General features: G+C 32.9%; 3 protein-coding genes and 1 long non-coding RNA gene across 9 annotated transcripts; all 4 read right to left on the bottom strand.

Moving 5' to 3' along the window:
• Window positions 1–4,167: 4,167 nt before the first annotated feature.
• LOC145591473 (transcription factor bHLH19-like) lies at window positions 4,168–5,816 on the bottom strand. Of its 3 annotated transcripts, none has more exons than XM_081649277.1 (4): window positions 5,744–5,783; window positions 5,563–5,626; window positions 4,488–4,745; window positions 4,168–4,380 (listed from the first exon to the last, which is right to left on the bottom strand). In XM_081649277.1, the coding sequence occupies exons 2-4, from the start codon at window positions 5,578–5,580 to the stop codon at window positions 4,294–4,296; spliced, it is 363 nt and encodes a 120-aa protein (XP_081505403.1). In that variant the 5' UTR covers window positions 5,581–5,626; window positions 5,744–5,783; the 3' UTR covers window positions 4,168–4,293. The 3 variants fall into 3 exon arrangements, with proteins under 3 accessions (XP_081505403.1, XP_081504799.1, XP_081504376.1); XM_081648673.1 differs by having other exon boundaries at window positions 4,169–4,380; window positions 5,563–5,633; window positions 5,740–5,816; XM_081648250.1 differs by having other exon boundaries at window positions 4,170–4,380; window positions 5,740–5,811.
• A 15,947-nt stretch (window positions 5,817–21,763) lies between these two features.
• LOC145590515 (transcription factor bHLH18-like) lies at window positions 21,764–24,345 on the bottom strand. The gene is made up of 4 exons (XM_081647235.1): window positions 24,201–24,345; window positions 22,944–23,405; window positions 22,417–22,833; window positions 21,764–21,981 (listed from the first exon to the last, which is right to left on the bottom strand). The coding sequence occupies exons 1-4, from the start codon at window positions 24,240–24,242 to the stop codon at window positions 21,868–21,870; spliced, it is 1,035 nt and encodes a 344-aa protein (XP_081503361.1). The 5' UTR covers window positions 24,243–24,345; the 3' UTR covers window positions 21,764–21,867.
• A 10,887-nt stretch (window positions 24,346–35,232) lies between these two features.
• LOC145638994 (uncharacterized) lies at window positions 35,233–38,087 on the bottom strand. 3 transcript variants are annotated; one of them, XR_014114780.1, is made up of 5 exons: window positions 37,850–38,087; window positions 37,440–37,551; window positions 36,411–36,531; window positions 35,740–35,951; window positions 35,233–35,598 (listed from the first exon to the last, which is right to left on the bottom strand). It is a non-coding gene; the product is annotated as an uncharacterized LOC145638994 (long non-coding RNA). The 3 variants fall into 3 exon arrangements; XR_014114782.1 differs by lacking the exon at window positions 35,233–35,598 and having other exon boundaries at window positions 35,653–35,951; window positions 37,468–37,551; window positions 37,850–38,085; XR_014114776.1 differs by lacking the exon at window positions 35,233–35,598 and having other exon boundaries at window positions 35,653–35,951; window positions 37,850–38,084.
• An 817-nt stretch (window positions 38,088–38,904) lies between these two features.
• Window positions 38,905–50,557, bottom strand: LOC145588984 (phosphoenolpyruvate carboxykinase (ATP) 1-like). 2 transcript variants are annotated; one of them, XM_081646490.1, is made up of 13 exons: window positions 50,323–50,557; window positions 49,894–50,158; window positions 46,732–46,895; window positions 46,096–46,249; window positions 45,892–45,976; window positions 41,236–41,336; window positions 40,692–40,990; window positions 40,421–40,594; window positions 40,248–40,313; window positions 39,980–40,158; window positions 39,720–39,889; window positions 39,417–39,585; window positions 38,905–39,317 (listed from the first exon to the last, which is right to left on the bottom strand). In XM_081646490.1, the coding sequence occupies exons 2-13, from the start codon at window positions 50,154–50,156 to the stop codon at window positions 39,174–39,176; spliced, it is 1,968 nt and encodes a 655-aa protein (XP_081502616.1). In that variant the 5' UTR covers window positions 50,157–50,158; window positions 50,323–50,557; the 3' UTR covers window positions 38,905–39,173. The 2 variants fall into 2 exon arrangements, with proteins under 2 accessions (XP_081502616.1, XP_081501921.1); XM_081645795.1 differs by lacking the exons at window positions 49,894–50,158; window positions 50,323–50,557 and adding an exon at window positions 47,674–48,113.
• Window positions 50,558–56,943: the final 6,386 nt, after the last annotated feature.

Here is a 56,943-nt window from a genome sequence, read left to right as displayed (position 1 = left end):
CTAGCATATAAATGATATCATATATCAAATAGATGATATCACCCAACCAATAAAGGATATCATAGACACAATCATAAATGATATCAGGTAGCCAATAGAGGATATCATAGACATAATTATAATGATATCATGTAGTCAATATAGGATATCATTCAGTCTATAGATGATATCATATACACAATAGATGATATCATCTAGCTTATATCATAGAACCAATATAGGATATCATCCAACTTACATCAGATATCATAAAAACAATAGAGGATATCATCAAAACAATCGAGGATATCATCCAACTCATAGATTATACTCGTATCATAAAAACAATAGAGGATATAAAAAAAAAAAAAAAATCAATAGAGGAGATATCATCCATAGTATAGATAATATTGTAGACACAATACATGATATCATCCAGCCTTTAGATGATATCATCTAGACAGTGAATGAATAAAATTATACATATTTTATATTTAGTAATCTTTATTTTTTAAAATAAACAAATACAATAATTGTCTTCTTACACCATTGAAGGTCAACAAGGGCAGAACCACCATTGAAGGTCCCATACTAAGCTTATCGGTATAAGCTAACATGCTCGTTTATCAACCAAAATACATACATTTGTTATCAATGCTCACAATTCAACATACAATCACATAAGACAATCAATTTCAACAACTATACATCACACAAGAAAGCCTCAAATCGTCTTTTTTACCATTTCTCGAAATATTCGAGAATCTCATCAAGCAATTATCAAGCTAATTCAAGCATAAATCATGGACAAATAATCAACAAGTTTCTCACCGTGCACGATACCACCGCCAATAACAACGACCTCGATGGAGCGATAATTGTAATAAAGCAAAAACCCGCTGGAATGACAAAACATTTGGTCAGTTCGGACTGACACAATAGGTTGTGAAATAACATTTGGTGAATTTTTAAAAAAAAATGGATGGCATTTGGTGAATTTTGAAAAACTCGATGACATTAATAAATTTTCAAAAAGCTCAATGACATTTAGTGAAATCGCCGCATAAAAATTAAAATTCCTTTATTGTAATTAAAAAGTAACGGAGGTAGTAAAACAAAACAAAAGAAGAAAGTAGCGTACATGATTTGGCAGTTTCCCTTTTTTATAAATTAAGTGACTCGGAAGATTTAGGTCTCAATCTTGTACAAACACTATAATTGTCAATTTTCTCTTTCTTTGCTTTTCCTTTCTCTATTTGAAGAGCTCGATCACTCGAAGTGGAAACATCAACTTCCACTATAACTTTTTTTTTTTTTTTTTTTTTTGAAATAAACTTCCACTATAACTATGGAAGCATGGTTAGCAGATATGGTAAGAGAGCGCAAATCTCTACTCAATTTTCTACTTCGGATGTCAATATATAATTAATTACTTGTAATAATCGCATTGCATGTTGCTTTGTTTAATATAATCTGAAATTATAATCGCCTAATAACTTATTTGGATCTGTTTCAGTCAAGATCCGACAACCCGAATCCGAGATCTAAAAGCCCGAGCCTAAGACCCGTGAAGCTCCTAATAAATTTTTGGACTCAAAGTAATTGTAGTTACTCTTAGGATGAAACAAAATAAATTTTTGGACTCAAAGTAATTGTAGTTATTGAGCATTATTAATAAATGAGCTTATATAATCATATAAATAAACAAATATGACTACACCATATAGCTGAGCGCATAAAAGATCGACTTACATTAATTTTAATCTTCTTGTATATAACCTAAAAATCAAAAGGTGGTGGTTGTTGTATTAATGCATTACTCGTATTTCGTATCATTTTCTTTTATTAGTACTCCTTCCGTTTTTTTAAGTGTCCCATAGTGACATGAGTAATAATATCTTTAATTATCATTACTTATACGTTATACTCCCTCCGTTTTAAATACTTGTTCTACTTTTCTTTTTCGACCGTTTTTAAATACTTACTCCATTTCCTTATTTGGAAGCTTTTACAATATTTAATTAATTTCTCTCACCCAGTGGACCTAACAATATTAATTCCATATTCTCTCTCCTTCAATTCTCTCCACTAGGTTTTTTTACAATTTTTTATTCTTCCACCAACCCCACTACTTCCATATTTTATTACATTCTCCAATTTTTCCTAAAACTCCGCGCATGGAGCAAGTATTTAAAACGGAGGGAGTAATAATTAAATATTTATAATCTACTCATTGATACGATTCCAACAAGTACCCATAAGATTATATTTTCTCAAATGTATAAATCATAATAAATATTGGTCAAAGTATGATTAATGAATAATATCGAAATCCCAAATGGGGCACCTAAAAAAAAAAAAAAAAAAAAAGGAGTCCTGCAATAATGAATGGTTATCCGAACATTTGTACGTCAGAGCATAAACCCGCATTATTTAATAATGATAGAGTCACAGTATGTAATTTATTCTCGATTTCTGAATTGCATAACTTATTATAGAATTTAGAGCTAGTAATAAATGATACTGCCCTTCTTCTTTGAGATCAACAATTGCCAAAAAAAAAATTACGTTTGATAATCGTAAAGTAAGATACTTGATTGAAGTTTTGAGTACAGTAAGGCATATGGTTGAAGTTTGGAACTTTGGACAATACATATATTATTGAATTAATAAATAAGAAATTGATGGTATGAAATAATTGATGTAGGAAATAATGGAAACGGATCCAAACAATGATAACGATCAAAAGAGGCAAGCAGTGAGTATTTCAAGTGGTGGTGCGAAGAGGAAACGACGACAGCCAAGGCAAGTGCAAGATCACATTATGGCCGAGAGGATAATGGGCCTGAAATATGGACAACGGTGCAAGCTGAGATAAGCCTACATTGCTTCCCATGTCATTTTTATTTTCTTCCACGTTAGAGAGATGACATTGATTTTCAAGAAATATGCGTTTATTTGATGGCCGGAACCAAATATTAATACGCGTACAATTTTATCCTTAAGATCATAACCCATTTTCCAGTTTCTTTCTGGATCGTGAGCTCTGAATACTTATATCTTGGCTTGTAATGGTTTATCGCCTAACTAGATACTTGCACAATCAACATTGATAAGCTGTCTTCGAGGTTTGATCGAGGATGACCGTTTCGATGCTAAAGTTAGTAAATTGGAATATGTGAATAAAAAAGGGTGGTTTAAGTGTGTTTAGAATAAGATAATTGTACCTTAAAATTTGAAATCTGCTTAGGTACGGTATTTATAGAAATCCTCAAGCTGGTGCCATATGTCGTTCAACGTAGCTATCTTGTCAAGTGGGCGGTGTGTCTACGTGGCTAGCAAATTCATACCTTAGTGTGATAAAATTTAATGTATGATATGTGTATAATTTAAGCTAAGTTAATTAATTGTTACAAATATACATTAACTTAAGGGTATAATTTTCAGAGCCAGTTGTAAGAAGAAACAACTTGAGCAACGGCTTAGGACCCCCTTTTACTTATTTGAATTTATCTTCTCTTATCAGAACATAACTAAATTTAGTAAAACTTACTTTAGTTGATTGAACTTAAGTTACCCCTTATCAACCATAATTTAGTAAAATATGAAATAGGAAAAAATCAGGTGAACAAAACAGAGCCTATCTAATGCTTTCATTTTACATTACCAAATTTGCTATGAATTTTTAAAGGCATTTTTAAATGTGTATTGTTTTGTATATATATTGTTGCACATGGTTTGCCATTTGCAGCATATTAGTTTCCTGATGTCCTGCATATCATAATCACACTTCTAATATAACATTTGCTCTATATACAGCAAAATTTCCATAGTGTTATCATGATTAATCAACAGCTATCAACACCACATCCCCACTAGTTGTATATAGATAATAAATAAATAAATATATATATATATATATAAAAAAAAGGTAGTGTTACATAAGAAATGACAAGTAATATAAAAGTGCTACAATATAATTACTCAAAAGTTACTTAAGACTATAGATGTGTAAATTAAAAGTTATCCATCACACACTTTCATAAGTGTTACAAAAGAGCTTATGTATGTAGTACATGTGAATTTATATATCATCCACTAAAGCGTTACTTAATATATATATATATATATATATATATATATATATATATATATATATATATATATATATATATATATATATATATATATATATATATATATATATATATATATATTGTAACACTTCCAAGTCTCAACCATTATGTTACATTGTTTGGATGTAAAGGAAATCTCAGATGGTTGGTCAACCTTCCATCGCATTTACCGTGTTATTTATGGTCCTTGGTGTTGAGGGCTAACCACAACCAGAGCCAAGCGAAGAGTTTCAGTAAAATCTTTCAAATTCTGGTCAGTTTCCATCTGCAAATATAAATCAAAAGTGTGAAGTTTTGTCTATATATACATGTTAGGTTTTATCACACTGGAAATTAATTAATAGATAAGATATTTGATTGATAATTGATTACCTGTGCAACGATTGTAATGTCCATAGCCGTATTCTCGAAAGGAATCATGCTAAAAGTAACAACACTCAAATCATACTTCTCTAGCTCTTCAATGATCGTCGTCAAAATCCCTTTTCGTTTCTCACAAAACACGTTCAAGAGGATCTTCTTGTCGAGTACCTTTAACACGATTTCTGGTCGTGTAGTATCAACATTGGCACCACCAACATCGCTGGTGGCTGTGTCATTTTCATAATCTTCTTTACTACGTATCACAAACTATGTATACACATGAAACAATTAAAAGGGGAAAAATAAGTTAAGAAAATCAGAAGATTATCTAGTACACACTCTATAGAACATCCTATTAGGGTTCCATTGAGGTTAATGTTAATAGCTTAGACTGGAAACAAACATATTATAATATACCAAGTAAGTATATTAGGCTTCGTATTAGGCCAATTGGCTATAACCAGTATAGATTGGACACAAAACATATTATATATTTATATAATACTCCGTATTTGCTAAAAATTATACTTCTATAAATTAAGAGAGAAAATGAGTGAAAATGTGTACAAATTGACTTATTATGTTATATACTTCGTATAAGACAGATAAGGAAGTATATATTAAAAGATAGACACTCCATATTTGCTAAAAATGGTATATTTAAAAAAATGTAATTTTGCTTTATGTGGACTTGAATGAAAAGTGTTAAGAACTTTGGATTAAAAAATTATTGAACTTCTTACTACTTAAAAATTATTGTGCAACACTACTACAAAATTAAGTATCAATGAATGTTTGAAAACCCAATTTATTTATTTATTTGTATTTTGGTTCAACTTTATAAACAGAAAGCTTTTTACAGTAGAAAACTAATTAAATGGAAGTTGGAAAACATCAACTATTTCACACATATATATTGAGCAAAAGATCATCAACAGTAATATACCTTCCGATCTTGATTATTCTCGATGATTCAATTTACACTATTAACATGACTATAAAGCGCAAAATAAGGAACTGTATTGGAAAAAAAATTTTAGAAACTAAAAATCTAAAGTATCCAACAAAATGAAACAGAACTTACTCGTTGGCATGCTTCCATTTTAATTTATATCTCCAAGTAAATAATTAACTGGTCTTCCTGTTTTCTGCAAACTAAGTCAAATTAAAAAAAAAAAACTAATAATATATTAAAAAGGGAAACAAATTAAACAAGAACATAAAATAAATCTCAATGAAAAGAGGGGGAAATTAGTTTTACCTACGTAAGGTTAAAGGATATGAATGAATAGAGGTTTTTGAGAAAGTTGGAAAAATATGTGATTCATTCAAGATTCTCAGTTCTAGTTATATAGGTGTATGTAGGTGTAGCTTTCTAATTTAATTTTTTTATTATTATTATTATTTACAGTACGTTTTTTAGCTTATTTAAATGTTCAGTATCGTATATGTCATACTTCCCCTGTTCTTTTTTACTTGACCAATTTCTTTTATCACGCTTGCCAATATAAAACTTTAACAATCAATAACTTAAATTCTCCATAAGTAAAAATTATAAAAGTTATATATTATGATAGTACTTATTGAGACGAATCCAAAAAGATCATACATGAATATATTTTTCTTTACATATTATTCACAAAAGACGGTCAAAGAAGGGGTGATGAATAGTGTAAAAGTCAAAGCGGGTCAAGTAATAAAGAACAGAGGAAGTATAATGCTAGTAAAAGGTAGAAAACCTATCTCAAAAAACAATAATTTAACCTATTGCATTATTGATTATTTAGTAAACCAACAACAAGATAATGAAATTCACTTTTCCCAGTTTACTATTTTTGATTTTATGTTTAAAAAAACAGCCCGTCTTATTTGCAGCTGGTCACACCTTATGAACACTTGCTTGTAAAAAAACAATATAATCCTATAACACTAAGTAACAACCCATGTAATACTGACCGAGTAATTTCTATAACACTGGCCGAGTAACCTCTATAGCACTGACGAAATAACCCTGTAACATTGGCTGAGTAACCCTATAACAATAACGAAGTAACCCTATAATACTAACGAATTAACCCCTATAATGATTGGTCACACAATGTGATCAGTCACATATAAAAGTTTGTGATGAAATAATTAACGAATAAATAATTAGATACAAAAAACAGTAACAAATTTTTAATACATATAGTAGCTATTACTACTTCTCATTTCTTTATATTCTGTAAACATATTACATTCAATTTTTTTTTATTTTTTTTTGGGGGGGAATATTTAAACATTTACTTTTGATGTTATCCAAAACCTCAATTTGACTATTACTCCATATTTGTGTATAGGTTAAAAAATATACTACCTATGTTAATTGTTATCTATAATTTTGGAGTATTATTTATGAGATATAAAATATTCCGATGTTACAGATAACAATTAACAGAGGTTGTATTTTCTCAAAAAAAAAAAAAAATTAACAGAGGTTGTATATTTACTTGATTCGTCGTATATTAAAACTATCAACTAATAATAATAATAATAATAATAATAATAATAATAATAATAATAATAATAATAATAATAATAATAATAATAATAATAATAATAATAATAATAATAATAATAATAATAATAATAATGACCATTTGTTTTACATTGTTTGACTCATTTTTTATATTTTAATGTCTTTCTATAAGATTAATTTACTTTTTCTATAATTAATTTACTCACTATTTAGTATTTAGAGACGAAATAATCCAATATTTAAAGCTCCGCCATTGATTTTTGGCAAATACCTTTTATTAAATGTTGTATTATTTAACTTTATTATGACTTTTACTACTCCGTATATTTTTTATATAGCACTGATTTTTGGTAAATACCTTTTATAAATTTTATTTCTATGACTTTTACAATAGTTGTTATGAAGTACAACTTTTTACCTTTTTTTTTTATTGATCAATCTTTTTTTTTTTAATCTATTTTTATATTCACTCATATTTATATGCTATCTAAATTACGCTATTAAAATTCTATTTGTTGAAAATACAAGTTTTGAAATATATATTCCTAAGTGATTCGCACACACTTCGGGATTGTTTGGCATCCTTTTTGGTTTTCACTTTTCAAATTTTTGACAACAAAAAACCAAAAACAATAAACAAGAAAAAAGTATTTCTACTCTTCAAATTGTCAATTTTAAAAATTATCATGATTTAATAAATAAATTTGACTAATTTTTTATTCATTATATAACATTTATCATATAATTTAAAAAAAATATCACAACGATACCAAACAAACCCTTAATTTTTCCAAATATTGTTTTGACTTACTAATTATTACCTCAAGTGATGCTGCAGAATAAGGCCTTAGATTCTCTCCTTTTTTTTTTTGTTTTTTTTTTTAACACAAAATAAGATTAATAAAAATTTAAACCTTATTAATAAAATCTTAAACCAGTTTCCTCAAAAAAAAAAAAAAAAAAAATCTTAAACCGGATTTGAACCAATATAAAGTTCCAAAATTAAACCTTATGTAAATTTTGTTTTGAAAAAATTAAAATAAAATACTTAACATAGCGTTAGACAGTTACTTGTACTTTTTTTTTTTTTAAGGGACAATTACTTGTACTTAGAGATAGTAGAGATGCAAGTATGCAACGCTAGATTATTTAAAGATTTAGAAGTTCGCTAAATACGTAGTACTATGAAACTTTTCGGTGTACTGAATTTATTTTTTGTTTTGTTTTAAATTATCGACAGATACTATAAATGAGTAAAACTGATCAGAATGGCAAGTTTGTTTTAGCATGTAATCCTACCTCGTGCACTCTCACGTGGCTCTTCTTGTCACCCCGTGCAACGCAAGGGCAATTTAATTTTCTTTTCTTTTCTTTTAGTTTTATTTTTGATGCATTTTGTTTTGCTTTCCTTTTTGAACTGATTTCCTTACCTCTTCCCTCTACTCTTAAGCGTTGACATGTGGAACTAGACAAACTTAACATATAAGAGGTGTCAGTTCAGTAGGGTTCTTCATCTTTTCTTAAAAAGAATGACTATACTGAATACAAAGTATATTAGAGTGTACGTAGTGGTCAACTCTTACACTTTATTTGAATAGAAGGAAAAGAAGGGAAGAGAAAGGGAGGAGGACAAACTCACTTGTTTGGGAAAGGATTGGGGGAAGAAAGGGAAAGGAGATAGAGGGATTTATTTTTCCTCTCTCTTTAATAAGCATAATTCCTCCAAATTTGAAGAGATTTGGAGGGAAAATGGAGCTCACCTCCCCCTCCTTTTCTTTTTCCTTCCCTTCCTTTTTAATTTCTTCCTTCTTTGCTATCCAAACAAAATATTACTTTTTTTGTCTTTCGATATTCACTTATCATATTCCTATGATGTTTTGTGTATGAATATACAGTTTTGCAAAAACGTTAGACTTTAGATCAATAAAATAAGTTGTTGCTATGGTTTTTATGTACTACCTTCATATTCTTTTAGTTGCAACAAAAGAAATTTTTTATATATGTCTCATAACTAATACCCTTTAATTTATTGCAACTAAAAGAAAACGAAGGGACAAGGGAGTATATATAACAAAGGATTGAAAGGAACAAACACTTTGTTGTTGGCAAATATGGCAATGTTGATGAACAAATAACTCATCTTCTATTTAATTTCTTAGGGGTCCTTGGAATTATTGTTAGTGAAGAAGATCGAATTAGTAGCATTATAGTAAATTTTGGACGACACTGTTGAAGCATGATTATGTGACAGTAGATTAGACGAAAGTAGTATCATCAGCAGGCAGCCGCGAGTAAGCTGCATGATTTGCATTTCCAAACTTAGGGTACGAGTAGAGGCCATGAAAAGTGCCGAAAGAGTTTGATTGGGTTTCTGATTGAAGCGCAGCTCTTAGTAATCTCTTTTTCTACTTTATTATTATTTTTATAGATTTCTAATTGATTAGTTTTCTTGGTTTGATTCAATCTTTCGATAATTGCGCGCCATTACGTCTAACAACAAGCAAAAACCGTAAAAAATATATCAAATGGATTGAAATTTGAATACCAGTCTTTTAAATGACCAGTATCTGCGCGCAACTCAGTGGGTCGCGCTGCCCAGGCGTTTTGAGTTACGCTGGTATGTCACACGTAACTGATTGAGTTGCGCGCGACATTTAAGTCAGCAAAAGGAAATCGTTGAGTAATAATCTCTTAAACTGAATAATCTAATTGCTTGGATTGATTCATTTGAATTTACACTGATAATATTTTATTTAGCACACTAAAACTGAATATATAGTACATAAATAATGAACATATTTTAACATGTTCATTTTTAATATACAAAATGTTCATAATTTTTTTGACGTGTTCATTTATTTACGTGTTTATTTTTGTAATATTATATATATGTTCATTATGAAAGGTTCATTCTATTAAATACAGTCCATCTATTCTATGATTGTTTGATAAATGTTCATTTTAGTATATTAAATGTTCATATATATTTTTTGACATGTTCACTTGTTATTACTAAATGTATATTTTTTTATGTACTTAGGGTTTGTTCTGATTTATTGAATTGAGCTGAACTGATGAATTGATTGGAGCTGAGCTCAACTGAACTGAATTAAACTGAACTGAATTGAATAGAGTTGAAATGAATTGTTAATGAGAAAAGGAAATTATGAGCTAAATTGAACTGACTAATTGGAGCTGATATACATAAACTGAACTGAATTGAATAGAGTTGAAATGAATTGTTAATGAGAAAAGGAAATTATGAGCTAAATTGAACTGACTAATTGGAGCTGATATACATATATATATATATATATATATATATATATATATATATATATATATATATATATATATATATATATATATATATATGACAAGTGTTAAATGTTTATTTTATACGGCGTGGTAAGACTTATTGAGATGAAGACATGTCAAATCCATTTTGAGATACATGATTAAATCTGCTCTGGGCTAACTGTTGAATTGGGTTTCTTTATGTCAATCCTTGTGGGAAACTTAAATTTTTGGGTTGATACTACGTCAAAGGAGGGTGTATTATTTTTACATGATTGGGCTCGGCTCACTAGAAATGTTGTAACCAATACATTAAATTTGGACGCAATTGAGTACTATCAACCTAATATTATACTGTAAGTAAGGGTCTGTTCTCATACATTGAACTGAACTGAACTGAGCTGAACTGAATATTTTATAAGACAAGGAAATTAGGAGCTCTACTGAACTGAACTGAAATGAGCTGAAATGAATTGAACTGAATTGAAAATAAACGTATGAGAACAGGCTCTAAAGTAGTAGACAAACTTTTAAATAAATCGGATATACGTAGTATAATAAATATTGTAAATCCATTATAAAGTTACCCCTAAAATGAGTAAAAGGCCAAAAGTTAACCTAATATGAATAAAAATTACCCTAACATAAATAAAAGTTATGAAATATTTATGCTTTATTGATAAAAGTTACCCAAAACATTTTAAAAGTGACCCTAAATTTGATAATAATAAAAAAAAAAAAAAAAATTGACCCCTGATGTACAGTAAATTACTGTACACCGGATGTATACAAAAGTTATTTAAAACAGTATGGTAAAATTACTAACTAATTTGGAATCAAAAAGTATACTTTCATATAATTATAGTTAAGATGATGTCTCATTTTAATTAAGAAGAATAAAAAAAAAAATACTCAATAATATACTTTTAGAGAATAAGACTATTTTCTTCACTTTATTTTTGCTAAACAAAAAAATTAAAAAATATTTTTGCTAAATCAAAATTAATTTTACAAAACTGAATTTTTATTCATTTACTGATTATCTATTATATTTATTCTTTAAATTCACTAATTTATTGAGTGTGTATATATATATAGTGTCAGAACGCCAAGTGTCGTGACACGTAGGCAACAATTAATATTAGTTTGACATGTAGGATAAAAAAATTGAATAGATTCTATAAGATAAAAGTTAGTTTAGAGCTATACTTTTGATAAAAGTTTGGTTAAAATTTTTATTTTCGATAAAATTCCTATATTTCATATGTATAAATTAAATAATAAATTTCAATAAATATCTTATAATTTTTTTTAACTTCTCACCATATCGCACACGATAAATAAGCATTAATGTGACACATTGATATGTATAATAATCAATGAAATATAATTTTTGACAAAATAAAATCAAAATAAGAATAAGGAAGGTTACTAAGCTAAAGATGACTAATAGATTGACAATATGGTGAAGAATATTGGAATACTTGGTTATGAAAGATTTTGGGCAAAATTAAGTATTATACTTAGAGCTGTCAAAAGTTGACCCGACCCGAAATACCGACTCAAACCCGATTATTAACCGACCCATCCGAACCCGAAAAAATGGTGACCCAAACCTATACTTGACCCGATCTGAAACCAACCATAGACCCGAGTTGACCCGAGTATGTGAGACCCGAACCCGAACATGAACTAACCTGGAGATGAACTGACCCGAATGTAGCTAGTAAATTATTGACCTGAACCGAACCCGACTTGAACCAAAATTGACCCAAATCCGTTTTAACCCGTCAAAACCCGAATTTAACCCGACTTATTACTAACCAGAACTGAATTCAACCCGACCCGTTCCTACCCCAACCCGAATTTAACCCAACCTGTTACAAACCTGACCCGAAATCAACTCGACTTGTTATTGACCTGACCCAAATTCAACCCGAATTGTTATTAACCCGACTCGAATTTTACCAGACTTATTACTAACGCGACCCAAAAATTCAACCTGATCTGTTTCGGGGGTTTTTTGGATTTCCTGGGATACTGGTCACGCTCTTCAGGCAACGAGACGGTCCAACTTGCAAAACAACGAATATTCCGATCAACGGAATATTCGCCTCCGACGATCAAGTCAGTGATCAGGATGGAAAAGGCTAGAGAGAGAAAGTAGAGAGAAGGTGGAGCTATTTAATGCTCTGTTGTTTGTAAATGTCTTCATCCCCCTCCCATCATAAATGATTGGGGTATTTATAGGGGTGGGACTCGTGCCCCTCTCTAGGGTTTATACCCTAGATTTGCGTGACGTGATTGGCTGCGCAATCAGTGAATGCCACGTGCTACTCTGGGGGCGCCGCTTTGCGGCTTTCATTGATATCTCTCGGGATTTGGGCCCTGACGTTGTTAGGGTTTTCTGGCAGGTTGATTATTAAGGGAACAAATGCCCTTAACACATGGCATCTTCTCATGACGACACGTGTCACCCTCTGACTGGGCCACGTGTCGCGACGAGACTGGCCTGCGTCCTTAAGGGCTCTGAGTTACGTGGCATCTTCCCGTGGTGACACGTGTCACTATGGGATTTGTCCACGTGTACGGGGTATTTTTACCCACAACATGATCTGTTACTAACCTGACTCGAAATCAACACGACTTATTGACTCGACCCAAATTCAACCCAAATTGTTCTTGACCTGATTTCAAATCACCTTAAATGCAATTTAGACCACCTTATTATTGTTGATCAAAGCATTTTGTCTAGGGAGACCAATTCAAGTAGGTCCAGGCCAGCAAAAGAAAGGAGCATCAACCTCAAATTTAAGAGTTAAATATAGTATATATTTGTTGTATGGTCAAAGGAAATAATTATCTTCCTAAATTATAAACTATAGTTCCTTAGTATATTTCCATATATACTATAGTCAAAGAAAATACTTAGCTTGTTAAAAATGATAATTATCTATTTATAGTTAGTTAAACACGAATATAACCTGACTTGGAATTGACCTGACCTGATTGTAACCTGCAAATTATTGACTTGAACATAACCAGACTTGACTCCGAGAATGACCCGACTTGGAAATGACCCAACCTGATTATATAAACCGCAAATTATTAACTTGAACCAAACCTGACATGAACTCGAAAATGACCCGACTTGAAAATGACCCACCCTAATTATAACCCGCAAATTATTGGCTTGAACCGAACCCGACTCAAACCCGAGAATGACCCGACCCGATTCTAACCTGCAAATTATTGACTTGAACCGAACCCGAGAATTACCCTAACCCGTGAAAACCCGATTTAAACCCTACCTATTGTTCACCCGACTCGAATGTAACCCGACCTGTTATTAACCCGACCTAAACCCGACCCAAACCCGATAAGAAGTATGACCAGACTCAAGCATGACCCAATCCAAACCCGACCCGCATAGGTTATGTAATTAATCCGAATTGACCCTACCCGAGTTGACTCGACCCACTCTTACCGACCCAAACCCGACCCTTTTACCCGAATTGATAGCTTTATCCAAAACCTTAAAAATTTCTCAAAAAGTGTGGATATTATATTAGCCTTTAATTTTGGAATTTTTAACTTTTTTTCACCCGGAAATAAAAATTGGCGAAATGTTTACCATGGTCCCTAATACCCTCCCGGAGTCCAATTGGCTGGGTGGAACCATCCAATTTGCCTTTAAACGACCAATTTACCGGTTTACAAATTGCACCGATTTCATTAACTCGGGCTTACCACGAACATTTATAACAACATATAATGATCATATATGGTTCCAAACGGCATTATATGACTCTGAGATGTATCCCCTAAAATTTCAAGACTTTTCGACACCGGGCCCCGAATCCTCCAAAATTTCTCAAAAAGCGTGGATATTAGCCTTCAATTTTGAAATTTTTTGACTTTTTTTTCGCCCGAAAATAAAAATTGTCGAAATGTTTACCATGGTCCCTAATACCATCCGGGAGTCTCATTGGGTGGGTGGAACCATCCAATTTGCCTTTAAACGACCAATTTACCGGTTTACAACTTGCACCTTTAATTTTTCATTAACTCAATCCTACCACGAACATTTATGACAACAAATAATGATCATATATGGTTCCAAACGACATTATATGACCCAGAGATGTATCCCCTAAAATTTCAAAACTTTTCGACACCGGGCCCTGAAACCTCTATAATTTCTCAAAAAGCGTGGATATCAGTCTTCAATTTTGGAATTTTTTTACTTTTTTCGGCCCGAAATAAAAATTGCCGAAATTTTTACCATGTTCCCTAATATCCTCCGAGAGAAAATTGAGGTTGGTTGAACCAGGCCATCCAATTTGCCTTTAAACGACCAATTTAATTACCGGTTTACAACTTGCACGGATTTCTTTACTTCAAGCCTACTAAGAACATTTATGACAACATATAATGATCATATATGGTTCCAAAGTTCATTATATGACCCCGAGATGCATTTCCTAAAATCTCAAGTATTTTCAACACCGGCCCCGAAACCTCCAAAATTTCTCAAAAAGCGTGGATATTAGCTTTTAATTTTGAAATTTTTTGATTTTATCTGAAATGTTTACCATGGTCCCTAATACCCTCCGAGAATTTGATTGGGTGTGTGGAAGTGGAACCATCCAATTTGCCTTTAAACGACCAATTTACCGGTTTACAACTTGCACCGATTTCATTAATTCAAGCTTATTAATTACCACGAACATTTATGACAACAAATAATGATCATATATGGTTCCAAACGGGATTATATGACCCCGAGATGTATCCCATAGAATTTCAAGACTTTTCGACACCGGGCCCCGAAACCTCCAAAATTTCTCAAAAAACGTGGATATTAGCCTTCAATTTTGGAATTTTTTGACTTTTTTCGCCTGGAAATAAAATTGCCGAAATGTTTACCATGGTTCCTAATACCCTATGGGAGTCCAGTTGGGTGTGTGGAATCATTCAATTTGTTTTTAAACGGCCAATTTACCGACTTACAACTTGCACCGATTTACCAGTTTACAACGACCAATTTAATTAACTTGCACCGAACCCGACTTGGACCGAAATTGACCCAAACCCGTTTTAACCCGTCAAAACCCGGATTTAACCCGACTTGTAACTAACCTGACCTGAATTTAACCCGACTTGTAACTAACCTGACCTGAATTTAACCCAACCTGTTACAAACCCGACCCGAAATTAACACGACTTGTTATTGACCTGACACAAATTCAACCCGACTTGTTATTGACCTGACCCGAATTTTACCTTACCTATTACTTACCCAACCCAAAAATTCAACCCAAATTATTGTTACTAACTCGACTCGAAATTAAGACGACTTGTTATTGACTCGACCTAAATTTAACCTACCCAAATTGTTCTTGACCCGATTTCAAATCACCTTAAATGCAATTTAGACCACCTTATTATTGTTGAACAAAGCATTTTGTCTTGGGAGATCAAGTCGGTCCATTCCAGCAAAAGAAAGGAGCATCATCCTTAAATTTAAGATTTAAATATAATATATATTTGTTGTATGGTCAAAGGAGATAATTATCTTCCTAAATTATAGACTATAATTTCCTAGTATATTGGCATATATATTATAATCAAAAGAAATAATTAGCTTGATAAAAATGATAATTATCTATTTATAGTTAGTTGAACCGGAATATGACCTGACTTGGAAATGACCCGACCTGATTGTAACTTGCAAATTATTGACTTGAACATAACCCGACTTAAATCCGAGAATGACTTGACTAGGAAATGACCCAACCTGATTATAACACGCAAATTATTGACTTGAATCGAACCCGACTTGAACCCGAGAATGACCCGACTTGATTATAATATGCAAATTATTGACTTGAATCGAACTCGACTCAAACCTGATAATGACCCGACCTGATTCTAACCCGCAAATTACCAAACTCGACTCGAACCCGAGAATTACCCTAACCCGTTTTAACCCGTGAAAACCCGAATTAAACCCGACCTATTGTTCACCGACCCGAATTTACGTAACCCGATCTGTTTAACCCGACCTAAACCCGATAAGAAGTATGACCCGACGTGTCCTGACTCAAGCATGACCCAACCCAAACCCGACCCACATAAGTTATGGAATTAATCTGAATTGACCCAACCTGAGTTGACCTGACCCAAACCCAACCCGTTTACCCGAATAGACAGCTCTAATTATACTAAGAGGGTTTTATAATTTAAATGTTGAGTTTTTTTAAGCAAAGGTACAATGGATATAATTTGTGAGTTGGAATAATTCAATTGACTACCTACCCGGGCAGTTGCACAAAACTAGTTTTAAACAAGTTTATGTCTAATTTTGGATGTGTTTTATTACTAAAAAATATAAAATTTTATAGTGGTCGTTTGATATGTGAGTATGTGACTAGCATAATCTTTTAATGATTATTTAGTTCTTAATTAAATAACAAATTATTTTTAACGTTATAAATTTAATTACTTTAATTTTTTTTTTAATTTTTTTTTTATGTTAATCTTATAATTGCGAAATGTCAAATTCTTTTCTTTTTTTTTTTGAAAAAGTAACCTTGTTATGTAGTGTAAAGGTCAAAATTATGCGTATTTTTTCGGTAAAAAAAATTAAAAAAAATTATGCATATATTATTGTTAAATTTGGAAGTACTTTTCGCCTAATTGTCACAGCAAATGGAGTAGTTGTGAGGAAGTACTAATGCAGGTTTGATATGTATTTGCAAATACATATCAAATCTTAAAATATTAAAAGTATTGTAAGCACATGGGGGTGAGAGAAAGGAGCAGAGAGATTGACAAGTAGGACCAGTTTTTAAATATACCACTAAAAGCTTATACAATATCATTGACTATGTAGTGGTATTATTTCTATATATACATAGTTGGTACCACTAAATGAATATACAGTACCATTGAATGAATATATAGTACCACTAAATGTTCAATGATACTATTTGATCATCTAGTGATACTATTAATCACCCACTGGTACACTTAAATCCAGCACGTGGGGGTGAGAGAGAAGGAGGAGAGAGATGGGTAAATTCCATGCAAAATGTCTCAAATGCCCCTTGATATGTATATACAAGTACCTATCAAACCTCCCTTTGAAAGACCTCGAGTAGTTGTCACCCATGACCCATCGTAATGATTAATTTAACTAAATAAATTATGTTATACTCTTTGCTATACTTTTTCTATGTACTATAATATTCTTTTATGGAGTACTTTATTTAAATAAGGAAAGAAAATTTATGAAACACTATTAACTTCATAGTTTAACCCTATGCACGTTCCTTTTTTTTCGTTGAGAAAACCGGAAGCCCTATGCACATTGCTCGTTTTGCGCGATAATAAATTAAGGAAAATTTGTCAGAAAAAACCTTTTAAAGTAACTTTTTTATTTAGAAAAACCTTTTAAAAATTTCTAAGCAAAAGAAATCCCGATTGTAAGTATATATACTAATATACTACCTCCGTTTTTTATTATTTGTCACGTTTTGACTTTATTATTATTCACACACGTCCCTTTGACCATGTTTTGTGATTTATATATGATGAAAAATATAATCATGTGAGATTTTGTTAGATTCGTCACGATGTATATTTTCAAAATATCAACTTTTTATAATTTTTGCTTATTGGTAATTAATGATTGAATTTGTGCATTGGCAAACGTGACTAAAGAAACGTGTCAACTAAAAAAAAAGCTTTTTTAAAACAACCAAAGGATATTTTTGGACGTTGACTACACTATTTCCGCGCGTTGACTCCCCGATGTGACATGCACATGGTCATTTTTACTAACCTACCCCCTTTTCTTATTATTTCCCTCTAAATTCCTTCTTTATAATTTAACAACATAATTAATTTATAAATTAAAAAGCTACCACTAGCTGAGTGCATCTCAACGCATAGCTGTTATTCATTTACAATGCATATACGATGACATAAATGTAAATTGGGCAAGATTCAGAATTAAAAATGAAAAAAGCTAACTCTATAGTGGTACATAAAAATAATGTACCATTGAATTATAAGTTGTCTTAATAGTATTTTTTCGGAGCGTTTGGTTGGAGGGATGGAAATAAGAGGGATAAGGTCACTCATAAGGAGAGAAGATAAAGATAGGGGATTGATAGATGGGACAAGGATAAATAATTTTTATCCCATGTTTGGTAAGTATGGAAAACAAATTAGGGATAAGTAATAAAAAATACCTTTACTAACTTCTACCTTTTCTCCTTACCCTTTCAATTTCATTAAGGGTATTTTGGTCTTTTAAAATTCGATTCTTAACCCTTCACCTTATGAGGGATAAGGTCATTCATAAGGAGAGAAGATAAAGATAAGGAATTGATAGATGGGACAAGGATAAATAATTTTTATCCCATGTTCGATAAGTATGGAAAACAAATTAGGGATAACTAATAAAAAATACCTTTACTAACTTCTACCTTTTCTCCTTACCCTTTCAATTTCATTAAAGGTATTTTGGTCTTTTAAAATTCAATTCTTAACCCTTCACCTTATACCCCCCCCCCCAGTAATGGAGGAATAAGTGGGTGTTTTTATCCCTATCCATAACCCCAATTCTAATCTCCATCCCTCTAATCAAACACTACATTTCTTCTATTCCTAGTATTTTTAATCCTTGTCCCACCCCCATCCCCCTAAACAAACACCCTTTTTGTGTACTATATACATGTAGTGGTATTTTTTGACATCTTATATCGTTGAATATTTTCCTCTAAAATACCTACCACATGTCACCTATTATGCATGTAGTAGTACTTTTTGCCATTCAATTTGTTTGCTAAGTTCTACATATTAACCAAATTGCCATCCTATAAGTTTTCTAACATATAGTAGCTATGCGCTAAGGGTTAACCCCACTAGCTACCCCATCCCCCATCCCACCTGTTGTCCATAACTCCCCACCGCCGACGAGCTACCCTCTACCGTCGTTCGACCCACTTTCCACTGCACACTCCGTACGTTATCTTCACTCTTACCCCTCTTCTTTCTCCCCAAATTTCCAAAACCAAGTAATTTCAACACCAACCAAAAATGAAATTAAATCAAAATAAAGCCATTGTAACCTATTGAGCTTGTCTATCTTCAATGGCGGCCAAGACAGAGGAGAGTGAATTTGAACCCACAACTGCCCAGTCGCTCGAACCACTTCTCGCCTTTTGTCGTTAGTGTTGCCAAGACTTTCACTACTTAAGCTACTTATGTAGGCTATCCCTTGTTTCATGTTTGGAAATTTGGGAATTTTGGCAAGATATAGTACCCAACTTGAAAATTTTGGTACAATATTTTGGAATTTTGTTCTATAATATAGATTTTAATCATATTCAATATCACGGTGGACGAAGCTCGCCCGGGGTGGGGAGATCTGGGTGGAGGGTAGGGTGGGGAGATCTGGGTGGAGGGTAGGATGGGGAGGGGGAGGGGGTTGTCGTGGTGGTGGTTGTGGTTTATTTTTAATTATAAATTAATTTAATTATTATTTAATTAAGTGATTTCGAGGGTATTTAGTAAAAATGGGGTGGGAATAAGAAAAAAATAACATGTGCAAGGCACCTGGAGTAGTCAATGCTGGAAATAGTGTAGTCAACGTTGGAAAGTAGTCTTTGGTTGTGTTCAACAAAAAAAAATTACAATCAAATTTCATTTTGACAAGAATTTTTAAAGGTTTTTTAAAATATAAATGTTGCTTTAAAAGTTTTTTTCTAACAAATTTTCAATTTATTAATGATAATAATAATGTATTAGGTATGTGTTACTCCGTATCCCTTGTTATAGAGATATTATATCGCTGAAATATCGCTATAATTTTGTCTGACAAAAAAAAAAGGAAATAAAAGAATTGACGCTACATCATCTGCTAGTTATTGTGTGGATTCAATCTCGAATCAATGTCTAACAAATCAGTCACCAGGCCATATGATGTTGATCAACGAGGGATTGCAGTCTTATTAACGTTATCAGTGGCGAATCTTGGTCGAAAATATTAGAGGGCTAGGATTTGATTCTTTTGCCTCTAGCTCAAAACTAATTTTTATATCCCATGTTTTGTAATTAAGTAAATATGGGATATTATTTAAACTCATTATATTAACTAATTAATTACAATATACTCGTAAGTCGTAATATTTTAAAGTACTGCTTAATTAATTTATAAAATGGATCTTGGTAACAGCGCCCCGGGGCATTGAGAAGGAATAATTGTATTGGTTAAAATAGTATTAATTTAAGAATGCATGACAAAATCACGCATCGTTCGATGTAATTAATGTTAGTTTTACTTTAATTTTTTCTCTTTAAATTCTAGCTCTTATCTAACGTCCTACTCCTAAGGGTGCTCATTAGCTTTTTGTCTTATAATACTAATTTAGATTGGTGTACGTATAATTGAGTAAGAGTTCTCTTTTTTTGTAGAAGCTGCGTACAGTAAAAATGACATAATGCTACTACGACCTTTGTTCTATGATGAATAATACAGTCAAGTTTGATACATTTGCTAATACAGTATTTTGAAAGTAAATACAATATAAATAATTAAATATTAATAAAAGTATAAACATGCTTTACATGAGAAACGTATTAATCAAACTAGAAATTTAAGGGCTCTTGTTGTGCTCTTTGATTTTGGGTACTCATTGCTCAGTTGTTAGTTGTTCTTGGGTATTTTTGCCTCTTGTTGAGGATTTTTCTCATATTAAATGTTGGTCTCATTTTAAGATATTTAACTCATTCTCGGATACTATAATTATTCTTCTCACTTTCTACTTCATAGCTTGTGATATATATGCACTCACAATCCTAGTATTTTAACCTAGCTCGATACTTAGCTAGACAAATTAGGAATAAACTGATAAAATTTAAAATGAAGAAATGTATTTAGGAATCACGGCAAATTATAGTAGGCTATTAGCTAGGCTGCTGGTTTTCATGAATAAACTGATAAAATTAAAAATGAAAAGATTCAATTACTTAAATTAATCGTCATTTAATTTACTCCGTAACATATAAACTTGCCAAAAATGGAAATGTTTCATATAAGGTGTTGTTTGGTTCACTTGGGAATTAGAACTTCCCATGAATTGTAAATTTATGGGAATTAAATTCCTACACTCAAATTCATGGGAATTTTATAAAATTGTTTGGTTAACAATGAGGGAAGTAACTTCCATGGGAATTTCCACTTACCTAGGGGGGTTAGGTAAGTAAGTTCCTACATTTTGTTGGAACTCAAAATTTCTAGGAAGTTCCACTTCCCCCATTTCACCAAATTATTGTCAACCAAACAACATACTAAAATTGCAATTCCTAGGAAGTCTCACTTCCCATGTTTTTTTATGTCAAACAAACAACCCCTAACTTATTGTTTGCAGTCGCATGTTATCCTGCATAAGTTTCCTATTATTCCTCACTAAAGCTTATATGATAAAAGGTAAGAAAAACCAAAAATCATTCCCTAAGTTTAATCTAGATTGAAAATGCAAAGAACACGTACAAAGTGAACTATGAGGAATATTCATTTTGGTTAAAATCAAAGCGTTGACTGCTGGCTGAATGAAGGGCGTTGTGTAGAGTTCTAACAAAATCTTTTACATTCTTGTTGAAGCCCCTTTCCATCTGCAAAATTAAATGTAAGAGAATATTTGTTAGTTGTCATTTCAAAGTATTACAAAACACTTTCTCAAGTTCAAGAGAAGCAAATACAATAACTAGTACTGTAATTAATCATGTTTCATTTCATAATATTCCTCATACGTACAATCCGTTTTATTCTGTTCTAGAATGTTTTAAAACATTTCCATTTTAGCCTGTTTAAAATAATTATTGTTCTTACCAACAACACTTTTACTTTATTATGTTATGGTATCACCCTGTCACATCTTACAATTATAATTAATGATTTCTTGTCTTTACAATAGCCACACAATCTCTCATAATTGTTATGCAAATAAATGTAAATGTTAAGAACATTATGAAACAAAAGTAGTGAATTTCAAAGTAAAATTAAAATGAAAGGATATAAGTTAAGACGTGGAAGGGAGGAATTCTGACCTTTGCCACAACGGTGATGTCTTGGGCTAGGTTCTCAAATGGTATGACACTAAAATTAGTAATGCTCAAATGATGCTTGTCTATCTCTGCGAATAATTTTACCAAAATATCCTTTTGTTGTCCACAGTAAACTCTTAAGAGAAGGGACTTCCCCAGTATCTTAACTTCAACTTCCGGAAGTGAATCACTGCTGCTATCACCATCATCGTTACTGCCGCTTCTGCAGTAGTCATCCACAGTAGTCGACGAAGAAACATTATCATCACTGCTTCCTTCGTCGACCATCAATTTTGATTTTTTGACAAGTACGACGGACTCCATTGTACGCTTTGCAATCACACTTTCAAGTACCTTTACTTTCTCTTGAAGCTCTTTCATATGTTTGATTGCCTCTCCTAACACCGACGTTTTGTCTATCTGTATAGTAATTATTTCAACAAATAGTTTAGATCTCTAGGATCATATTTGTGTTTGATGAAATCTTAAAAATTAATCACAATATATAATAAGATGGGAAATTTGTGCACCTTCTTGAGGCCGGGAACAATCGCAGAGAGTGAAATGAACAGCTGGCTAAGTAATTCACGACGTTTCCTTTCAGCGATGATGTGATCTTGCACTTGACTTGGCTGTCGTTTCCTCTTTGCACCACCACTACTCACTGCTTGCTTCTTCTTCGTCTCTTGCTTAGTTTTGGATGGCTGGCTCATCTCTTGTAAAATAATGTCATTATTTTTGTTATTGTTATTGTCATCGGTGTGGTTTTGACTAGTTTCGGAAATAGGAGGAGTTGATATAAATTGTTCGATGACATTGTTACACTCGAAATCTCCTTGAGGAGAGGTAGAGTCGCTGGTGTCGTATAGAGAATAAGGGAAATCGTCGGCAAGCGTAGCTGCGAGCTGCTCGTCGAAAGCTGCTGCTTCCATTGTTCCACTTTGCTCACAATGGCTGTTGATTAAACTAGGAATTGTATCCATTTCCATTTCCTACATGTACATCCATCAAATAATGCAATCAATTACAATTTGCATAACACATTTCTTAACTACTGTATTACTGTACGGAGTATTATATATTACTCCAAGTAGGCAAGTGTGGAGTAATTTAGAAATGTTATTACTGTACATGGTGATGATGCCAAAAAGGGCACGTATGTATATCGTTACTATGACATTTAATACTAGCTCTAACTTCTATAAGTTCCTCTTGAAATGCTCAAATAGTTGAAATAATTAAGATTTAATAATGCATCTTATAAAAAAATACTCGTATCACTTCATGATGGTGCATTGGAAATAATGATGATTAAATGCACTGATTTCACCATCTTTTCAATAAATATTAGAAGCATTATTTGGATCTCATTAATAAACAACCCTAAAATCCTAAAATAATACTCTGAAACGTATGTAAAATCATTCGTCAATCGGTGTAGTTAATGTTCAATTAAATTCAGCTATAATACGAAATAATATTTTAAAATAAGAAAATATTACAAACAATTGATAAGGAGTTAAAAGTTGAAAACTATATACAGAATATGAAATACAAAGTATATCATTCATTAAAAAAAAAAAAAATACATAGATTTTGTTTGACAAAATCAAATACATAGTTACAACCTTGTATGTACCACTTAAATATCTATCGAAGATATGAAAATGACTTCACAAGACAAAAATTCAAATTATACTAGACGAAAGTGAAAGAGCAAGACGCAAAGTAACTAGTAGAAGTATATAATAAATAAACGACATAATGAGTAGTGATTAGAGTCTTACCAACTCGGCTAACCACGCATCCATAGTCATGGTCGACGACATTGTTACTTGTTGTTACCAATTCAACCTTGACAAATTAAAGAGAGCGAAGACTTTAAGAGATTGTAAAGTAGTGCTGTTGAGTTTTCAATCTTCAGAGTTTCGTTATTTATATAGAGGGAACTTTCCAAATTCATGTGTTTCTTTCTTCCATTATTTTAATAGCAAATAAAGCGATACGGGATCACACTTACTACGAGTAGAAAATATCAACCCTTTTTTTTTATTATTATTGATTGAACAATAATGGGGGAGATTTGACAATATCGAAAGGGGGGCTTCTCAAGAAATCTCCGATCAATATTCGTTTCACGTGTTGACTATGAATGAAGCAATTACTACCTACTCCAGTACTCCTCGAACCCTTATTTTTTGTCCTTTTATTAATAGATAAAAGCTAATGAGCGTTCTATAACGTTACATAAGAGAAATAAAAGTAAAAATAATTAAACAAAAGTAACAATAAAATCAATAATTACACGTTTTAAAAATAATAATAATAATAATAATAATAATAATAAAAACTTATTTTTGAAAAAAAAAATAATAATAATAACAATAATTACACCACTCATAGGCCACATCAGCACGAGCCTAACAATCTCGCGGCTGCCATTCATTTTCTGTTATAACAAACTTCCTACTTTGTTGAGCTTTATGTTATAAATAGGATCCTAAAGCCTTATGTAGTTCATTTATTCATTTCCTCATTCTTTTTCATTTTCCTCAAGATTTCTGTAACAGATTCAGTCTCTAACATTGAAGCTTTATTCAGCTTCTTCAATGGAGTAGTTCTAGTTTGCCCAAGCTCGAACTCTGCGCACAGAGCGATGAAGGCTATAAATCGTTGATGTGCTTTCAATTTCCGCATTTAGATTTCTGCTGCAATACTTTCATACTACTTTTTAAGCAATAATATATTCATTAGTTATCTAAAGCTCCGTGACGCTCATTAACAAGATCCTTTTTAATATTGTGTTAAACTTTGACATTTTTTTATCGTAAATTTCCATTAATATATTAGAGATAGCTTATTATAGTCATGTGGAATTTTATTAACAAGTTTTTATAATATTTACGTGTAGACAACACATTATTTTAAAAAAAATCGAATTTATAATAAAATATTATACATCTGTTTCAAAGTTACCTTAAATGATCAAAAGTTATCCTATAATGAATGAAAGTTACCCAACATATTGTATATATAAGTTATCCTAATATAAATAAAAGTTATTTAAGTTTTATGTATAAAAATTACCCTTAATTCAACAAAAATTACATCAATGTACAATAATATTACTTTACATCGAATGTATACAAAAGTTTTTATTACGTGCAGTGTATAGAAATTGAAATTTATACAGTTTAAGACTTGTTATGAAAATCATAAAAAGTCAAATGGGAAAATAGGGATAGAAGAAGTATACTTCACTAAAATACTCCTTTTGTCTCCTTTTATCTTAGCTAGTTGTATATATACCCTTAGTATACTCGTCTAACACAAAAGTATAGGTATTTTTTTTATAATGTCGAACTTCATCAAGTTCTTCATAGTTATAATTTTTTCTTATTACTAAACATGTATAATTAAATATTATCATATTAATTTTGTCATCAATTCAGTTAAATAATATTCATTATTTTTGCTCATATATAATACTCCGTAATAAAAAAAAAAATTAAAAAAATGTATAATACAGTATATGTATTTATGTCTTCATTTATGTTATACGGAGTATTATATTTTGTCATAAATATATACTTTATACTATATTATATGTTTCAAAAATTAAGAGCTTTTTTATATTAATGAAATAAAAAAGGATGTTGCTAACGAACGTCCCCGGGCGTTGGATAAGCATTTAAAATACTATTTAAAATGATATAATTGACGCGTCGATCGGTATAATTGACGTTAACTTTAATTTAATCTTTCTACTTTTAGCTAGCTTATACATCGCCCCCAAGGCCTTTGTTAGCTTTTGCCAATAAAAAAAATTACGGTATGTTCTTTCAATCTCCATTATTTGTAATAAATGATAAATGCATTCTATATTACGTTATTGAATTTTTCTTGAACTTATACAATATTAAGTTATCCAAACTTTTTTTTTTCTTTTTTTTTTTCTAAATACAGTAGTAATATTTTATAAGCTAATTAGCTCATTACCAATCCCTTCATCTTAACCTAAGTTGGGCTAAATATACAATATACATTATGCATGATACATATTTGCAGTTGGTAATAAATGTTGTCATGATTAATTAGGTGTTAGATGAAGAATTAGTTAATCATTTTGGTTTTGAATGATTTCAATACCGACCAGCATTACTCATGTGAATAAGATAGAATATACTAATAATTATTTTCATAATAAATTATAACCTAAGGCTCATCGATCAATACCTGTACTGGACTGATTTTCTAGACAGTGAGATTGATTCCACACAGAAAACTAGCGGCATCTTCGCGATTCGTAAATATTGTATTGTACTAATAACCTAAATTATATAATGCACACCTGTCTCTTTAATATTAATATATTTACCTATATAATGCATACCTGTCTCATTTACTTCCACCCTTGCCGAATCTAGACTCTTGGCATTCACACAATCTACTACTTTCTTTGTTTCAAATTTAATTTACACATTTTTTATATCACATTTGTATGTGTATAATTTAACCATAAATATAATATATCTAATTATTTTTTATATCACATTTTTTATATCACAATTGAAAAGTCATCATTAACTTTTATTTATCCGAGTTGATCATGTCACGTGCCAATTTAGAAAAAAAAAGGGAAATGGTGAATTAAAAGTCACGTGATTGGTACGTGATGTGGTCAATGCCAGAAAATCTAAGTCAACGGTGACTTTCCGACCAATGGTAGTCTCTTACAACATTTACCCTTTTATAAGGTAGTTTCTTACAACATTTTTTTGATTAGGTAGTTTCTCGCAAAAAAAAAAAGTGTTTTATAAGGTAGTTTTTCACAAAATGTCCAAATAATTTATATAAATAGTATAAAAGTTAAAAAACGAAAGCATTTATTTCAATAAAATGGGGGTATTATTTAGTATGAATCGATGAGGGAGTTGGTGGAAAATGAATCTCTTTTTTGACTTCTTAAGAATGAGAAATTTGTTTGGAAACATCTATCTATAATGCCTATAAATATATTGTACTAGTCTTTTATGAGATTTTAAAAATATATGTAACTAACAATAATTGTATGCACCCTAACTAATAAGTACCCTTTTTACACTTCTATCATAAATGACTAGTTGAATAATTAAAAAGCTATTTCTAAAGGATCCATAAAATTCATTGCTATGATTTTAAAGTTTCACCTAATTCTTAATCATCCATCATGATGATTAAGGTTTAAGAAAATAAAATAAAGAATTAAAAAATTTAAGATTACTTAATTTCTTTTATCAAATATTTTGTATTTCATTGTAGATGCTAGATTGTTAATAATTTTGACAAACGATATTTCTTCTATTATTAATAAGGCCCGTTCTTTTGGACTAAAATTTGTTGAATTGAAATTTACAAAACTGAACTGAAATTTGTTGAATTGAAATTCACAAAACTAAACTAAAATTTGCTGAATTGAACTAAACTGAAATTTGCTTAACTAAACCAAAATTCACTTAACTAAATTGAAATTAAATATTATGTTTCATCATAAGCGGGTTAAGTACAACGCTCGTTGTCAGGCGAATGGATATGGTTTCGTCCCCTTCCTTTTTCTTCTCTTGGAGAATTAGAGAATGAGGATGTTGCGCTGTCGAAGCGGGTTAAGAGGTTCGATCTCGACGACGCAAGACATTGGAGCTCGTGTAGCAGCTCATATCTTCACTAGAGTAGGCTTTGCTGCGCTATAGCTAGAGTAGTGGGAGCCTAAATTGTATATCGGTTTTCCACTAATTTATTGTAGGTTGTATGACTTTTTTTTTTTTAGATATAATAATAATAATAGTAATAATAATAATAATAATAATAATAATAATAATAATAATAATAATAATAATAATAATAATAATAATAATAATAATAATTATTATTATTATTATTATTATTATTATTATTATTATTATTATAGTAGTAGTAATAATTAATGTAATTATTATTTTTATTATTTATTATTAATAATTTTATATTTTTAATAATAATGATAATTAAATATTTATCGTAATAATGATAATAATAAAACAAAAAAATCACGTAAATTTTTCTTTTTTTTTTTTGTCTGTTGAAGAAAGACAACTAGCAAGTTTTATTTTTAATTATTCAATTAGTCATTTATGATAGGAGTGTAAAAAGGGTACCTATTCAATTAGTGGAAAGAGTATATAATAATGAAGAAATTGGCAGATATATATTTTACAAAGGTCACTGCATTTGCAGAATCCACTTTCTCCTTATCTCCGCGTCAGGTTGCTTTATGGAAGTCCCAGCATGGGGATCACACTTCGTCCTGGTTGCGAGCAGTCCCAATATTAGGTTTAGGTCAGACTATGAATATATAGTAAGGCTTACCGTTGTGTTCTTTGAATGCTGGTTCCTACAGGCGCCTGTACGGTGCAACGTACAGTCGTTTTGTTGGAAAGAACATGATATATAAAAGTAATGAACATATAGCTATAGTGAAAAGAACATACTATTAAAATGGAATAAACATATATTTAGAGTGAAAATAACATACAATCAAAATGTAATGAACATATACCTAGAGTGAAAAGAACATATTTGCACCAAAAAAAAATGAAAAGACGAACATATGTTTATGTTTTTTGATTGTCAGTGTAATGTACTTTTATTTGCGACATAATGTTCATTGCTTATTGTGTAATGTTTATTGAATTTTGTCTTCAAATTATGGTGGTTATATATAGATAATGTTTATCACATAATATTATCATGGTCTTTATTAATATTACAAATGTTGTTTAGATATGGAAAAAAATATAAAATTGGATGTTCATTACAAAACAACTATATGTTCTTTACAAAATCACTGTATGTTCTTCACAAAATAGTTACATGTTCTTTTTGCGTTTTTTGGCTGTACCAAGCAAGGTATAGCCACCTGCACCTTAAAATTATTGGTTACCAGCTGGGTGTTCCTTTGTTCTCCATTTTGACACCGTGTACTGCTTTCTCAAGGGTTTTTTATAGAGATATTTATAAGGACCATGCAGTGTCTTGTGCTGGGAAAATGGGTATTAAACATCGGCACAACGTTGTTCGTGATACCCTTGTTGATATTTGTTTTCTGTTTAAGTTTTCTGCGAGAAAGGAGGTTAACGTTGGGTTGTCTGGAGGGAACGACGGGGCTCTTAGACCAGCAGATGTGTTGCTTTATTCTTAGGACAGAGGCCTTGATGTATGTGTTGATTTGACGGGGTCTTCTCCTTTAACACAATCTGGGTTGTCTAACATCGTTCCAGGTCGGGTTCTATCAGTTGCGGCTCATCGGAAGTGGGACAAGTATGGGGCGTGTTGCAGGGCTATTGGCTATGGTTTTCTACCTTTCTCCTTTTCTTCATTGGGAGAATTAGAGAAAGATGTTATTGTTGCTGAAGCGGGTTCAGACGTTCGCTAAGACTCAAAATGTAGGTTTTTATTAATTTAATAACAACACAACAACAACAACTAAAATGGATTGAAACGAACTAAACTGAACTGAAATTTGTTGAATTGGATTGAAATTTGCTGAACTAAACTGAATTGAAAATTGCTGAAAAGGACTGATAAGGTCTATAGAGAAGTCTAAAAGAATAGGAACTAAGTTTTACACAATTTCTATTATATATGTGAAGGGTAAGGTAATAATGGTGTCCCCTTAAAAGTCCAAAATAGAGGTGATCAAAGTTAGCTCGACCCGATTTTGGGCGGGTTTTGGGCAAAAAATTTCGATCCATTTTTTTTGGGGGGGGGGGGGGGGGTGACAGACTAAAGTCATATCACCTAATCAAAAGTAATTCCTAAAACCACTAACTAAAATCGATAGGGAAGTAGCTAGGGTCGAATCCACAAGGAAACTGGTATTTCTATTCCTAATTAATTAAAGCAATCTAAATTATTAAGTAACAAATTATTATTATCTAAGGGAAACTAAACTACGTAGATTAAGGGTAAAGAGAAATCAATGAATAAAGGACCTAGGGCATAAGTTCACCAATAAATAACATTCAAGGGTAAAACACAATAATCAATCATCAATGCATCAATTAATCAGATCATAAAGGGCGACTTTCGCTACGTAGTATTACATACAATCACAGAATTAATCTACCAGTATTAAATCTCATCTCTCGAATTGAATCTCGACTTAACCATTTATAAATTAACATGCCTATTGAAAATAAGCCTAAATATCAATTCTTATCTCTCGAATCTCAAATCAATATTGCTAAACTCATACATAAAAGATCTGCGCAAATCTAGTTGCATAACGTTTAATCAATCAATAGGAAATTAATCAAGCATTGATAATCAACAATAATAAATTACCTTTTCATATTATTTAAGGATCGCCATAAACCTAGAAAGAACACTACTCACGTATAAAAAAATCTAAACTAAACAAAGCAATTAAAGGAGACATGATGAATAAAAGAAATAAAAAAAACTGAAATTAATAAATTAAAGAGGAATCGTTAGCAAAATTAACGTAAATAATGAGTTGAATTAAGAACAAAGTATAAAGTTGTAGAGAGAGAAAATAAAACTAAGTAGAGAGATAAAGTCTAAGAGAAGAGGTAAAAAGAGATAAAAGCGATAAAAGAGCTGCTAAACTTGCTTAACGAAATCGTATTTATATTAAGCAAGTTAATCCTAAACTAACGCGCCCGGTTGGGCGCCACACCGCCTGGTCGGACCCGCTTTTTTGCTTCATGGGTCATCTCTCGCGCCCGGCCGGGCGCGAGCTTGGGCGAAGCAATGCTTCGTTCTTCTTCCGCCCCGCCCGACCAAGCGCGCCTTCGGGTGGGACCATACTTGGCTAGGCAAGGCCACTTGGGCTATCTTGGACTTCGATTGGGCTCGTAACTTGGCCCAATCTGGATTTCCTCTTCGGGTCTTGAATACTCGATCCAAATGCCTCGGTATCTCATATGTCGAGCCCTTAATCACCAGTTTGATGACTCTAACCGGCCCTGGGCTACGAAAACTTGTCGTGCTCCTCCAATGCTCATAGTCGCTCCATAAATTCCCGAGAAAATGCTCCAAAAGTGCAAATCCCTACAAAACTCAACCAAAACTACGAAAACACTATAAAACACAAATTAGCAATAAAAGTGGCTCTAAAGAGCCAAAAAACACTACCAATTATGACCAAGGGACGGGGGTAAAATACTATATAAAATGGACATATCAGGGGGCGGGTTTGGGAAGGCATTTTATGCATATTTAGTTGATTTTTTTAGGCCCGACCTGAAAATTCTAAATGGCATGACCACTTTGGACACAAAAATTTTGGCCCGACCCGAGAAGTGGGTTTGTTTTTTTTTTTTTTTTTACTTCGGCCCTGCCCGTTCAATGATCACCTCTAGTCCAAAACCCCACTCTTTCTTTATATATGATAATATAGTCCCCATATATATGTTGATGTAGATTCCTTCAGACTCACTCACAAGATATAATAACATTGGAGTTTCGAATTTTAACGAAAACCAAAGAATTTATACAAGTATATAAATTCAAAGGGATAGTAATGTAATTCTTGCGAGAATAGATCTCTTCCTAATCATAACTAGATTTGATCACAAGTCGCGACAAGTGATAATTTTTATTAATAATCAAACAAGCAATGCTCTAAAGGTTGATTCCCAAGATCAAACATACACCAAAAGTCTTTATTAATATGCACCCATATTCATTGGTTGAAAAAACGTACAAAGATAAGATACGAAACTAATAATCATAATCATAAAATTTAATTAAAAACTAGGAATCTTAATTCTAATTTATCTCCAAGTCATAATATTTGTGACCAACAATTATTTCCAATAACCAAAACACTTTTAAAGCCTAAAAATAGGGAAATAAACTCTTTTAAGTGAAAAGTAAAAACCTAGAGGATAATATCGTAATAAAAAGTAAACAATTTCTTATACAAGTATGTGGTGAATCCACTTCATATATAAGTAATAATGTGGGTTATGGTTATGATCAAATGAGGTTACGCTACCACAGTAGAAAAATGAGGTTACCCTTTTAAACAAGTGAAGTTATTATTTTAATAATAATCAAAATAAAAGAAGAGGAATTACTCGAATGAACAAATTAAATGGAGTCGGGCTACTTTTTTTTTATTATTAATAATGATACTCGTATAATAATTGGGGCTACTAGATAAATTAAGGTTACCCACCTGTATAGTTAAAGTTAGTCACATTAACTAATGGTGATTATTATTGTTATAAATATATGGTTTTTTTTTTTTTTTTTTTTTTTTTTTTTTTTGTTATAAACATTAAAACATATATGGGCACACAACAATTAAATATTCCAATAATCTTCAAGAATAAGTGATAACCCGGCCATATTGATTGCTCCTGCATCATATTCCCCTTATTCGAAAAAATTCGCAAGCCTTGTAAGCTCTGATGCACGGAAACGTTAACATTCACTAACGTATCGTTTCCGAAACGTACTAGGTTTCGAAACGCGTTTCGAAACGCCTGTGAGAGTTTCCTTCCTTCACGATACGTCTCTTACAATTTGGAACTGTGGAAACCTTTGGAAAACTTAATTTAAGGAATAAATATAAGCGTTTCCCCTTGCTTTGCCGCTGTAGCCACCTTGCCAAAACAATGTCAACGCAAGTACCATCAACCAATTTCTCTGATTTGAGGTTAATTTTGGTTTTAATTTGAAGAAATAAAAGAATTCCTCCATCTTATCGTCATTGGCCTTTGCTTGACTGCATAGTAGAAGATTAATTTTGGTTTTTGTTTGCAATTAAAGTGTCTGCATAAATTATTGCTTGAGAGGAAGATGAAGATATTGAAGGTGGGGTCGTGGGGAAGTGGGGACATGCGAGAATTAAGGAAATTTTGGAAGCATTTTTGTTTTTTATTTTTATTTTTTTTATTTTTTATTTTATTTTTATTATTTCTCACAATTGGTATTTTGTTCTAACTAGTCGTTGGAGCACGCGCGATGCGCGTGCTCCCCCGATGGCAAGATAAGTAATATTCGTGGTTGTGTTCGGGTTTTGCATTAGTAAGGACACATGAATTTACAAGTCATAACAAGAAGTAGTGATAAAGTTTTTACGGAGAAATATATATAGAAAAACAATTTTAAAAGAACAATTTTCTAGAATTTGTTAGAATTTAAAGATGTTTTTAAAAATTATACAATTCTTTTAGATATTATTTCTGAACGCAATATGGTTTCTTATTGAGTAGCTTAATTATTAACAAATATCTCGTCTTAATGATTATGATAATAAGGAGCAGTAATAAATAAGGAAATACAATTTTAAAGGTTAAAGTTCTGTAAAATGGATTAAATGCAAAGAATATGAAAGAATTGTATATTTCTTTGTTATCAGTCTACATAGTTGGTGTGATCTAAACTTCTTCAAAGCTTGTTTTGTATTTTTACATTTTTTCTTCGAGTTGAATGTTGAATTTTAGTCCTATTTTTATCCTCGAAATTTGTTTTCCCTAAGTGAATATACGATCTAATTTAGGCAAAAGTTATTGTATTCTTCCCTTGGCCTTTGTCTCCTTGTTTTTTTATTTTTTATTTTGTTATAAAATATCTCCTTGCCCTTCTTTTTCTCAACTCCCCCCTCTCTTTCTTTCTCTCTCTTCCCCCCTCTCTCTCTCTCTCCCTCTCATATGTGATGAGTATCATTTTGACATTTATTTTCTAGTCATGTTCCTAGATTTTTATGTTAATTCCTTTAAAACTTAATGTCTTTATTAAGGTTTTTGATATTTTATGACTTATTTCTCCTTTGTGTGTTTTCATACATTATTGAGGTCATTTTGGAAGATTAAAAGATGAACAAAATAAAGGGATTCAATGTCTTTGAAAAGAAATATGATATATGCAAACTTAAGGAACTATTACGTAAGAATCCAACACGTTCTACCTTAAGGTTGAAATCATTTCTTAAATATGTTATCAATCAGATTAATTTTCTATACAAATTACAATATTGATTTTTTATCATATGAAATTGACAATTAATTGACCATCTTTTTCTCCCCCTCCCTCCCTCCTTTTCTTTCCTTTCCTATCTTATGATTTTCAAAATTTATAAAGTTATGCTTTATTTGCATTTCCCCCTTTCTCAATCATTCTCCTCTCTCTTTCCATCTTTTGTTACATTGCACCACTTATGTTTTCCAAATTTTAAAGCCTTTTTAAAAATATTGTTTTTTTTTATTTTTTTCAATTTCTAAATCTTTTCAAAAGTATTGTACTTCCTCCGTTCTTTTTTACTTGACACGCTTTGACTTTTACATATGATATCATTTTAAATTCGTCTCAATAAGTACTATCGTAATATACAACTTTTATAATTTTTACTTATAAAGAATTAAAGTTATTGATCGCTAAAGTTTTGCATTAGCAAGCATGATAAAGGAAACAGATCAAGTATAAAAGAACGGAGGAAGTATATCTTTAATTCATTCGGTTAAATAGAATATTGAGTTTGCACATAACTTTTTTGAAAGTGTTTACATTTTTGATATGTAAGTATGTAACGTTCATGCAAATGAAGGAGCATAGAAAAAAAGTATGAGCTAGTAATCTAAAGTTCTCACATGCATTAGAGCCATTACCGTCACCCTATCTCAACACGTGGTTGCACTTTATATGGTGTGTCATAACCATTAAAATCAACGATCACGTGCGGTCCCCTAAATCATCAAAAAGCTTTAAAGATACACTCGATAATTTATTAGGAGCTAATTAAAAAGGCCATTATAAATATAAGTTTTCTTTATATCCTAAATTTTACTTTAAACAAGGCCTCTAGGGTTTGTTCTATTCACCTGATTTTCAATGATCTTAACTTTTTCTGAACTTACATGAACTTATTAAACCTTATTTTAGTTATAGTTTGTACTAGAATAACCCTTATCAAAACTTATTAACCTGAAATAAGTGAAAATAAGCTAAACAAAACAAACCCTAAAATGTGTTCTCTCACTAAGAGTTTTTAAGAAACCATACTGCACTATTCAAATTTCCAAGTACAGACACCTTAAAAAAAAAAAAAAAAATATAGTACGGACATCTTCAAAGAATCCACGCAGACTTAAATAAGTGATTTTCGCTGCTTCTAGGCCAAAAAAATTATCATTAATCCTGTAAAGAGATTTCAGTTAAAGTAGAAGTTAGATTAATTCCACCAAAGCACAATCATGTTAAATTCTTTTTAAAAAAAAAAATCATCATTTCAATGTTTGCCATCTTATACAGTAAATCAGTCACTTGTATTTGACCTACCACTTATTTTGAAGTGATGAACTCAAAAAACGTATTCTAAACAACAAACACTTGCAATTGCATGCATCAAACACCATCAATCAATCAGTACAATATCTTCTTCTTCTGAACATCCTGATCCTCCTCCTTGGCCAAAGTCCATTCTTCCTCCCTCTTCTGCTTTTTCAAAACTGACTCCGGTACAACAACTTTAGTAGCCTCCTCACCCATTTCTGCTTAACAAAAGTACCAATCAATCATCCATTAAAACCAAAGCCAATTACTCAAATCATATAGCCTATAATTAAGCATCTGAAAACACTAAAACCAAATCAGCTCCTCCATTTCATATCAATTGCAGATTACACATCCCAAACCAATGCATCATTAAAATTACATGTGTAAGCCATAATCCAAACAATTTGTTACACAGAAAACAAACTTATCACCACAATTTGAATATTAACCACAAAAATCTATTTAATTTATGCGATTACTTGACATATTTATACTAAAAACAAATAAAATTCAAAACTTTCCCACATTTTATTACAAAAACACACAACGTACTCCAAATTTTTCGCAGGAAAGGAAGCTAAATCAGTCAACATTCAAATAAAAGGAAAAATTTAATTAAAGAGCTTAACATTCAAACAATTAGAACACGAGAGTGAAAGAAGAGAGAATCAAACCTGGAGATCAGAGAATCATCAAATAACCTCTCAAGCTTCTTCAATGGAGAGGAAAGTCCAGGAGTTGCTTCAGTGGAGGGTTGGAGAAAGCTCAGAAGAGAAAGGAGAGAGAGAATTGTACCTAGAGATCAACAATTCAACCACGAATCAGACAATTCATTCCAAAATAACGATAAATCACTCAAATTCAACCCAAAAAACGAAAGCCAAAAAACAGAAACAAATCGATCAAATAAACCCCAAAATAATCGAAAACCAATCGAACAAATAAAGACAAAAAATCAAAAACAAATCGATCAAATAAACCCCAAAATAATCGAAAGCCAATCGACCAAATTAATGGATTTTGGTTTTAGATCAAACTACATATCAGGGTAGTGTAAAGACAACGAGACAACTAATTCTAGATAGAATGAACCGTTAAATTTGAGATTATGATGCATCCTAAGATACCACTTTTCTCCATACCCAAAAAAGATAAAATGATACCACTATAAAAAAGTATCACTTTATATAATCATATTGTAAGATTTGTAACTTTTGCAAGTGGTCAAGATCATAGAAAATACAAGTATTATACAAGTATATGAGATGCTCATCATTTAGTTATCATCAATCTGAGAAAAGGTTAACACACGCGAATTAGCTCGAGAATCTTAATACTTATTTTACTTGCAAATTCAGCCAAACGTAATTTAATATAAATCATGCTCTTTAGTTGCATCTAATTTAAAGATCAAGATAAATTATGCTCTGTAGTTGCATCTAATATATAAGACGAAATAAACATAAATCATGATACTTAAAATCTTTTAAACATATAAGATCTGAGTCAAGAAGTCGAAGACATGCTATTATATCATGTTCCTTGCAATCAAATCGTTTAAAATTTATTAAAATCATGTTTAATCGAAAGATCGTGAAGATCTTATGCTATAAAGTAATTCCAATCAAAGACACGAGACTAATTGATTGAAAATCAAATAAATCAACAAGATCTGACAGTTTAAAGGCTCAGAATCACAGAACTATGAATTAAATAGGTAATTTCAATCACTTGTGACGGTGGTTGTAATGGAGGTGACGGTTGAAGGTTGGTGTCGGTGACGGAATTCACAAAGCTTCGTAGTGCGATTTTAACCTAGAGATCAACAATTCAACCACGAATCAGACAATTCATTCCAAAAGAACGATAAATCACTCAAATTCAACCCAAAAAACGAAAGCCAAAAAACAGAAACAAATCGATCATATAAACCCCAAAATAATCGAAAACCAATCGAACAAATAAAGACAAAAAATCAAAAACAAATCGATCAAATAAACCCCAAAATAATCGAAAACCAATCGACCAAATAAAGCCCAAAAATCGAAAACAAATCGATCAAATAAACCCAAAAAATTTGAAACTAAATCAAGAGAGAGAAACAAGATCGAACCTGATAAATGTGACGATCGGAAAGTCATCTTCCACAACCTCAGACGCTGAGAAGAATCAAAGCCCCATCGTCGAAAGCGATGATCGATGGTCTTGAGCGAGGTACTGCATTTTTCTCTCTCTAGGTTTCTCTCTCCTTGCTTAATCAAATGCTCTGAGCCTCTGACCCTTTTCTTCTGAGATAAAAGAGAGAGGGAAGTCGGTGTAGTCCTTCAGATTCAGACAGAGTTGGAAGAAGCAAGAAGGTGAGGAAGTCGGTGAAAAGCAAGGGCCAAGTAAGTCGGTGGAAATAAGGGGTATAATTGGCAATTCATTAATGTTGGGGGCAAGGCTGTAATTACACCAAAAAATACTATTCATAAGGAACAGTAGCAACATTTGCACTTTTATAATGGTTACCAAAAAATACTATTCATAAGGAACAGTAGCAACATTTGCACTTTTATAATGGTTATGGATTAAAATGTATTTTATTTATTTATTTTTCCGTATCCCCGTTTCTCAATATTTTAAAATATCCGTTTCCCCGATTCCCCGTTTTTCCGTTTTCGTTTCCGTTTCCCGTTTCCGTGCAACCTAGCTTGTAAGTATTGAGGGATCCATATCAAATTTGATTCCGATTCTTGGATACCACCCTCATGCCTTTAACCAATTGAGTTAGTTAATCATCCAACCAATTATATGGAATAATCAAGTTTGAGTTAATTGTTTTTGTTTACTATTGCAATGTCTACGTCCATTTATTTGCTGTATTTGAATATTTGACAGATCTTACACTACTTTTTTATTATTATTTTTTTTGAATTATTACGTACTTTTTTTTTTAAAACAAAAAAAGGAGTGCTTTGACTTTTCTTACCTTTTTTTATGGGTTGACTTTTCTTACTCTCACAAAAAGAAATCAAATAGGAATAAAACAAAAAAGAACAAAGGTGTAATACTTTAAGAGTTTAAGAAGCTACATAACAAAAAGTTGGGAGTGAACTTTTGAGAGAGCGAGATTTTACTATGAAACTGCACTTTTTGTTTTATACTTGTGGTACGCATAGGAGAGAAGAGAGGGTAAAATTGGTATACACAAATTGAAAATTATTTATTTTGGAAGGAACCAGCCTAAACTAGTTCAATTACTGCATATATTACTTGATAATAATGTATAGAATAATAAAGTTTGTAGTTAGTAAATTGTAAATGCATTTCAATGTTACACCATCACATTCTCTTCTCTCTAGCAATGACAAAAATCATATTCCGAATTGCCATACATAGTCTCAACACCTTAGCCTTAGGAACAAGGTTTCTTATGATTTCAAGTACCAAATTGATTAGAAGATAGGACCGGCTGAAACGATATCCTCTGTGAGCTTGTTGTCCTTACCGATCTGGTAGTTTGTGAACACCTCAAAGTTGTTCTTAAATAGTCCAGCCAGTTTTAACAGTGTTTCCTTGTACGCATCCTTATCCGGCCACTACAGTACAGCACGAACGAAAAAGGGCAATTATTTATGAGTTTAGTATCACAAGAATTTAAGTAGAATTTACTAACAGTAGAGAAAAAAGTTACTAACAGCGTTAATAGGATCAAGGATTTCTGAAGGTACTCCCTCTATTTCAGAGGGGATCTCAAGCCCAAAGACTTCTGTCTTTTTGTAGTTTGCATTCAGCAGGGTCCCTGAGTGTATGGCATCGATTATCTTACGTGTGTATTGCAACTTGATACGACTACCCACACCATACCTGCATAACCAAAAACAAATTACATTGATTACAATATTAACTTGCATTGTGTATCAACTACATGATTCTACACTATGATTATTGATTATACTGCAAAAAGGCGAATAATCTCAACACAAATCTTTGCATCATACCTTCCACCAGACCAACCAGTGTTGACAAGCCACCCTGTGGCGCCGTACTTCTGCATCTTTTCAGCAAGCATCGCAGCATACTTAGTAGGATGCATCATTATGAAAGCTGCACCAAAGCATGCTGAGAATGTTGCTGTTGGCTCCTTAATTCCATCTACCGTGCCAGCCACCTGTAGTTTCAAGTTACAAATCAATTACGCCATCTTATTCACACTCATTACTACAGTTTGTTTGTTCGGACTAATTTTGATCGATCTTACCAGAGCGGTGTAACCACTGATGAAATGGTACATGGTTTGAGGAAGGTTCAACTTGCTCACAGGTGGGAGCACACCAAAAGCATCACAAGCCAACAGTATGACATTCTTCGGGTGAGGTCCAACACACGGTATCTTAGCATTTGGAATAAACTCAATAGGGTAGGCTGCTCTAGTATTCTCTGAAACACCAAAACAGTACAAGGTTTGCCTCAAATGATGTTCTGCCAAACTATATAGGTAGGATAATCAATATGATCTGTTTTCTAACCTGTGACGGATTTGTCTGTGTAATCCACTTCACGAGTGTGCTCATCGAATACTACGTTCTCAAGCACTGATCCATTTAAAAAACAAAAGCAGAAGCCTCAGGTTTTATCATTCAAGTATTGTAATTATTATTTGGAATTTAAGTTTACAAAGTTTGGTAAGAAAAGTATATACCAGTTCCAAATTTGATGGCATTCCAAATATCAGGCTCTTTTTCCCTTGACAGATCAATACACTTAGCATAACAACCACCTTCGATATTTGATACACCATTATCACTCCAGCAGTGCTCATCATCACCAATCAAGTAGCGATTATGATCAGTTGACAGAGTAGTTTTCCCAGTACCTAATGAAAAGAGCCATGGAATTATACATCATACATGTATTCAAAGAGCGTAGTGGCAAAGTAGATAGCAAATATGACAGTGTGAATACTACTATACCTGATAAGCCAAAGAAAAGGGCTACATCACCATCTTTACCCATATTGCAGCCAGAATGGAGAGAGAGAATTTGACGCTTAGGCATGAGATAATGCATTACACTGAATAGACCTTTCTTCATCTCCCCAGCATACTGAGTGCCGAGGATGACCATCTCTCTTCTAGCAAGATTAAGGTCTATGCTAGTCGAGGATGTCATGTAATGTGTGTAACGATTACATGGGAACTTTCCAGCATTGTATATAGTGAAGTCTGGAGTACCAAAGTCCTCTAGTTCCTCGGGTGTAGGTCGGATGCACCTGTCACCCATCCAGTTCTTAAATTTGCACACAAACACACACACACACACACACAGCTAGATACATCCATTTTCAGCTTTCTTATCCTTGTGTATACATCATTTTGTTAAAACCTTTTTTTAGTAAAATTAAAATCATACAGTATATATATCTTAGAATAAGAAGCCAATTTAGGAGATTAGGCCATAAGATAAATGAGAGCACAATCAAGTAAAAGAAAACTGCATCTAAGAGTAGATACTTACATGTTGTGCATGAACAGAGAATGATAAGCTCTTGCAGATACAATCCTGACTTTAATTTTGTTTTGTGGATCCCAGTTGAGAAATTGATCGTTCACGAATACCTAAAATATATTTTTCACATTGATTATCAGCCATTTAACTCCGCCAGTGGGTTTCCCGCTGCCAGTCCCAAGCCTGGATAAAGGAGGAGGGTTACGGTAGGCCAGTGACAGCCAGTATAAAACTTCGTCACATCCCATGACATGAGCCAAACAGATATTTTCGTGGGGGCGTTCCCTACTCAGCGACGCGCTGCACTTCCTAGACCCGGGTGTAGTGATAAGTATGCAAGGGTTGCTAGGTCGTCGCCCAGAAGCGACGCGCCACATTGCCCGAGTGTGGTGTCAAATGAGCAAGGGCGTGCCATTGGGGCGTTCCCTACTGAGCGACGCGCTGCACTTCCCAGACCCGGGTGCAGTGATAAGTATGTAAGGGTTGCTAGGTCGTCGCCCAGAAGCGACGCGCCATATTGCCCAATTGTGGTGTCAAATAATCAAGGACTTGGAGTTGGGATCAGGAGGGAGCGTGGGAGAAAAGAATTTAGTTTGCGGATTGGTTCTTGGAATGTGGGGTCTCTTACGGGAAAATCAGCAGAATTGGTAGAAGTAATGAAAAGACGACGCGTGAACATCATGTGCCTCCAAGAGACAAGATGGACAGGAGAAGGAGCTCGAGGCTTGGTTTTGGGGTATAAGGTATGGTATGTTGGGCAAGAAACGAGCCACAGAACAAGGAATGGTGGAGCTAGGAACGGAGTTGGTGTGGTTCTCGATGAGAGGTTGGCAAAAGAGGTGATCGAGGTCTATCGGAAGAACGATAGGTTGATAAGGCTGAAGTTGCTATGTGGCAAGGAGATTGTGAATGTTATCAGTGCTTATGCTCCCCAAGTGGGTTTAGATGCAGAAGAGAAACGACAATTTTGGGAGGACCTAGACGAGGTGGTGCAGGGTGTCCACCACTCAGAGAAGTTATATATTGGAGGGGATCTAAATGGGCACGTTGGGGCGAGCCGAGATGGCTATGAGAGTGTCCATGGAGGCTTTGGGTATGGGCAGAGGGACGCCGGTGGTGAAGCTATTATGGATTTTGCCCAATCATATGATTTAATTTTGGCTAATACTTGGTTTAAGAAGAGGGATTCACACTTGATAACTTTTCGGAATGGAGCAAATGCAACTCAAATAGACTTCCTGCTCACAAGGAGCATAGATAGACAAAGTTGCATAAACTGTAAGGTTATCCCAGGGGAGAGTGTGGTCACCCAACACCGGCTATTGGTAATGACTATTCGTCTGAAAGAGAAGGCGAAGAAAAAAGTTAGACAAGAAGAACCAAGGATAAGATGGTGGACCCTAAGGGATGCAAAAGCTAAGGTTTTTACAGAAAAGGTAATTGAAGAAGCGGATTGGGATGGAGAGGTGGATCCGGACATGACCTGGTTACGAATGAAGAACTGTTTCCTAAAAGTGGCCAAAGAGGTCTTAGGGGAAGTAAGGGGAAGAACTTCGGTACAGAGAGATACTTCGTGGTGGAATGAAGAGGTGAAAGCAGTAATTAAGCAAAAAAGGGAATGCTATCAAGCCTTAGGAAAATGTAGGAGTGATGAAACCTTTGCAGCGTATAAGGAGGCTAAGAGTAAGGCAAAGGCAGCTGTTCGCCAAGCAAAAGAAAAGGCATATCAGGAGGTTTATGAAAAGCTTGATTCCAAGGAGGGAGAAAGGATCATTTATAAGATGGCAAAGAGAAGACAAGAGGCAAGGAAGGATATTGGCATGGTGAAGTGTGTCAAAGATAAGAACCAAATGGTCCTAGTGCAAGAGGAGGGCATCAAGGACAGGTGGAAGGGGTACTTCGATGAATTATTTAATGGAAGTAATGGAGTTGTGATAGGAGATACCTCTATGAGTGATGAAGAAATCAACATGGAGTATGTGCGAAGGATTAGGAGAGTAGAGGTGGAGATTGCACTGAGGAAGATGAAACCTAAGAAGGCGGTTGGCCCTGATGGGGTACCGATAGAGGTGTGGAGGTGTTTGGGTAAGATTGGTATTGATTGGTTAACAAACCTTTTCAACAAGATATGGACGGCTACAAGGATCCCACAAGATTGGAGGAAGAGCACCTTGGTCCCGGTTTATAAAAACAAAGGAGACGCTCAAGATTGTTCTAACTATCGAGGAATTAAGCTTATGAGCCATACTATGAAGTTGTGGGAAAGGGTGATTGAACAAAGGTTGAGGGCATGCACAAGCATTTCAGATAACCAATTTGGTTTTATGCCTGGGAGATCTACTATGGAGGCAATCCATTTGATAAGACAAATGATGGAGTTTTATAGGGTAAAGAAGAAAGATCTTCATATGGTCTTTATTGATTTAGAGAAGGCATATGACAAGGTGCCAAGAGAGATACTTTGGTGGGCAATGTTGAAGAAAGGTATCCCACAAAGGTATGTAGACCTAGTTAAGGATATGTATCGGGATGTGTCAACAAATGTGAGGACATGCGGAGGGTTGACAAAAGATTTCCCTATTACAATCGGATTGCATCAAGGGTCTGCATTAAGCCCTTTTCTTTTTGCAACGGTTCTAGACGAATTAACTAGACCAATTCAAGATGAGGTTCCATGGTGTATGCTGTTCGCAGATGATATCGTTTTGGTGGATGAGACTAAGGATGGGGTTAATGTCAAGTTGGAGCAATGGAGGCAAAGGTTGGAATCTAGAGGGTTTAAGCTAAGTCGGAGTAAGACTGAATATTTGGTATGTCGTTTTGGCACTCAGAGGGGGACAAGCAATGAAGTGGTGAGTTTGGATGGAAAGGATTTGACCATGAGTGAATGTTTTAAGTACCTAGGGTCGATCATCCAGAAGAATGGTGACATTGATCAAGACGTGACCCACAGGATTAAGTCAGGGTGGCTTAAATGGAGAGCGGCCACGGGAGTGCTATGCGACCGCAGCATTCCCTTAAAGTTGAAGGGAAAATTCTACAGGACTGCCATAAGACCAGTGTTGCTCTATGGTACAGAATGTTGGGCTTCTAAGAAAGAGCATATTAAAAAGATGGAGGTTACGGAAATGCGCATGTTAAGGTGGATGTGTGGAAACACTTTAAGAGATAGAATCAGAAATGAGGTTATTCGCAAGAAAGTAGGTGTGGCGGGCATTGTAGATAAATTAAGGGAAAATCGTCTGCGTTGGTTTGGACATGTAAGACGGAGACCCGAGGGTGCACCGGTGCGAAGAGTGGAAGAGTGGGACCATGGAGGGATTAAACGAGGAAGAGGGAGACCAAAGATGACTTGGTTGGAAGGAGTGAGGAAGGATATGAAGTGCATGGATTTACGTGAGGATGAAGTTTTGGATCGTAAGGGATGGAGGAGAAAGATTTATGTTGATGACTACACGGAATAATCAAATTTGGTTCATGTTAGCCGACCCCACTTTTGGGATTAAGGCTTTGATTGATTGATTGATTGATTGATTGATTATCAGCCATTTAATAAGAATTTTAACGTTCATCTCTAGTATATCAACTTATTATGCTTCTTGCAATATAACTTCAGACTTCAAAGAGTCCCCACAGTAATCTTAGCTTGATCAACATGAAATTCTTATGGAACTTTAGACATTTAACACTAAATTACATTTTGTAAATATTTTTAGCCAAATTTTCAAATCATGTCCAATTCAGCCCAAAATTAAGGAAAAAATCAGAATAAGGGCATTATAAGGCCCAATTTGGCCTAAAAAGCCCACAGCAACCTGGCCCAATATCATTAGTTTTGGCATAAATTTCCCAACCCGGAAGTAGGCCTGACCAACCTGTTTTAACACAATATGGTTCACTTCTTTACAAAAATACCTCTACTCTTGTCTTTATGAACTCACTCCATACGTAACTTAAATATATTCATGTGACTATAAAATTGAGACAAACGACAAATCCATAACGACACAGAGCCATATTTCAGTTTGGGAGAGCAAAAGGGAGTGATTTGTGTATACAGGAAGACAACAACCAACTATTGAATGGGAAAAGTCTCCATATATGATATATCCAAATAACACGAAGATGCCAAAAGCATAGACGATAAAATAGAGGTGATATTCCCAAGTAAAGGATCGGATAGGACTCAGAAGAGGAAGCACCTCTGCTAACATATGACAAAACATAAAACTTCTTCATATCGTCACATCCCCTCACTTGCCCATATTTTACTCAAAGTTCAACCTGCCTATTACATCACTTTTTTGTTTTCCTTTCACACTCCATAACTCCCCCTCGCTCAATAATGTTATTTATTCTATGACTATTTTATACGCTGCCTCCTATTATTTTGTCACCTTCAATTCATTGTCATTACAACTTATAGGAGTTTAAAGAATGGATACAAAGTTTCCTAACTCGAGTCCCACGTTAATAAAATACCATATTTGATCCTCAATTTGTGAGTGTGTTAGCATTATACTCCGTACTATACTAGTGGGAGAAAGGCTAAGGTAATAAGGTTTTTCACCAAAATGTCACTCTAATTGAACAAGGACTTCACATTAACATACATAATTATCTCTTAAAACATTAAATTGCAAAAATGGAAAAAAAAAAAATAACCTTGTCTAAAGAATTCAAATAATCAACAGCCCTCTCCCGGTTAACCATGAAGGTATGTTCATCCATCTCAATATTAGGCGAACCTCTGCAACATTATGATTGCACACAAAATATGATTAAAAACTCATTTAGTAATAAAATTACTAGCTAAATGAAGTATATAAAGCGAGATAGAAGAGAATGAGACGACGAATATGGTCTTACTTGCCCCACCAAAGCTCATCCTCAGTAGTCTCATCCTTTACAACACGCTTGTCTCTTGGAGCTCTCCCTGTTTTTGCTCCTGATAATGTTGCCAATGCACCATTTGATGTAATAAACGACCCTTTTTCATATTTGATCGCCTGCTCATACAGTTCTGCACCAACAACCCAATTCATGACTCCTATCCTTTGACAATGCTTGTAATTAATTATCTTTGGTCAAATAAGAAAGTCACGATTATGCAATTATTTGATCTAATGAGTAATGACTAATGAGTAACGTAGTACTTGTAACAAAAAAATTGTCAATTTGCTTGACTTGTTCGACTTGTTACATTATTTGTCAATTTGCTTGACTTGTTCGACTTGTTACATTATTGACGTATGACTTAATTACTACCCGTACTCTATAGTCCATACGTTTTTCAGCCGTGACATGTTAGTACGTTGAGACAAATCTCACCCAATTCCAAATGAACTACAAGTTACGTGTTTAAATCATGCATGCCTTACATATAAATCACTAAATGGAAGTTTAAACAAAAAAAGGCTGATAAATATTATACAATTAACTAGTTATGCAATTTAAGTTTGAATATCTTGAATATAAAAGATAAAGATAAAATGGAGTAGGTACCAGCCGGAGATAGGTTGTAGAGGACATGAGTAAATTTGAGAGCGCTGTCACTGACGCTGATCGTCGGAACAACCGGGTGATGATGCACATGCTTAAAAGCCTTTCCTGGGTCTCCTCTTACCACCTTCGGCCCTGTCTCTCTTGCCGAAGACGCCAATGACGCACTAATAGTCACGTTCAAAACAATGACCAAACCAGTCCAACAAGAAAAAGTCAATTATTGACATGGCTTTCTGAATTCCCAATATAATAACTCGTAATAGTAGATACTCCCTCAGTTTTATTATACTTGACTCATTTGATCAAAAAGTTATAAGAAAAATTTGTCAAATAAGACAATAAGTAAGTCTGTAAATTTCATGATATCCAATTTCGCCTCTATAAATTAAAAGAAACTAGGCAAGCAATTTGATTAATAAAATAATTTGACACGTGTCACTAAAATTATTATTGGTTATGAATTTAAGCTCTTTGCGTAACAATTGCTAAAAATGACTACTTGATAATTAAACTTGTGAAATTTCAAACAAATATAGCTTTAAGTTATACAGTAAATGTTAGTCGGGAAATGAAAATTTGTTAGCTGAATTGCAAAAATTGGAAAAGTTTGTTGCATATGAAAGTTGGAAAGAGATGGTACAAGAATTGTTTAAAAAGGGTTTGTTGAATGACAAAAAAAAAAAAAAAAAAAATAAAATCATGTACTAGTATGATGGCACAAAATGTATACCGCACTAGATGAAGCAAATGACACAAAATTTTGGATGGGGATAAATTTTGAAAAGTTTAGTTTGACGAAAAAATAAAGTTTGTTGAAGAGATTCTAATCCGTAACCACACACTATATTTAGCGTGTGGTAACTTGTTATTTCAGCTAAACATTATTGTTTAAACTAGCTGAAGTTGCTAGCAAACTACATCAACAAGAAAAGAAATAAACACCTTATTGACCATAAAGAATCCTTGGGTAGAGCGGATGATGTTGTCAAATCCTCAATCTCCCTAGCACTCTCTTCGGTCAGTCCATGATCATGGACAACGTGACCCTCAAGACTCTCATGGTTAAAGCACGAAACCCATTTGCGCCAAATGGGTTGGGACTTGGTACGGTTAGAATTGTTGCTTAATGTGTCTTTTTGTACACAATAGCAACGGTTGATGCCAAAGCAACTTATGGGTTTTTTTGGCTTATTATTTGGCAATGTGGAACAAGGTTGTTGGGTTTCGGCAACAAAAAAAGAGGTCAAGTTTTCAGAAGGTGTGTTTGCTTGGTTCTCATCTATGAGTATTGGGTTTACCCTTGATGACCTTCCCTTGCTTCCGCTTCCTACATTGCTTCTGATCATCAACTTCATCAATGTTAGCCCGTAATTTCGCAATTTTCAAAACATGTTTGTAAATGAGGAGCCATCCATGAGTCCATTGTAATCTTTTAATTGCTCCGTACATCTTTTTATTTTGAAATTAATTAGCGGTTATGTGTTGAGTAAGCACAAATTAATGCATTTGATAAATTGTTGAAGGTATTTTACCTTCTACAATAGTACTTGTATATATTTTTACTTTGTATTCAATACTCTATATAATATAAAACGGATTTTTTAATAGAAGGTTTTAGTCGAGTTTATGAGAGATGTGTTTCGAGAGATGGGAAATTCAATATTTCAAATCTTATTCATAGAAGTATATAACTATATATGAATAGGACATGATTAGAAATTAAAGAAACTCTAACATAGCAAATGATATGGAAGATTTGTTCTGCGTAGTAGTTGATTAGAGCACATTTTGAATTAGTAAATGACACGTATTTTGGATGGCCCCACAATTAGCCATTCCGAGTGCTTTTTGTCTTGGTCACGAGTTTTTTTTTTTTTTCAATTTCAATTGTTTATTAATGCTTGTAAACGTTAGATGATAAGGGACTTTTACCTCTAAGTTTATGCAGTTGGGACTAAAACTTAGGAGACACGGAGTGTTATTTACTTATCTTATTACGTCGAAATTATAAGATGAATCTCAATTTTCAACCTACTATAACAGAACCCGTTGAAATTAATATAGATCGACAAGATTATTAATTATGTTATGAGTATCATTTGGCAAGATAAAAGGAAATTTTGATGATTTTTTGGATATGCTTAGTCATGGTCAATAAAATTAGACGGGACTTATTAATAATCAAAATTATGTTAATGTCATATGTTACTCAGTAGTCAGTACATTACAAAAGATAGGGGTAATGTTTAAATTCAATGATGTAATGCCCTTGTAAATGCCGCCATTGCTTCCTTTATCTTTCGGCTTCTTGAAATTTTAGATTATAAATTTTCACCCGGTAGACTCTTTGTAACGGAATTAATAACAAAATGTAAACATTCTTCAAAATTTTGTTATTTAATATTCTTGGGGGCAAATTCGCCAATTAAAATGGTTTTTTTTACGTAATCTGGGGACTTCCTATGCTACCTAACTAATTGTCGTGTAATTTCCATCCAAAGTATGAAATAAAATTAGTCCATATTATACAATGTCCATTTTAAATGACTTTTTTGTTTTTTTATATTGGGGTGAATTAGGAAAAGATATTTAAGAATCAAACAAAATTATTTATGGGATAATATGATTACTTTCTTACATTGCATGATATTTTTTATTGTACATTTTAAGTAGGGGTATATTTTTAAAATGGAAATTGTTATATTTAAAATAGAAATATTAAATCAAATCAAACCAAATATTAATTGCATTGATTTGATTTTTTTCATAAATTTCCCAATTAATACCGAATACTATTATTTGTAATATATTGTAATTGCTTACATGCATTGGCTTACAATCAATATTTGAATTGAACTTAAATTTGACAGAAAATGCATATGCATATAAACTTGTGCAATGTCACGAGACTCACAATCAAGTCACAACCCACGAAGTTACGTATATACAATCGTTATAACTAATTTGAGACCGTAATCAAAAGTCAAAATAAGAAGAACATTTAGTAATTAATGAGATCGATATTAACATGATCACTCTAAAAATATACTTTTGCGTAAAAAAAATCATTTGCATGACGTGGCAAAGTGGCAATCTAATCTAACGATTGCAAATGACGTTAATTTTAAAGCACTAGAATTGATGATAAAAAAAAAAAGGTACCTAATGGATTGGAGTTGCAGTCGTTGGCGTTCCTCTTCGGACATGGCAAAAGTGGCACCAAACGAGGAACCGGTGATTGGGGTTGTAGGCGCTGATTTTTTCTTCTGCAAGGAGTGAAGTTCGTCAATGGTTTGAGCCTTCACCGGTAATGAACTATCATCGTGGCAAACTTCATTCCCCTTTTTCCCGCTTCCGTTTGTTTGTATTTTCGTTAGCCCCTTCCCGGGCATTTCCACGTTTCCGTTTCCATTTCCGTTTTCCATATCTGTGTAATACACAACATCCAAAAAATATTTTACAACCAATGTCCATATAATTTGTAACAGAATGCATTTGTAGCTCATTCATTCGTCTCAAAGTAACTATCTACAATTTTAATAACGTGATGTTATCGATTTGAACAACTAATGTGACAACAATATAACGTACCTCTGAGTAACTAAAATTTTAAGAGGCTGATTAATACACACCAGAATATGGCTGATGAATAATAAAAGAAATAAAAAAGACAATATTAATGAAAAAAGGAAAAATGTAGCATAAAAACGAAGATTTTACGGAGACATAAGAAGAAATGAGAAGGATGAGTGTTGAAGCAGCACAAGGGCTTCTTTATATAGTGAACGTTTCCGGGTTTAGTGGGGCCATAATAGATTAATAGGTGGGCCCTTTGATAATATTTAACTATGGTTAGTTTAGATAATAACTTATGGTTGAAATCTTATCCATGATTTGATCTCCAGCTCTTCTATGAATTGATACAATGTGGAAAAAGTCCATATTTTTAAGGCTTTATTACTTTATCTTGATTTTATTATTATTATTTAATATTGGAGTTAAGAATTAAGATTATAAACGCGCTTTTAAAGTCACTTTTTGTCTCTTTGAGTTGTTTTAAAGTCATTTTTTTATTTTGGATCGTTATAAACCTTAATTATGCTTTATGATCATATATTCATATGCCATTGTCTTGGTCGATTTTGGCGCATTTAATACGATCATAGATTTATAGTAAATCAGAATGATCCCTTTTTTAATGGAGAAAGAGATCTTTATAATTTTTACAAATTTAATATATGTTTACTCAATAATAAACTATACAAATCAGGGTAGAAAACGGCCGCAAATGAAAAGTGGAGCAATTATTTAAAAACAGAGAGAGTATTTGCTTATTCGAAATTAATTTGTCATGTTATAAGTTGAAATCACAGTATTCGTCATAAAATAAGAAATCAATTAGCAAACAAGTTGATAATTAACCAAATTTAAAAGATCGATAAATAGATCATTAGCTACATCTTGTTACAAACGTCCTTCGTATTTATTCAAAAATTTCACATGATTGGTCATATTGTAATAAGTTTTAATGTAATAAGTGGTCTATATTATAAGGTTACTCGGGTAGTGTAATAAGTTTTACTTTGTTATTTTACAGGAGATGATTATTCTAGGGGTGATTGGATTTATTTGCTTCGTAATAAAACTGAATTGGAATTTCATTTTCTCAATTTGATTAAAAGTCAATTTGATAGAGAAATAAAGAAGGTTCCATCCCAAAACCATATAGCAATAGGAGTAGCTCCTTAGCCTTATAAAGTGTTGAACTCTATCTTTTTCAACCAATGTGGGACACTTACATGCATGTGGTGACACTTGACAGGTTTATTCTTCAACAAAAATGTTTCCACCCATTGAGAGTTTAATTTCCATCTTCTAGATAATATTTTTCACCCCTTCACAAACCCGACAAGGAAAAATAAGGGAAATTGATAAATTTGGTTTTCCATTAAAAACAATTTATATCAACCAAATACACCTTAAATGAAATCCATGGAAGTATTATACCTTTTCATTTATATATATAAGGGCCTGTTCATATTTACTTATTTTCAGTTTAGTTCAGTTCAGTTCAGTTCAGCTCAGTTCAGCTCCAATCAGTTCAGTTCAATTCAGCTCCAATCAGTTCAGTTCAGTTCAGCTCTTAATTTCCCTCTCTCATAAAATATTCATTTCAGCTTAGTTTAGTTCAGTTCAGTTCAGTTTAGTTCCAATCAGTTCAATTCAGTTCAGTTCAGCTCAGTTCATTAAATATGAACAGGCCCTAAATGTTAGTTTTTTTTTCTTCGTGGGTAGTAATGAACTTAACTCATTTCACCCAATACTACTACTTTTAAATACTCTCCAATTATATCCTCAAGGATAAAAGTGTCAAAAATTGACTCAACCCAACAACTAAACAATCAATTAAATTTAGATTTCGACTTATTATATGAACACAATAATTTAGTATGACTTAAATTCAAAATGGACCATATCTAACACGAACATGTTGAACCCATCCTAGACACCCTAATTGACACTTTACAACAATTGATAAAATCTACAAATCTTCAGACTTGCCTGGTTGCTAAAAATTCCCTTAAAAAAGCTAGATTGGCCAACTGGAGACCCATGCCATAGAAGTTTTTTTTTTTTTTTTTTTTTGGATTAGATATTGTAAATTTTTTATCAACAAACATACTATTTTACTTTTTTGAAAAAAATAATTAATATAGTACTCCGTATTTGTTAATCTTCATCATTATAACACATACTTATATGAGACATAATTGAAAAATAAAAAATATTGAATGCAATATCATTGTTGTTAATTATTCATAATCTTAAATTTAATCATACTCCTAATTAAGACATTAGAGATGTCAATTATTTTAATTAGCTGGTGATAATAAACCTTATGGTATTGGACTATCTGGACTTCTACCAATTTATCATAATCTAACCATGTTGGAGCACAAGATACATAGACACAACAAATTACAATGTATGTCATGTTGTGGCCTGTGGGTTGAGCTTGTGCCACTTTTTTTTTTCTTAATAGAAAGACCCAAAAAAAGTACAACATAATAATATGGATTGACATGACAAAGCACACTTATTATAAGTGAAATTGATAGGCCACGACACAATAGTATGTGGCAGTTGGGTCGTTGTTTCTAGACCTTTTTTCGACACAATATGTATGGTCGTAATTCGTAAGTCTAATCGATCTAGCCATGTCCAAAACGCACAGGCTCAGGCCGCTCAACACACATGACCCTGACACTCTTCACATACTTCATATATGATATATCTATCTTAGACGTGACCTTAGATTTAATTTCATGTACTCTGATCTCACCAAACTTAGGAAAATGATATCGAGAACTATATGAGCTTAAATATAATTGCTTGTACGGTGAGTCAAAAAGGAATTTGGCATTAGGTAACAATCGCACATTAACACTCAAGCTTGACGTAAGGAGTTACAAAGTCAACCCTAAACACAGCTGTTGACAATGTATAAAAAATAACAATTCGAAAATCAAATAACATAGGAAGGGATTACAACTCACTAATCACAAGAGTTTTGACATAGAAATAAATAATATCTTCATTTACATGATTAATTTCTTCTGTTAGCACGTGTTATTTTGATAAGCAATGTAATTCTTGATTACATAAACCGAATATAATGAAGTTTATTCAAAGAATAATTGATTTAGCCCTTTAAGTTTATAAGTTTATTCCATAAATTTAACATTAAGATTGCATATATAATAATTTTGTGATAAGGTTGATTTGAACGCAAGACAAGGACTCATATCCACGTCATTTTATGTAGAGGTAGTTGTGATTTGTAAATGATTTCCATATAATCAGCACCTTAGTGTGTATTATGTGTAACTTAGTCTATACACTTTTAGGTTATAAATTTTGGGTTTTGTCCTATTTGTATGAATATGACAGCGATTTTTTTACACCATCGTGGAAGCAACGTAAAGATAGTCCATGTCAAAGCTTAATCAACGCATTACTAGGCTGTTTAAGCTAATTAATCCATTAAACATTGTTGTGCTGCCTAATAAAGATGAGTGCCTGGTTGCCCATAGGCGGTAGATTAGCCTACACATCAATGGCGGACGACCAAAATATAAAATACTATGAACTGCCTCCATTTTGCTATGATCATAACAATTCAACTTTTGCACTATTGATATGCTTATTTGTATATATTTTTTTAATTCCGGTGTATAAAAAAAAACATATGTTGCTATATAATATATTTTTGGATTAGTCTTTATGTATATTTTCATTACATAAATATTTTATATTTCTTAATGATGGACAATATCCATAGAATATTATCATCTTAGGTTTAGGATATATTTTGTATAAGATTATCTTTATTAGAGTGATTTCTATTGATCAATATTTATAGGGTTACAATGAGAAACCTAATCATATTAGGTAACATAAGATATGTACAGATATCAATAAAGATAATCTTATACAAAATATATCATAAACCTAAGATGATAATATTCTATGGATATTGTCTATCACTTAATAATATGTAATAATTAACAAATATTAATAGTCAAAGTTATGTATATATTGACATGCATGTGTACCCGTTAAAGTGTTACAATTATTACGTAACACATGGAGTATAAGCTTAAATGCTTAAGTGTTATCAACCTAAATCATACCAATTGGTTGTTGGTGTAGTGGTGATTGGGACTACACTTGGTAGGGAGGACTCGTGTTCGATCCCCCGCAACAACAATCGGGAGGGGACTGGAACCTAACCACCCAGAACTGATCCCCGAATCCGGATTAGCCCAAAGGGTGAACCGGGTGGAACACCAAAAAAAATCAACCTGAATCATACCACATATACAAATATACAATAGATTTCTAAATCTGAAAAATACTATACATATAATGTTGGATCAAACAAATTTCCCTTAATTAAAACTATGATTATTGTAGATGAATATATGAAATATGTATGTAATCATCATGATTTCCCCCATCAATAAATACATTTGTATGTACTATGTAGTACTGTAGTAGACTAAGCTAAATATAACTTGACCAAAAAAAAAAAAAAAAAAAAAAAAAAAACAAAAATATAACAAACCATATGGAGAACTTTAATTGTGAGTTAATGAGCATGATAGAGTATAAAATATATTCATGTACCTTAACCATCATTTTGTATACTACTCTATATTATAGTGATTTTAGGATATTAGGGTAGTTCCTTAGCTTTAGCAAAGTAGTGATTTTATTTATGTTTTTGGTATTTATGATTTATTTCTCTTTGCGTGTTTTTATAATTTATTGAGTAATTTAGGATGGTAAAAAGATGAAGCAAAGAAAATGAAACATTGTCAATGCAAATGGAGCAGGTGCCAAGTTCCTATAGTAGAACTTAGAACTATCAAAAGCTGACCTGACCCGAAATACCGACCCTTACCTGACCTATTAACCGACCCGTCTGAGCCCGAAAAAAATGGTGGCCCGAACCCGTCCTAACCCGACCTGAAACCAACCCTAGACCCGAGTATTTGAGACCCGAACCCGAACATTAAAGGACCTAGAGACGACCCGGCCCGAATGTAACCCGTAAATTATTGACCTGAACCGAACCCGACTTGAACTGAAATTGACCCAAACTCGTTTTAACCCGTCACAACCCGAATTCAACCCGACCTGTTCCTAACCCAACCCGAATTTAACCCAACCTGCTACAAACCCGACTCGAATTTCAACCCGACCCGAATCAACCCGACCCGAATCAACCCGACTTGTTATTGAATCAATACGTATAGGTCGTTATCTCATGTTGGTATTGGAACAGAAATTGAATCCTAACTCTATTCCTTCAATATTTCACTTTGAATTTTAAGAGGTTAGTTTCACAACATGTTTTTAGGGACGAATTTAAGGGACGAAACATGTTTTCCGCAAATTATTGACTTGAACCGAACCCGAATCAAACCTGAGAATGACCCGACTTGATCATAACCCGCAAATTATTGACTTGAACCGAACCCGACTTGAACCCGAGAATGACCCGACTTGATTATAACCCATAAATAATTGACTTGAACCGAACTCGACTCAAACTCGAGAACGACCCTAACTCGTTTAAACCCGTAAAAACCCGAATTGAACCCGACATATTTTTCACCCGACCCGAATGTAACCTGACATTTTACTAACCCGACTCAAACCCGATAAGATGTATGACCCGACTCAAACATGACCCAACCCGAACCCGACCCGCAAATGTTATGACATTAACCCGTATTGACCCGACCCGAGATGACCCGACTCACACTAACCCGACTCAAACCCGACCCGTTTACCCGAATTGACAGCTCTACTAGAACTAGGTCTGAAAAACTAACGCTACAACAACGGAATTTGCTAGACAATTTGAAATTCGTCCACATTTAGGTGTTGTTTGGTTGCACAAAAGAAATGGGGAAAATAGAAAATTATGGGAATTCAAATATTGGGGTTTTGTTTGGTTGATCACAAAACATAAAAATGTGGGAATTTCAAATTCATGGGAATTTTCAATTCCCACAAAACATGAGAATTAAATTACCAAGTGCCCCCTTGGTAACTTGAAATTCCCATGATTTGCAAATTCCTCCATGAATAACAAACGACTTTCAACAATTCATGGGATTTCTAATGTGGGAAGTTAATTCCCATAATTTGTCAAATCCCGTGGGAAATTATTCTCTTGTCAACCAAACGACCCCTATTGTAGCGTGATACTTGGTTGTTCAGAAAATAATTTAGGAAAAATTGACACCATAATCCGTCCCAACTATTGATTAACTCAGGACGGTCCTCCTCAAAACGGTCTCTAACATATTTTTAAATGGTTTTACTAGTAATGGAGCCACGTGTCTTGTCTTCATTAGGCGTATTTTAAAAAATTAATCCACCACCACTCTAAACACCCATCCTCTCCCATTACACCATCTACATGTTAATTTTTAATGGACCACTAAAAATTTAACACATTACAATTTTAAACTGTTTTACACAGACATTATAAGCTAGGAAATGTTTTAAGAAAGACAACTCAAAGTTGGACTGCCATGAATTAATCAATAGCTGTGACTGTTTAAAAAAGAATGCCTGTAATTGAGACTAGTAACATCAATTTTTCCAATAATTTTTAAAGTTTTGCAGGCATTG

This window comes from Chenopodium album, chromosome 1 (genome assembly GCF_948465745.1).
Source record: "Chenopodium album chromosome 1, dcCheAlbu1.1, whole genome shotgun sequence".
Classification (NCBI taxonomy): domain Eukaryota; kingdom Viridiplantae; phylum Streptophyta; class Magnoliopsida; order Caryophyllales; family Amaranthaceae; genus Chenopodium; species Chenopodium album.
Note: the sequence above shows the minus strand (reverse complement) of the source record. Positions and strands in the feature narration are given on the sequence as shown.

Coding starts and splice junctions, on each gene's coding strand:
- LOC145590515 (XM_081647235.1), bottom strand. CDS start 24,242: ATGTCGTCGACCATGACTATGGATGCGTGGTTAGCCGAGTTG. Junction 22,834..22,943: donor TTGTTCCCGGCCTCAAGAAG/GTGCACAAATTT, acceptor ATTACTATACAG/ATAGACAAAACGTCGGTGTT. Junction 21,982..22,416: donor ACATCACCGTTGTGGCAAAG/GTCAGAATTCCT, acceptor TTAATTTTGCAG/ATGGAAAGGGGCTTCAACAA.
- LOC145591473 (XM_081648673.1), bottom strand. Junction 4,381..4,487: donor ACATTACAATCGTTGCACAG/GTAATCAATTAT, acceptor TTATATTTGCAG/ATGGAAACTGACCAGAATTT.
- LOC145588984 (XM_081645795.1), bottom strand. CDS start 48,086: ATGAAGTTGATGATCAGAAGCAATGTAGGAAGCGGAAGCAAGGGAAGG. Junction 45,977..46,095: donor GATGAGCTTTGGTGGGGCAA/GTAAGACCATAT, acceptor ATAATGTTGCAG/AGGTTCGCCTAATATTGAGA. Junction 39,318..39,416: donor TCCTTGATCCTATTAACGCT/GTTAGTAACTTT, acceptor GCTGTACTGTAG/TGGCCGGATAAGGATGCGTA.